The sequence below is a fragment of the Somniosus microcephalus genome, unplaced genomic scaffold (genome assembly GCF_052327205.1).
Source record: "Somniosus microcephalus isolate GS21.2 unplaced genomic scaffold, FLI_Smic_1.0 unresolved_chr9, whole genome shotgun sequence".
Lineage (NCBI taxonomy): Eukaryota > Metazoa > Chordata > Chondrichthyes > Squaliformes > Somniosidae > Somniosus > Somniosus microcephalus.
The window spans coordinates 34,539,394-34,611,482 of record NW_028225187.1 but is presented as its reverse complement, the minus strand read 5'-3'; the positions used below and the strand labels follow the sequence as shown (position 1 = coordinate 34,611,482).

General features: G+C 44.6%; 1 protein-coding gene across 1 annotated transcript; it reads right to left on the bottom strand.

The window, feature by feature from the left end:
* Positions 1 to 22,618: 22,618 nt before the first annotated feature.
* LOC147085054 (osteoclast-associated immunoglobulin-like receptor) lies at positions 22,619 to 55,709 on the bottom strand. The gene is made up of 5 exons (XM_085979413.1): positions 55,559 to 55,709; positions 54,300 to 54,590; positions 51,539 to 51,844; positions 26,380 to 26,487; positions 22,619 to 22,695 (listed from the first exon to the last, which is right to left on the bottom strand). Exons 1-5 carry the CDS (start codon positions 55,707 to 55,709, stop codon positions 22,619 to 22,621), a joined length of 933 nt encoding a protein of 310 aa, XP_085835539.1.
* Positions 55,710 to 72,089: the final 16,380 nt, after the last annotated feature.

Genomic DNA, 72,089 nt, shown 5'->3' with positions numbered 1-72,089 from the left:
CAAATGCTGATCGAAGTTTGAAACTCTCTCTCACAAACGGCAATTGTTGCTAGATCAATTGTTAATTTTAATTCGGAGATTGATAGCTTTCCGTTAACCAAAGGAATTAAGGGATATGGGCCAGAGGCGTGTTTCTGGAAATAAATCGCAAATTAACCATGATCTCAACGAATGGCAGAACAGGCTCGAGGGGCGGAATGGCCTCCTCCTTTTCCTATATATGTATATATAAGCCTGTAGCATACATTAAACAATGTATTGAAACAATCACCTACAATGGCAGTGTGTTTTAGGCAATCACATATAACTTACCAGCGCCTCTCTGAAGATATTTCAAGGTGTGGAGTTGCCGGTGTTCGACTGGGGTGGACAAATGTAAGAAGTCACACAACACCAGGTTATAGTCCAACAGTTTTGTTTGAAATCACAAGCTTTCGGAGCACTGCTACTTCATCAGGTGAAGTGGAGAGATGCATAAAGACACAGCTTATATAGTCAGAGAATAATGCCAGATGTTTACAGGTAATCTTTCTAACTGCCATTTATCACACCTCGGCAGAGAGATAATCACAGCAATCAAAGGTGTGAATGGTGTCCAAACAGGTTAGTCCGGAAAACATTACATCAAAGAACAATGAGGAGGGGTCACAAGGGGGCAAATGTTGCAGATGCTGGGGCCTGTATGAAAAACAAAAAACAGACAACAAATATTTCAATATTAAACATCTTGTTTCAATGATAAAGGATTGAAAACCCTAATTTAAAAAAGAGACTGTTTTAGGATCACAGAGAGAAGTTCAGAAGGATTAATTTCTTTTCCAGATTATGTTAATTGTATGTTGACGTTATCTTAATATATTTGCATATATATGTACTTATTATTACATTTAATTGCTAAACACACAACAATCCTGTTTTATTTTCAGTACAACAATAAGATTACTCGCTACATTATTCAAAGTGCAGATTTGTTTAAATATTAGCTTCACCTACTTTAGCCTATCTGCAGCCATTGCAATATTTAGGAGGAAGCAATGTTTAATACCCATAGATAGTGAACAAATCACTTCACACATATTTCATCTCTGATAATGATACCCTGTATTATTCCAAAGACATGCAGCAAACAATTTGGTTAATCAGAAGTATTTTGTGTACTCTTCAGGGACATATTACAAATTATTGTGCATATATATATATATCTATATATATATATATATATATATAAAACAGCACAGAATGTGGTCATCGCGCCGGTGCAGTCTCTTTGAAAGAACTATTCATTTCACCCACTCCCCTGTTGTTTCACCAAAGCCCGGTAAATGTTTCCTTTTCAAGTATAAAATCACTTACCTTAAATTAACTGTGAAATCTGTTTCTATTTTCCTTTCAAGCAATGAATTTCAGCTAATAATTAACCGGATATTTTAAAAAAATCCGCGACTCCCCTCTTTTTTTGCCAATTACCATAAATGTACATCCTCTGGTCAACGATCTCTAGCCAGTGGGAACCTTTTGTTCTGATTCAGCCTATCAAAACCCTTTATAATTATGATGATCACTTTAGGTTCTTCTCAGATACACGATGCAGATTGTGGTATCTATCTCTCTCTTACACTCTCTCTCTCTCACTATATATATATATATATATATAGAGGGAGAGAGAGAAAGAGATAGAGAGAGAGGCATTTAGACAAGCTTACATATATACAGGACAAGCATAAAATTAAACCGAAAATGAATACATTGCTGAACATGTAATGATTGATATCGAGAATACATATAAAGGCACCTTCTCTGAACCACAGTTTTCCTTCGCTAATTGATTGGAAGGGAGCTGTATTATTAGTGTATCGCTTCTGTGGCACTGATCTATCTGCAAAGAAGACAGCGAGAAAATTGAAAGAAAAGAAAGACTTGCATTTATATAGTGCCTTTCACGAGCATCGGTCTTCTCGAAGCGCTTTACAGCCAATGAAGTACATTTGAAGGGAAATCACTGTTGTATTGTGGGAAATGCCGCTGTCATTTTGAGCACAGCAAGCTCCCACAAACAGCAATGTGATAATGACCAGATAATCTGCTTTTGTTATGTTGGTTGAGGGATAAATATTGGCCCCAGGACACCGGGGATAACTCCCCTGCTCTTCTTCGAAATAGTGGTTTTGGGGCCTTTTTACGTCCACCTGAGAAAGAAGGCAGGCCCTCTGTTTAACGTCTCTTCCGAAAGACAGCACCTCCGTCAGTGTAGCTCTCCCTCAGCTTTGCTTGGGAGCGTCAAGCATGGCTTTATCTGCTCAAGACCATAGAGTGAGACTCTGAACCCACAACCTTCTGACTCAGAGGCGAGTGTGCTAGCAACTGAGCCACAGTTCACAGGGAAGTGAGTCAAGAAGTTACACTTCCCTCTCTACACTGCTCTGCACAAAACAGCGTGTATTAAAGGCATCTTCCTCAACTGAGGGTGTTGCTGTGAAAATGCCAGCAGCAGTTTGCAGCAGAGATATCAGTTTTCAAAGGAAACAGTTTAAATTGAGCAATGACTGAAGCAAGTTTGCTCTAACTGCAGGCAGCTGGTGATTCAGCCAGGGAAGACTTTGACTAATTATTCTGTTTCTATAACTGCCGGTGCCAGAATTGCTCAGTTAATTTTCTTATTTCACGCTTTATTCTCAGACCTGTACCCAAGATATACATATTGATAATTTATTCTCCAATGTGTTTCATCTTATAGTCATTTGTCCTCAAATTTGCACCAACTTCCCAAACAGGTGAGTTTTCCAAATGCTATTTTGGGTTGGCTGAGTGAGGAATAATGACCAGGACACCAGTGCCACTGCCCTGCTCTTCATTGAATCATGGTGTGGGATAACTTACATCCATCTGAGGGAGGAGGAAGGGGCCTCAGTTTAACGTCACATACTAAAGAGGGCACCTCCGACAGTGCAGCGCTCCCTCTGGCGATTTTACCATCTGCCCTAAATGTGCACCCTCTGGTTGCTGATCTCTGGACAGTGAAACGGTTTTTCCTATTTGCATTATCAAAATACTTTCAAATTATGAACAACTCTATTAAAACCCCTTGCCCTTCCCTGCTGCATAGAGAACATCACCCTGCTTCTCTACCATGTCCACATAATCGAAGTTCCTCATCTGTTTCCATTCTGTTCAATTTTCTCTGCATTCTTTCCAAGGCTTTTACATCCTTTGTATAATGTGATGGCCAGAACTGGACATGATGGAGCTGTATAAAACACTGATTAGGCCACAGCTGGAATACTGTGTGCAGTTCTGGTCGCCACACTACAGGAAGGATGTGATAGCTTTGGAGAGGGTGCAGAGGAGATTCACCAGGATGCTACCAGGGCTGGAACGCTTCAGCTCTGAAGAGAGACTGGGCAGATTGGGTTTGTTTTCCTTGGAGCAGAGGAGGCTGAGGGGGGACATGATTGAGGTGTACAAAATTATGAGGGGCATAGATAGGATGGATACTAAGGAGCTTTTTCCCTTAGTAGAAGGGTCAACAACTAGTGGGCACAGATTCAAGGTAAAGGGTGGGAGGTTTAGAGGGGATTTGAGAAAGAACTTTTTCACCCAGAGGTTGGTTGGAGTCTGGAACTCACTGCCCAGAAGTGTTGTGGAGGCTGGAACCCTCACAACATTCAAGATGCATTTGGATGAGCACTTGAAATGCCATAGCATACAAGGCTATGGACCAAATGCTGGAATATGGGATTAGATTAGACAGGGCGTGATGGCCGGCGCGGACACGATGGGCCGAAGGGCCTCTATCCATGCTGTATAACTCTATGACTCTATGACAATGTTCCATCTGAGCCCCCAAAAATGATGTGTAATGATTTAGCATCACCTCATAATTATTCATCACTACTTTATGGCTCTATTTATAAATCACATGATACGATATACTTTTTAACAGTCTTTACAATTGGCCTGCCAACTTCAAAGATGTGTGTACGTGAACCTCCAGGTCTATCTGTTCCTGCACCCCCTTTAAAATTACACCAAGCTATTTATATTGTCTCACCTCATTCTTCCTTCCAACAGGCATCACTTCCCTGCATTACATTTCAGCAGCCAGGTGTCTGCACATTTGAAATGATGCCCTTTAACCCCAAGTCCAGGTCGTTAATAAAGAGGAACAAGGGCAGAGGTCTCAATAAGCGACCCATGGGGAACCCCACTACATACTTCTCTCCAGTCTGAAAAACAAGCCTTCAGCACCACTCATTTCTTTCTGACCCTGAGCTTGATCCTATACTCGAACCCTCTCGCTACAAAGGCCAACATACCATTTGCCTTCTTAACCGCCTGCTGCATCTACATGCTTACCTTCTCCGACTTGTGCATAAGGGCACCCAGGTCTCGTTGCAATTTCCCTTCTCCCAATCTACTGCCGTTCAGATAATAATCTGCCTTCCCATTTTGGCCACCAAAGTGGATAACCTCACATTTATCCACATTGTACTGCACCTGCCATGAGAGAGAGAGAGAGAAAGACAGAGAGACAAACAGAGCGAGAGAGAGAGACAGAGACAGAGAGAGAGGGAGGTCTGAATGGTGTCATGAGCATCTGCAAAATCCTAAAGTTTCAGAAAACGACAAAAGACGCAATTCATCGAAAGAGAAAACAGCATAACATGATTGAATGGTGACTGTGCTCAAGATAAAACAAGTCTAAAAAAAACAGAGCGACATGCTGGTGGGGTGGGAGGGGGTCGGTTGATGATGATGCGGTGGTGTCCGTCACTAATATGCACAGACTGTATAAACGTGTTGTCAGAAAGTTATACAGGTTATGAAAGACTTTATTTAATCAAAACACGATAGTATTCCATGCATGGGTAGTTTTAAAATATAGGTGAGTAGATATTGTAATACAATTAACATAAAAGAGAATATGAGTAACTGATAAGATATTGTAGTACTGTATAGCATAGGCTTCACTTTAAAATGTATTTTTGGTCTGTTCAAAGATGACAGAAATGCACAATATTGGAGCATTTTCTGGACCTGAATCCAGTATTTGAGTGATAGTTCTTTATTTGATTTGTGCAATGGTGTAATCTACAGGATATTTGTCAGCAATTTCTCTGAGTGAATCTGAACCGTTCTTTCCCAAGGGAGGGAAAGACTCTGTAAGTAATCAGTTAGAGATTGAAAGGTGGAGTCGAGGAATTGCTCGGTTCTCCAAAATTATTCTGCAGAAAAAGGGGATTTCTGGGTGACTCGGAGATAAGATATTGTATGTGATCAGTGAATCGAGTTGTTAAACTGTGGATAAAGGGGAACCAGTGGATGTGGTGTATTTGGACTTCCAAAAGGCATTTGACAAGGTTCCACACAAAAGATTACTGATCAAGATAAGAAATCACGGGATTGGGAGTAATATACTGGCATGGGTGGAAGATTGGCTATCTAACAGAAAACAAAGAGTTGGGATAAATGCTTCATTCTCGGGCTGGCAATCAGTAACTAGTGGTGTTCCACAGGGGTCAGTGCTGGGACCACGGCCTAGAAATTCAGTTCTGACGCTATTGCGGCGCTAAAGTCGGGCGCTCGTCAAGTTTAGCGCCCGCCGGAAAGTGCAGGCGAGCTCGCCGAAATTCAGTAGATTTGGCCAACTTTTTGGCCGAGCGCTGCACAAGGCATTGGAACCCTGTGTTCAGGCGCTAATCCGGCGATGCAGCCTAATAACGCCGATTCCGGGCGCAGCGCAGGTGCGATCATGTGGTGAGTGTCAGCAGACACCCTGACGCCGGCCAGCTCTTAAAGGGGGAAGGGTCAACTTTGACTGCAGCCACGCCCTGCATGCTGCAGCCCTGCAACTAGGCCTCAGGAGTGATTGTGTGGCATATCAACGCCTGGAGGACATGGAGAGGGCCCGTGAAAAAGCCGAACGCTTCTCTGAGCATGCGCTGGGTGTGCTCCTTCATGGGGTGCGCAAAAGAAGGCGGGTCGTTTGCCCGTCTAGTGGCAGGAAGGCTCCCAGGAGCCAGTTCAGGGAGGCCTGGACCAAAATTGCCCGGAGGGTCTCCTCCAGCTCAGATGTTCCCAGGAGTGCGGACCAGTGCCGCAAGAAATACAACGACCTATGTCGGCTGGTCAAGGTGAGTACCCTTTCCAATGTCCCCCTCATCCTTGCATGTGCACCTCCCATTAGGGCCAAAGGGACATCCAAGGTCTAATGGCCAGCCCTGCTGCCGCTGCAATGGCACTTGCATGTTAATCAAGAGCTCTTTCTGCACTTACCACACTGTGCAAGCTATTCCACCATGGGAGGCCTCACACAGAGCTACAGGGCACCACACTGTGCAAGCTATTCCACCATGGGAGGCCTCACACAGAGCTACAGGGCACCACACTGTGCAAGCTATTCCACCATGGGAGGCCTCACACACAGCTACAGGGCATTACACTGTGCAAGCTATTCCACCATGGCAGGCGTCACACACAGCTACAGGGCACCACACTGTACTTAGACGACCTCCTTTCTCTTGCAGGCCAATCTGGGGAGGAATGCCAGGAGCCTCCGTGTCACTGGTGGAGGCCCTCGCGAGTTCCAGGAGCTGACGCCTCTGGAAGAGAGGGTGGCCCGACGGCTGCAGCTCCCGGTGATTGGGCCTGTGGCGATCGGCGATGCCGACCCTATACTGGAGCCCACTGGTAAGGACAGGACCGGCTGCACCTCTATCCTTGCCCTCGCGCATCAGATCTACATCCTTCCCCAGTGGCCGATAAATGCGCATAATGCACCAGTGCGGCCTCCCTCGCTGTCGGCCTGTCCTCACTCTAAAGCTACACTTGTGCCTTCCTGCTTTCAGCTGGTGAGGAGGAGGTGCTCCCTGAAGCCCACACAGACAGGCCCTCGGAGGAGGAGGACGTGGAGGAGCAGCAGGAACGCGCCACCTTGGGGGAACCCTCCTCCGCTCCAGGACATGCCAATGAAGGGGATACGTCTGGCGTGCCGGAGAGCCAGGGGGAGGCGGGGGAGGGGAGCCCCGAACCTGGTCCCAGTGGCATGGATGCCCGCGGCAAGGCTCCGGCGGCACGCGACCCTTCTGCCCAGAGGGGGGAGGCGGTGGAGGGGAGGGCAGAACCTGGTGTCAGTGGCGTGGCCGCACTCGGCAGTGCTCCGGCGGCACGCCAGCCTTCTGGCCAGAGGGTGGAGGCGCCCTCCAGTCCGGACTCGGACGTCGCCCAGGAGGTGCGCCTCCTGGACGAGATGTCGGCAGCGTCGGAGCGCCGCCACGTGGAAATCATGGAGGTGCTGGCACAGATGCCTCAGGCCATCGAAAGCCTCTCTCAAAGTGTGGTGGCTTTCGGCCAAGCCCAGGCCAGGGGCCTCGAGGTTTTCACTGCAGCGCACGCCAGGGGGGTGGAGCTCCTTGTGGCAGTGCATGAGAGGGGGGTCGAGCAACTCGAGGCAGCGCAGCACGCCAGTCGCCAGCTGAGAGGTGCTGTCCAGACAATGGGACTGCAGATGCGGGGACATGTCGGCGCAGTTGGGGCACTGAGTTCTGCGACCCTTGCACTGGCGGGGAGGCATCGCCAGGCCAGGCGCCGCCCTGCTGCCGCACACCGGTCTGGCCACCCACAGTTTGGCGCGCTTGCTCCCCGGCCAGGCTGGCCGAGTGCACGTGTGTCTGGCGACCAGCGCGCGCCTGGCATCACCCACCTTGTACCCATTGGTGCAGGCGAGCCTGCCACTCCCCCAGCCACGGTGCAAGGAGCTCCTGCAGCCACTGAAGAGGGCCACCCACAGCTGCAGCAGCCACCAGCAGGCCCCTCCCGGGCCCGACCTCGTGTAGGCCGACCCCCAAGGGCATCTGGCGAGACGCCTTGTCGCCCTGAGGATCCTTCCCCCAGCCTCGGCACAGCCTCACGGCCCAGCTTGAGGCACAGCAGCAGGACGGGCCGGGGCAAAAGACGCCTGTCCACACACTCGCCCTCTCGCCACACCCAATAGAGTGTGTTCACCGAGGGTTTGGGTGATGCGGGGGCTTCTGTTCTGGGGGGCATTATGTGTTTTTCTTTTATGGGGGTCTTTGTGTTGTTGGGGGGGCTTGTTTTTGTTAGGCCAGTGACGAGGCCATTTGGATGCTGATGTTATGTTAGTCCTCCCCAGGTTTTGGGAGTGACAGAAGTTTGTTACTGTTTTTTGGTGGTCTTCTCTGTTTTGCTCTTCCATGTGGGAAGGGCCCTGAGGTTTTCAAATAAAGATGTTTATTTATTCACCATGTGCAGGTGTCATGTTTCAAGTGGTTGTTGGGTTAACCGGCTGAGGGCTTGCGAAGCGGCTGCGTTCAGTGGGCCAGGCCATTCCCTGACAGGGGGCCTAGAAGTGTCGAGCAATAAGCCCCCGGCGGACGGCCCTTGGACCTTGTCGCTCCCTCCTGGCCTGGTGCTGCTCCTCCTCAGGGTCCTCCTGCTCGTCCTCCTGAGGTGGTGGCCCAATGTCAGGTGACAGTGCCTGAGTCCTGCGGATAGCCAGGTTGTGGAGCATGCAGCAGACCACGACGAACTGGGAGACTCTATCCGGCGAATACTGAAGAGACCCGCCCGAACGATTCAGGCAACGGAACCGTTGCTTGAGGACGCCTATCGTTTGCTCTATTAGGTTCCTTGTGGCTTGATGGCTTTCGTTGTATGCCAGCTCCGCTGGGGTCCTGGGCGCGCGGAGCGGGGTCATGAGCCATGTGCACAAAGGGTGCCCTTGTCCCCGAGAAGCCATCCCCTTGGTTGAGGCTGTGCCTGGAACATGTCAGCCACAGTAGTCTGTCGCAGGATAAAGGCATCGTGGATGCTTCCTGGGAAGCGGGCATTGACAGCTAGGATGCGCTGCCTGTGGTCACACACCAGCTGCACATTTAGGGAATGGTAGCCCTTCCGGTTGCGGTCTTGCTCGGCATTGCGGATAGGTGGCCGCATAGCCACATGCATGCAGTCAATGGCGCCCTGCACCATGGGGAAGGCCGCGATCCTGGCAAATCCGAATGCACGCTGCTCCTGCTTGTGTTGGGTCATGGGGAAGGAGATGAATTGGTGGCTCCTCGCGAAAAGTGCTTCGGTGACCTGTCGGATGCAGCGATGCGCGGCGAACTGGGAGATGGTCGCGATGTCCCAAGCAGCGGCTTGGAAGGAGCCGCTTGCATAAAAGCTGAGAGCCACCGTGACCTTCACTTCCACCGAGAGAGACGCCCTGGACATGAGCTGTGGCTGCAAATCTGCATGAAGCCGCTGGCAGATCTCTTCAACCACCTCCCTTCTGAAGCGCAGCCTCTTAACACAATGCGCCGCAGTCATGGTGAGATATGAGACCTGCTCCCGGTATTGCCTGACTGGGTAAGGCCTACGTTGGCGAGGCCTAATGGCCCCTCTGCGTCTAGCCATGCCTGGGCCTGTCTCAAAGCGTATGCCAGCCCTTCGCACAAAATGTCGCAACTGAGTGTTGGCCCCCCATGCAGCCCCCATTACAAAGTTCCAACCAGCAAAATCACAAGGATGCAAATGTCAAAGCACTGGCTAGAAGCCAAAAAGACTTCTCCTATGGTGTCCGAAATCAGTAATCTCTGTGCCTTGCTCTCTGTGCAGAAATCCAAACCAGTCAAGTCATTGCAGCGAAATGGCTAGCTTTTATGGGTGAGCTGATGTGCCCTTTAATTAGCGCTCCCCGAATCCCACAGGGCCTCTGTTGAGTTCCATTTCACAGTTCTTAGTAGCGCCACGCCAACATCGGCCGGGCGCCACTGAATTTCCGGTTTGGGGCGCACAAACGGCGTTGCACGACGGAATGACGTCATAAGATGCGCGCGCAGCTGACCGGGCGCTAACACTTTGCGCCGGCGCTAAAGCCCAGCTGAATTTCGGCGTAGGCGCAGATCCGGCGGTGCCCGGGCGCTAAGTGGATAGCGCCGGAAATCTGGCGCTAACGTCTGGTGCAAACAGCTGAATTTCTAGGCCCCCAACTCTTTACAATCTATATTAACGATTTGGAGGAAGGGACCGAGTGCCACATATCCAAGTTTGCCGATGATACAAAGATGGGAGGGAAAGCAATGAGTGAGGATGACATAAAAAAACCTGCCAAAGGACATAGACAGGCTAAGTGAGTGGGCAGAGATTTGGCAGATGCAATATAATTTTGGAAAGTGTGAGGTTATGCACTTTGGCAGAAAAAATCAAACAGCAAGTTATTATCTAAATGGAGAGAAACTGCAAAGTGCTACAGTACAAAGGGATCTGGGGGACCTGGTGCATGAAACACAAAAAGTTAATATGCAGGTGCAGCAGGTGATCAGGAAGGCCAATGGAATCTTGGCTTTTATTGCAAGGGGGATGGAGGATAAAAGCAGGGAAGTCTTGCTGCAGTTATACAGGGTATTGGTGAGGCCACACCTGGAATACTGCGTGCAGTTTTGGTTTCCATATTTAAGAAAATATATACTTGCTCTCGTGGCGGTTCAGAGAAGGTTCACTCGGTTGATTCCGGAGATGAGGGGGTTGACGTATGAGGAAAGGTTGAGTAGTTTGGGACTCTACTCAATGGAGTTCAGAAGAATGAGAGGCAAACTTGTCGAAACATATAAGATTGTGAGGGGGCTTGAACGGGTGGATGCGGGAAGGATGTTTCCACTGATGGGTGAGACTAGAGCTAGGGGGCATAATCTAAGAATAAGGGGCTGCCCTTTCAAAATTGAGATGAGGAGAATCTTCTTCACTCAGAGGGTAGTAAATCTATGGAATTTGCTTCCCCAGAGAGCTGTGGAAGCTGCAACATTAAATAAATTTAAAATGGAGATAGACAGTTTCCTAGCAGATAAGGGAATTAGGGGTTACGGGGAGAGGGCAGGGAAGTGGACGTGAGTCTAAGTTCGGATCATCCATGATCCTATGGAATGGCGGAGCAGGACCTAGGGGCCATATAGCCTACTCCTGCTCCTACTTCTTATGTTCTTATGTTCTTATATTAACAATGGACCAGGTCTGTATAGCACCTTCTGTGTAAGCGTTCCTGACTTGCTGATAAGGAATTGGGTGCTGCCTCGGGAAAGGGGCTCGGGTAGGTACGGCGGGGGATGTCAAAGTGAGGATGGCAGTGATAATGCCAAGAAGGAAATCACTGTGTCTGTAGAAATAAATCTTAGGCCAGCGCTTTTTCTATACTCCTTCAAAATGGAATAATTTAGGTTCAAAGATTCCCTGAGATATGAAGTGGAAGATCTACCCCATTGATTCAAATGATGCAGCAATGAAACAACATCACAGGCAACCTCATCAACTAAATATGGAAGGACATTGATGCTATTGTGCCAATTCAATAACATTACATCCAGTGTTTGTACACATTTGACATGAGTTGGGTACCATATAATATCATATTTTTGGCCTGATAATTGAGCCACAGGCCTAATTTGCAGCTGTCATATTTGCATTTAACTTCAATTAAACATCAGCTCGGCTACACTCTGTAATGTGCAGAATATTACTATCAAATTCTAATACCACAGGGTGGACAACAATGAGCCAAAGCCAACAAGGCAGACGTCTCGTTACTCGTAAAGAGCAATAACCTGCTGTTTGAACATGTTAATACTAAATGGTCACAAGCAACAAGAAATGTGGATACTGACCAGCCGAGAAAATTAAAAGCATTTCTGAAGCGGCCAACTTCTGTTAAGGTGCTTTCCCAACTTTGATACTGTGCAGTCACATGGTTCACATAGCGAGCGAGAGGGAACAGTACAGCAACAGGAAATGATAGCTTTCGAAAATATTTGAAAGTCTTCTTCCTGTTGTACTGTCAACCGTGGTTCAATGGGTCGCACTCTCACACAAGCTGATGGGATCAAGTCCCTACTCCAGAGAGCTGGGCACAAAAATCTGGGGCTGACACTCCAGTACAGTGCTGAGGGAGTGCTGTACTGTCGAAGGTGCCGCCTTTCAGATTTTTCTGCTCTCTCAGTTGAACGTAAATGATCCCATGGCAGAATTTCAGAAAAGGAGCATGGAATTTATTCCCGAATGACCTGGCCAATATTTATTCCGCATTCAACATCACAGAAACAGATTATCTGGTCATTATCACATTGCTGCTTGTGGGAGCTTGCTGTGCACAAATTAGCTGCCGAGTTTTCTATATTGCACGTCACTAATTTTCAAAAAGTACTTCATTGGCTGTATAGCGTTTTGGGACGTCCGGTGGCCGTGAAAGGCGCTATATCAATGCAAATCATTCTTTCATTTCACAGGATAGGCGGCTAGCTGGGAGAGGTTTTGATCTCAGCTTCATTAATATATGTTATACCTCTTATCTTGTGAAAGTTTAATGCATGAAATTTACTCTGTTTACGGGTTTGTGTCTTTGCTTTCCATTTGTCACTCATTAGCGTGCAGTGAAGGGAATAAAGGCGAACAGCATTAAAGAGTATCCACGTCAAACAGCACATACCATTCACTACACCTAGCACAGATGAATGCTGTACTACTGGCAGAATTTTAACTGATATATATTACCCCGAATAACTGGTTTCGTTGGCACTGCCACTCACCTTCTCCTCTTGTGTTTGTAGAACCTACACAACGGACTGTGAACTTCTTCATCCACCATGTTATAGCTTTCGGTTCCTGACCTTTAATGTCCTTCTCCTCCCTCTAGACCGCCGCCTCTCGATAAAAGATTCTAGCCTCTCTGATGCCTTGGAGATTTAACCCTTCCATTGACAACTGCTCAAATATTTTCTGTTCCTTTCCCATTGACACACAAAATCTTGGCATCGCAATTTTGTCTTCAGGCTGATCTCCAGCCGAAGCAACTGTCTCAAAAGCTCACCGTTAATGAGCAGCGATAATGATTAAGCTGAGGCTACAGTGCGAGTCACATGAACGGGTGGCACTACACCCATTCGATCGTCATCTTCTGTTTGAAGTAGGAATTACAGTCAATATTTACATTGAAACACAGAAGATAGGAGCAGGAGTAGGCAATTCGGCCCCTCGAGCCTGCTCCGCCATTCAATGAGATCATGACTGATCATCCAAATTCAGCACCCTGTCCCTGCCTTCTCCCCATATCCCTTGATCCCTTTAGCCTTAAGAGATATATCTAACTCCTTCTTGAATATAATTAATGAATTGGCCTCTACTGCCTTCTTTGGTAGAGAATTCCACAGGTTCACCACTCTCTGGGTGTAGAAATTCCTCCTCCTCTCTGTCCTAAATGGCTCACCCCTTATTTTTAGATTGTGACCCCCTGGATCTGGACTCCCCGACCATCAGGAACATCCTTCCAGCATCTAGTCTGTCTAGTCCTGTTAGAATATTATAAGTTTCGATCAGATCACCTCTCATTCTTCTAAACTCCAGCGAGTACAAACACAATCGTCCCAATCTCTCCTCATACGTCATTCCTGACATCCCATGTATCAGCCTGGTGAATCTTTGCTGCACTCCTTCCAAATGGCAAGAAGATCCTTCCTCAGATAAGTCAATCAAAACTGCACAGAATACTCAAGATGTGGTCTCACCAAAGCCCTGTACAACTGCAGCAACACATCCTTGTTCCTGTACTCAAACCCTCTCGCTACGAAGGCCAACATACCATTTGCCTTCTTAACCACCTGCTGCACCTGCATGCTTACCTTCAGCGACTGGTGCACAAGGACGCCCAGGTCTCGTTGCACTTCTGCTTCTCCCAATCTATTGTCATTCAAATAATAATCTGCCGCCTTGTTTTTGACACCAAAGTAGATAACCTCGCATTTTTCCAGGTTATATTGCATCTGCCATGCTTCTGCCCAATTGCCCAACCTGTCCAAATCATACTGGAGTTTCTCGGCATCCTCCTCACAGCACACACGACCACCCAGCTTTGCAATGAATGAGCAGTTGTCAAAGGAAGGGTTAAATCTCCAAACAGAAAGCGCACTAAACAATGTCAAGATCACAGCATTATAAATCACCTCCTGGGTAACTGCCATGTCACTACTTCCCCAGTTGCAGGTTCCAATCTTATAACGCTTCTGTTTTACATCCTGCTGTTAGTGGAGTTATCTGGCTGGTGACACAACAGACCTGCACTCAATCATTCCACAAAGGACATATTGTGGTCAACGCGGTTAAACAGTGTTGATGATTCTAACGCTGACATGCTTCTGTTTGCCTCAATTAAAATAAGTTTTCCAGCCCTTTAGCTTTTCCACTCCCGACTTAACATAGAAACATAGAAGATAGGAGCAGGAGTAGGCCATTCGGTCCCTCGAGCCTGCTCCGCCATTCAAAGAGATCCTGGCTGATCATCCAAAGTTATGGAATGTCTCTCCCAGTGTACGGAATTAAACCAGCAGCTTCTATCTTCGTAGTTACCGAAATAAAGTCAAAATAATCAAATAATATCCCATCCATATCAGTTCCATCAAGCAGTCTCATTAGAAGATTGTACAGTTACTGCACCATCCGACCATACAACGAGATGGAAAAGGTTGGTGTACTACTGCTGAGGTTACTGACCGATCAACCTGGATGTCATGTTCTCGTCACTGCTATTATTTCGTCACCAGCTGCAAAAGTAATCATCCAAGCTGCTGGATTGTTGAATAAATCCAACTGGTTAACGACTGTCTTTGGGGGAAGGAATTCTTCCCACCCACCCCAATCAAGTCTAGTCCCACAAAATAAAAACAGAATCCCCATCGATAGATCACAAGAGCTGATCAGTAATGAGGCAATAATCTGATCAGAGGAATGCAATTAATCACAGCCCAATTGACCAGCAAAACACCCAAATCCCATCGCTAATTCAGCTATCATATGTGAGCCGGTGTCCATAGGGGCTTCATAAATAGATTCATAGTGTACAAAAACAACTCACCACTCACGACTGGGTGCTGGAGGACTGCAAAGTGTTAACCTGATCCGTTGGATGTGGGCTCGCTGGGCTCCATGTGAAGCATGCTGCATCCACTGTTTAAGGTCAATATTGTCCTGTGTTGTAGCGTCAATTGGTTGGCACCTCATGTTCAGTAACGCGTGACGCTGCCCCTCCCACCATCTTCTACACTCGTTATTAAACCAGGTTTGTTGATCTGGCTGGAGGGCGTTGGAGGAGTGAGGGATATGGTGGGACATGAGGCAACAGCTTGTGTTGGAACACCTCATGGTTTCCCCATTCAGAGCTGCTGGCTCTGTTCTTTACCTGTCCCATTCATAAAAGTGAAAGTGCCTCACGACACGCTGGTGGGTCTCCTCAGTGCAAAAACGGGAATTAACCTTCACGAGTAATGTGAGGTTGTTATCTGTGACAAAATCATCATGGACTGGTGCATTTGTGTCAGGGATATTGTAGAGGACGAGGTCAAGTTATCTATTTCCTCATGTTGCTTATCTCACTGACAGCTATGTACTTCAGGATTTTGCCAGCTTGGACGGTGATGGATGTATGAGCCACACATGCTAATGGACAATCAAGTCCCACCACCAGAGGACATTCTTTGTCCTTGCTCCCCTCAGAGCTGGCGATCAACTTGGTGGAATATTGATCCACCAGCTGATGGAAGGCGGTAGGTGGTAATGAACAGGTTGACTCCTTTCCTATGTTTGACCAGAAGTCTTGAGACTTCACGGGGATGTGGTCAATGTTGATGACTCCTAGGGGAACTCCCCACAACTCTATTTTACTGTGCCACACATCACTGGGGGCGACTGCCCTGTCGGGGGAAAGGACATAACCAAGGATGTTGAGGGAGGAATCTGGGACGTTGGCTGAAGGTGTGATTCTGTAAGTATCATTGTATCAGACTGATACCTGACTATGTTCAGAGACAGCTCTCACACCTTTGGCATCAGGTAGCAAGGAGGCCTTTGCAGGATCAGACTGGGCTGGGTATGCCCTTTGTAGTGTCTTGCTTTGATGTGTGTCACAGTGGAGGGATCCGTCATGTACAGTTATTTGTTTTCCTTTCCAGCGATTTGGTACAACGGCGATGTTTGCTGTGCGGCTTCAGATTGAAGGTCAGAACCAACTACATCAATGGATTTACATGTAGGCCATACCGGGAATGGACAGCAAGCTTCCCTCCTTAATGGACATTGGGCAGGCTTGCGGACTTTAGCAATTAAAATCTAAGAACTAACCTCAGTGAAAAATTACCTAAACTTACATAGATTTAATAGCACAGAAATAGACCATTCGCTCCAAATGGTCTCTGGCAGTGCTTATGATCCGCATGAAGCTCCTTCCACCCGACTTCATCCAACTCTATCAGCATATCCTACAAATCCTTTCTCTCTCATGTACTTCTCCAGCCTCCCCTTAAATGCATCCATGCTATTCGCTTCAACTACTCTATGTGGCAGTAAGTTGAAAGTCTGCAGGAAAATATCCACGTGATCTCGCAAAACAACGGGGTTCAAGAACGAACACGCAACAAGAGACATCTTGTGTTTGTCCATCACTGTAACTGTTGGCACTGCGAGCTAGACTCTGTTCATGAGCTCATTCGCTCTTTCTCATAAAGGATGACATGAACCTTGTCATTCATGTGAAAATTACTGATGTAATAATGCTGGGATGCCTGCTTGTGGCGCTGTCCAGGGAGAGGATAAATACTCGGGCATGGGCCCAGCTTGTGCAGGACATTCTTTAACAGGAACTAGTGAAGGACCCAACTAGATCTCCATGTTGAAAAACAGTTGATTAAAGCCTTGTTTAATAATCAGACCAAGTGCCTAGTAGTTTTCTTATGTCAAACGACATGTGTTCAACTTTAGCAACCATGATCGCATCATTTATTTCTACAAGGAAAACAGGAAGGAATTATATAATCCCTTTCACTTTGTTAAACGTCCTAAGGTGCTTCACAGGAGCATTATCAAACAAAAATTGACACGAGCCACATGAGGTGATATTAGGACAGATGATCAAAAATCTTGGTCAAATAGATAGTTTATAAAGAGCGTCTTCAAGGGGGTAAGTGTGGTAGAGAGGCAGAGAGGGTTAGGCAGGGAATTCCAGAGCTTAGGGCCCAGGCTGCTGAAGGCACGGCCACCAATGGTGGAGAGATTAAAATCAGGGATGCTCAAGAGGCCAGAATTAGAGGAGCGCAAATATCTCGGGGGGTTTGTGGGGTTGAAGCAGATTACAAAGATCGATATAGGCGAGGCAATTGAGGGATTCCAAAAAAAGGATGAGAATTTTTAAATCGATGTGTTGATTAAGCGGGAGCCAAATTAAATCAGCGAGCACAGAGGTGAACGGGACTTGGTGCGAGTCAGGAGACAGGCCGAATGACCTCAAGTTTACAGAGGGTAGAACGTGGCAGGTTGGCCAGCTGTGCGTTGGAATAATCAAGCCTAGAAGTAACAGAGTTTATTGCTTGTTCCTGTTATTCAGTGAGTAACAACTCCATCAAAATTTACATTAAAATTCAGCCTTTGTGATGAACGTTTCGAACCCGGAAGCTGTTTCTGTTATAGAGTCATAGAGTCATAGAGTGTACAGCACAGAAAGAGGCACTTCGGCCCATCGTGTCCACGACGGCCATCAAGCCCTGTCTATTCCAATCCCATTTTCCAGCACTTGGTCCGTAGCCTTGCAAGCTATGGCGTTTCAAGTGCTCATCTAAATGCTTCTTGAATGTTGTGAGGGCTCCTGCCTCTACCACCCTTTCAGGCAGTGAGTTCCAGATTCCAACCACCCTGTGGGTGAAAAAGTTTTTCCTCAAATCCCCTCTAAACTTCCTGCCCCTTACCTTGAATCTATGCCCCCTGGTTATTGACCCCTCTACTACGGGAAAAGTTCCTTTCTATCTACCCTATCTATGCCCCTCATAAATTTGTACACCTCAATCAGGTCCCCCCTCAGCCTTTTCTGCTCACAGGAAAACAACCTCAGCCTGTCCAGTCACTCTTCATAGCTGATGTGCTCCAGCCCAGGTAACATCCTGGTGAATCTCCTCTGCACCCTCTCCAATGCAATCACATCCCTCCTATAGTTTGGCGACCAGAACTGCACACAGTATTCTAGCTGTGGCCTAACTAGCGTTTTATACAGCTCCATCATAACCTCCCTGCTCTTATATTCTATGCCTCGGCTAATGAAGGCAAGTATCCCATATGCCTTTTCAACCACCTTATCTACCTTTCCTGCTGCCTTCAGGGATCTATGTACATGCACATCAAGGTCCTTCTGATCCTCTGTCCTTCCTAAGGTGCTACCATTCATAGTTTATTCCCTTGCCTTGTTAGCCCTCCCAAAATGCATCACCTCACACTTTTCAGGGTTAAATTCCATTTGCCACCGTTCTGCCCATCTAACCAACCAGTTTATATCGTCCTGCAGACTGAGGCTTCCCTCCTCGCTATTTACCAGTCCACCAATTTTCATGTCATCTGTGAACTTCTTGATCATACCTCCTACGTTCATATATAAATCATTAATGTACACTACAAACAACAAAGGAACCAGCACCGATCCCTGCGGTACACCACTGGACACAGGCTTCCAGTCACAAAAAACACCTTCGACCATCACCCTCTGTCTCCTGCCACTAGGCCAATTTTGGATCCAATGTACCAAATTGCCCTGGATCCCATGGGCTCTTACCTTCTTGACCAGTCTCCCATGTGGGAGTTTGTCAAGGGCCTTACTGAAGTCCAGGTAGACTACGTCAACTGCACTACCCTCGTCCACACACATAGTCAATGCCTCGAAAAATTCAATCAAATCGGTTAGACATGATCTCCCCCTTACATAGCCATGCTTACTATTCCTGATTAATCCTTGCCTCTCCAAGTGGAGACTAATTCAGTCACTCAAAATTGTTTCCAATAATTTCCTGAACACTGATGTTATGCTCACTGGCCTGTAATTCCCTGGTTTATCCCTACTCCCCTTATTGAATAATGGTACTATGTTAGCTGTTCTCGAGTCCTCTGGCCCCTCCCCTGTGGCCAGAGAGATTCTGAAAATTTGTGTCCGAGCCCCTGCAATCTCCTGCCTTGCCTCATACAGCAACCTGGGATACATCTTGTCTGGGGCTGGGGATTTACCCTATTTTAAGCCCACTAAAACCGCTAGTACCTCCTCCATCTCAATAAAATTTGTTCAAGTATATCACAATCCCTCTGCCTGATTTATATGCCTAAATCGTCCATCTCTATAATGAACACAGATGCAAAATATTCATTTAAAACCTCACCTACATCTTCTGACTCTAAACACAGATTGCCACTTTGGTCCCAAATGGGCCCTACTCTTTCCCTGGTTTACCTCTTGAACTTAATATACTTATAAAACACCTTGGAATTTTCCTTTATTTTGCCCACCAGTGTGCTTTCATGCCATCTCTTCGCTCTCCTAATTTCTTTTTAAGTACCCCCCTGCACTTTCTATACTCCTGTAGGCCTTCCACTGTTTTTAGTCCTTTGTATCTGCCAAAAGCCTCCCTCTCTTTCCCAATCCATAAGTTATGCACATCTTAACTTAGAAACATTTCACCTGATACAGAATTCACTCGAAATCAAAGGTAATTTATTTGTGAAATTTTGAGACATGGCACACAGCTGAGATTATATATATGAATTCACATTCAAATTTCCATCCATAGAAACAATTCGCAATAAATTCAATTTATTTAGCAACTGTCACGGGCCCAGGGAACGACTGACTCCTGGCAATTAAAATGATTATGAAATGTGGTCACTGTAGTACCGTGGGGAAACGTGGCTGTCAATTTCCTCACAGCAAGGTCCTATAAACAGCAATGAGATAAATGATTCGATGATCTGCTTGAGGGCTGTGTGTTAACTGATCAATGTCACCAGAACAGCCGGGGAGAAATGCCCTGCTCTTCTTTAACTAGTGCAGTGAGATCTGTCACCTCCTTGTGAGAGAGTGAACAGGACTTTGGTTCACCTCTCATCAGGAAGACAGCATCTCACGAAGTGCATCCCTCAAGTGCCAGGCTACATTATGTGCACAAGTGTGAGCCAGAGTTCTAGCAATGAGCCCAGGCTGACACTTCAGCGCAACGTTGAGGTTATTGTGGATCAGAATAATAAGCTCAGGCCAGTATCAATACAATCGTGCAAACTATTGAGTTCAACCGCTTGAAGACATATTAGTTAAACTCTAATTACAAAGTGCACAACAACATGAATTGTTCCAGGGATGGGACAGGAATGAGGATCTGAAAGGCAGATGCAAGAAATGAAAGCAGCCAATTGAACCTTAATCCTGCAGATTTTCAGCGGTTCTGAGATTGTTGTTCACTACAAGAGTGTGGTTACGGTAGAGTTTCTCAGAAAACGCATCAATGAATTGGCGGAGATGAGGCATATCAAGTACACTCCAATCTTCCTAGGCTTCACTTTTAGCTTGAGGCTGAAGAATGTGTCCCTAATTCATTTGTATTCCTCATCCACGACAATCAGTCTGAAAGAAAGACTTGCATTTATATAGCACCTTTCACGACCACCCGACGTCTCAATGCACTTTACAGCCAATGAAGTACTTTTGGAGTGCAGTCACCATTGTAATGTTTGAAACGCGGCAGCCAATTTGCACCCAGCAAGGTCCCACAAACGGTAATGTGATAATGACCAGATAATGTTTTTTAGTGATGTAAATTGAAGGATAATCATTGGCCTGGACACCGGGAAAAACTGCCCAGCTCTTCTTCGAAGTGAGACTTGAACCCACAACCTTCTAACCCAGAGGCGAGTGTGCTACCTACTGAGCCACACCTGATATTGTGGTGTCTGCGCCGACTAGGTTGTTCCTACCTCATACACCATCCGTTCAAAGGACTTTAAGGCCATTCCCGCATTCATGTGTGCAGTTTTTTCCAACATCAACAACAGATTTTACATTCTTGCCGTGGATCCCTCAGAATTCAGAATAAAAAGACATCAATGCCCCATCTTCGGGTGTCAGGATGTTCCTTCCGTTACTTTGCTAGTCTGACTTTGATCAGGTTCTTTGATAGTAAGAAATAACGATTCATTGTGATAAGATCCGAAGCCAAAGAGGTTGGAACTGGGCTGATGCTGTGTCATTTGTTTCCACATTATTAACTGTACAGTTCCTGTGAATATCAGCCATGACTCATTGCCTTCCGCTAATGATCCTTTCCTATCAATTTTATTAATCTTCCCCTTCAAATAAGCATTTCCGTTCAACGTTTCAGCCTATCTTGTTCCATTTGTGTCAGAGATATTGCCAATTCTTGTTCTGTAGACGTTCATTCTCTTGATTCTTTTGAAGATTTGCTTCCATTATTTCTATTATCTGCCCATCAAATTTCTTGGACTATAGCAAAATACTGCAGATGCTGGAAATCCGAAATAACAACAGAAAATGCTGGAAAAACTCAGCAGGCCAGGCAACATCCGTGGAGAGAAAATAGAGTCAACGTTTCGGGTCAAAACCCTTTGTCAAGTCTAAAGAAGCACAGGAAATGAAACAGATTAAGAGGCCAGGCTGGGAGAAAACAAAAGAGAAGTCAAGAGACATTAAGAGGTATTCAAAATGAGACGAGGTGGTGATAGGACTAGTGGAGACAAAAGACGGCTCTAGATTAGGTGTGAAATGCGCTGGCAGAATGGGAGACAGCTGCCATGTGGGAGAGAGAAAAAAAAAGAAAGGGGGGGAGAAAGGCCAAAACAAAGATGTGGATAAAAAATATAAGTAAAAATGTAATAGGGGCCGAGGTTATGATCTGAAATTGTTGAACTCGATATTGAGTCCAGAAGGCTGTAAAGTGCCTAATCGGAAGATGAAGTGCTGTTCCTCGAGTTTACGGTGAGCTTCCGTGGAACAATGCAAGAGGCTGAGGACAGTGAGGTCCGATTGGGACTGGGGCGGTGAATTAATATGACAGGCGGCCGGAAGCTCGGGGTCACCCTTACGGACTGAATGGAGGTGTTCCGCAAAGTGTTCACCTAATCTGCATTTGGTCTCCCCAATGTAGAGGAGATCACATCGTGAGCAGCGAGTACAGTATACTAGATTGCAAGAAGTACAAGTATATCGCAGTTTCACCTGGAAGGGGTGTTTGGGGCCCTAGACACATTTCCAGGCTCTTTGGTTAACAGTTGCTCTACTTTCATTGAGAATATGGCGTATTTATACATACCCAGATGTAATTTGGGCTTGCAGTCTGCTGGACTATTCCCTAACCTGTAAAAGTTAATGTGTCTGTTCCTGTCCTACTTCTGTTTCTTGAGCAATTGATTCCTCCTCTGCGGGAGCATCCGAGGAAGTTTTTATGTGACCCTCGCAGATTTCAATAACCAAGTTAATCAGGAGGAATCGCTGGGTCCTCTGGCTCAGCTCATCTCTCCCACCAAGGCGTTTCACACAGATCAATTTCTACTTCACAGAAAGTGTCCTGTTCTTCCTGATTCTCCTACATGTTCTGCTAAAATAAGTGTAAAGTGTTCAGTGCGGATTTGTCGCTGTAACCTATGTATTAGAGAGGGAATAGCATCAAAACAGACATAGCTCTCCTTTAAAAGAAATATAGTAGCAAATTATCTGCGTTGCAGGCAAGCAATCTCTTCTGCAAAGGTTTTTAAAAAACACCCTTGAAACAGAAATTCAATCCAGGGACATAATGAACATGTTGTGTCTGTTGTGGCGGTCTGGAGACAACGTTTTGTCCAATGTTTCTTTTCCTGTATAAATAAACAAACATGTAATGACATTGGATTGGCTTAGTAGAATCGAGGATGATTGATGCAAGTTGTATCCCTGCCTTGTGGAAATCCTGTAACATTGCTGAATGGGACATCTGTGGTCAGGGACACTGCCAGAACACTCTCTATCAGGTCCTGCCCACCTGTCCCTCTAGAGAAGTATAACAACAACATTTACGGGTAACACCACATTGGGTATTGCAATTGATACAGAGGAGGCTCACAACATACGCAGGAAGATATTAATATACCCGCAGGTTGTGCGTGTAATAGGCAAATAACATTCTATATAGAAGTGTAAGGTGGCACGTTTAGGTAGGAAGCACCAGGAGGCTACATACTCCATTGAAAATAAGTGCCTAAATGGGGTAGGGGAGCAGTGGAATCTGGGGGTGCTCGTATACAAATCACTAAAAGTAGCGAAGCAGGTAAATAAGCCCATAAAAAGCAAATAGACCATTTTGGTTAATTTCTACAAGGATAGAATTGAAAATCAGGGAAGATCTTGAGTATTGTGTGCAGTTCTCGTCGCCTTATCTGAGGAAGGATGTTCTTGCCATGGAAGGAGTGCAGCGAATATTCACCAGGCTGATACCTGGAATGGCAGGAATGATGTATGAGGAGAGATTGGGTCGATTGGGCTTGTACTCGCTGGAGTTTAGAAGAATGAGAGGGGATCTCATTGAAACGTAGAAAATTCTAACAGGACCAGACAGACTAGATGCAGGAAGGATGTTCCCGATGGTCGGGGAGTCCAGAACCAGGGGTCACAGTCTATGGATAAGGCGTAAGCCATTTAGGACAGAGATGAGGAGGAATTTCTTCACCCAGAGAGTGGTGAACCTGCGGAATTCTCTACCACAGAATACATTTGAGGGCAATTCATTAAATATATTCAAGAAGGAGTTGGGTACATTTCTTAAGGCTAAAGGGATCTAGGGATATGGGGAGAAAGCAGGAACAGGGTACTGAATTTGAATGATCAGCCATGATCTCATTGAATGGTGGAGCAGGCTCGAGTGGCCGAATGGCCTACTCCTGCTCCTATCTTCTGTGTTTCTATGTTAACATTGTATTGCACCATGGTTAGAGTACACTTGGAATACTGTGAACAGTTCCGGTCTCCATATTATAAAATGCATATAGAGGTATGGAGAAACTGCAAAAAATATTTACTAGAATCATACCAGAATTGAGAGGTTATACCTATCAGGAATTATTGGTGTGGAGATGCCGGAGTTGGACTAGGGTGGACAAATGTAAGAAGTCACACAACACCAGGTTATCGTCCAACAGCTTTATTTGAAATCACAAGCTTTCGGAGCGCTGCTCCTTCTTCAGGTGAAGTGATGAAATGCATAAAGACACAGCTTATATAGTCAGAGAATCATGTCAGATGTTTACAGGTAACCTTTCCAACTGCCATTTATCACACCTCGGCAGAGAGATAATCACAGCAGCCAAAGGTGTGAATGGTGTCCAAACAGGTCAGTCAGGGAAACATTACATCAAAGAACAATGAGGTGGGGTCACAAGGGGTCAAATATTGCAGATGCTGGGGTCTGCATGAAAAACAAAAAAACAGACAAAAAACATTTTTTTTGGCTGGAAATCATAGCAGGTCCAGCCGCATCTGTGTAGAGAGAACAAGCCAATGTCGACTCGAGTCTGGATGACCCTGCAGCAGGTGGGGTTACATATAGCGTGACATGAACCCAAGATCTCAGTTTAGGCCGTCCTCATGGGTGCGGAACTTGGCTATCAGTTTCTGCTCGACGATTTTGCGTTGTCGTGTGTCTCGAAGGCCACCTTGGAGAATGCTTATCCAAAGATCGGAGGCTGAATGTCCTTGACTGCTGAAGTGTTCCCCGACTGGGAGGGAACACTCCTGCCTGGTGATTGTTGAGCGGTGTCCGTTCATCCGTTGTCGCAGTGTCTGCATGGTCTCGCCGATGTACCATGCTCCGGGGCATCCTTTCCTGCAACGTATGAGGTAGACAACGTTGGCCGAGTCACATGAGTATGTACCATGTACCTGGTGGGTGGTGTCCTCACGTGTGATGATGGTATCTGTGTTGATGATCTGGCATGTCTTGCAGAGGTTGCTGTGGCAGGGTTGTGTGGTGTCGTGGTCGCTGTTCTCCTGAAGGCTGGGTAATTTGCTGCGAACGATGGTCTGTTTGAGGTTAGGCGGCTGGTTGAAAGCGAGTAGCGGAGGCGTGGGGATGGCCTTAGCGAGGTGTTCGTCGTCATCGATGACATGTTGAAGGCTGCGAAGAACATGGCGTAGTTTCTCCGCTCCGGGGAAGTACTGGACGACGAAGGGTACTCTGTTGGTTGTGTCCCGTGTTTGTCTTCTGAGGAGGTCGATGCGATTTTTCGCTGTGGCCCGTCGGAACTGTCGATCGACGAGTCGAGCATCATATCCCGTTCTTACAAGGGCGTCTTTCAGTGTCTGTAGGTGTCCATCGCATCCCTCCTCGTCTGAGCAGATCCTGTGTATTCGCAGGGCTTGTCCATAGGGGATGGCTTCTTTAACGTGGTTAGGGTGGAAGCTGGAGAAGTGAAGCATCGTGAGGTTGTCCGTGGGCTTGCGGTCGAGTGAAGTGCTGAGGTGTCTGTCTTTGATGGAGATTCGTGTGTCCAGGAATGAGACTGATTCTGAGGAGTAGTCCATGGTGAGTTTGATGGTGGGATGGAACTTGTTGATGTTATCGTGTAGTCTTTTCAGTGATTCTTCGCCGTGGGTCCATAGGAGGAAAATGTCGTCGATGTATCTGGTGTATAGTGTTGGTTGGAGATCCTGTGCAGCGAAGAAGTCTTGCTCGAACTTGTGCATGAAGATGTTTGCGTAATGGGGTGCGAATTTGGTCCCCATGGCTGTTGAGCATGCAGTGTCTCTTTTCTCTGGATAAGAAAAGACTGAGGGTTGAGTAGTTTTGCTAATATTGTGTTGAACCTGGGTTAGGCCATACTTAGAATACTGTGAACAGTTCTGGTCTCCATATTATAAAAAGCATATAGAGGCACGGAGCAGGTAATAATGAATTACTAGAATTATATCAGAACAGGAGTGTTTTAACTATCAGGAATGATTCAGCGGGCAGCGGTCTTTTTTCGAGAAGTGAGAACACTAGGGGTTGACCTGATAGAGGGCTTTGACATTATGAAAGGGGTTGATAGGTTAGCTGTCGAGAAAATGTTTGCACTTACGGATGAGTCCAGAACTATGGGCATGGATATAAGATAATCACTGATGAATCCAAAAAGCAATTCAGGAGAAACTTCTTAATCAAGAGAGTGGTTAAAATGTGGAACTCACAAGCGCAAGTAGTTATTGAGAAGAGCAGCATAATTGAATTTACAGAGACCATAGATAAATGCATGAGGGAGTAAGGCATGGAAGGATATGCTGATGGGGTTGATGAAGAAGGGTGGGATGAGGTTCGTGCGGAGCATAAGCAACGGAATGGACCTGTTGGGCGGACTGACCTGATTCAGTGCTGTAAATACTATGTAATACTACGTGACTGGATATGTGGTGTTATCTGGTAGGCTCTGTATTAGGTATAACGACGTAGGAAAGCCCTTTCCAGGTAATTCTACAGAATAACAAAACATATTAGAGAAATCTAACATTTGCAATTCTATTTAATTCCTTACCTTCACGTGGGTTAACATTCACGAAATGCTCAACAATGAATATCACCATCACGATGAACACGAAGGCACTGAGGCAGAGTCGGACTAAGGGCACCGTGAGATATTGTTCTGTGGAAGAAGCAACGAGCATTGATAGTTCATTGTGTGCAAGTCTTAAATTAGTAATTAACGCTTCTAAATTCAACTGAAATTGAACGTGAACCCTCGCTTTACTATTTACACAAAGACATTGTTCACACCCGCTGGCAGTTCCTCTACTGCAACAAGAAAAATACAGTAATGACTATTCTGCCATAGCAGCGCGTTCCTATGCAGAGCTAGACAGGTAGCTAACAACTTGATATCTTCCCATAAAAATCACAAGGCTTGACTTTTCTTGTAAACTTTACTGAAAGATTCTTATTGTGAAACTGAAATACAATACAGAAGTGGAAGCACACATTAGTATACAAGCACATAACTGATATGCATACACCAATTTAGGTACGCCTGAGCAACACAGTACATTTGGCATGTAACTCACCAAACACGTGGAAACACAGCTTACTGTGAATATGCATTTAGCAAACTGGAAGGCATTCTCTTTAAATTAGCCCTGTACATAGTGCATCAAAATACAGCTTCAAGTTAACCAGCTAGACAGAGAGCGAGCACTTCACGTCTAGCTGTGTAAGTTTGCTTACAAAGAAAAGTTACAAACTGAACATTTTCTGCAAAATATAGTGTACACTAATCATCTATAACATTCTCAAGTACTTACAGACAAATAGTGCCCAAGGCTCGAGCGTGACAACAATATAGCTTCCCAGACCATGTGTGGCTGCAGGTCTGTGATATTCAGTAGTTTACTTTACTGCACTTTACTATGCCTTACTGCACTTTACTGTGCTTTACTGCACTTTACAGCGCTTTACTGCACTTTACTGTGCTTTACTGCAGTTGCTCGGTACCAAATATCCACTAGTTGGCGGCACACAATGCCAATCGAGCCAAGTTACTCAAACCCCTGAATTAACTGGAAAACTAACATACATTCCTAAAGAAAGGCAGCACACTCCCCGCTTGGTAAAATTCCATTGTACCACTACAGATACAAAATAAACCTAAAGAAAACGTCCTTTGGCTGCAAACATACTCAGAATCCTTTCTCTAGGTTTCTTCAGAAAGGAGGATTACGATCTCTGAGACTGGCCTCAGAAACACTTTGACAGTACCCTCCTTGACAATCTTCACCTCCACCTTTCGGACCCTCTTGTCCGTGCTCGGCAGAGTTTTGACAACCAGTCCCACTGGCCATTCATTTCTGTGTGCTTGGCTGTCTTTCAGCAAGACAACATCTCCCACTGTGACATTTGGCTTGTCTTCTGTCCACTTCCTATGGCTCTGTAGGGTGGACAAATACTCTCCTCTCCATCTCTTCCCAAAATTGTCTGCAAGACACTGGACTTGCTTCCACTGCTTTATGCAGCTCAGCCATGTCGAAGTTTCCAGAGGGGGCTGAAATAGCACTCATCTTTTGAGTCAGGAGCATCGCTGGTGTGAGGACTGCAGGCATGTCTGGGTCGCTGGACACCGGCACCAGGGGCCTTGCATTCATGATCGCCATGACTTCAGCCATGAGTGTGCTCAAGACGTCGTGTGTGAGATGAGTGGGTCCCGTCCGAAGCAGCATAGCATCCAGAATACGCCTGGCAAAACCGATGAGCCTCTCCCATGAACCACCCATGTGGGATGAATGCGGGGTGTTAAACACCCGCGTGCATCCTTTCTTTTGGAGGTAGCTTCTTACCACTGCATCGTCCGTGTGGATGTCCAACTCCTTACAGGCACCCACGAAGTTAGTCCCTTTGTCAAACCGGAGAAATTTGGCTGGACCACGGATTGAGAAAAACCTCCTCAGGGCATTGATGGTTAGGAAAACGTTGTCGTCCATGGGTAGTGCTGGCTTGTCATCATCCTTGGACCTTTCAAACACTGAGCATCCTAGGCTGTCTGTGCTCACACTGAGGCCTGCCTCTTCCTCACAGGCAGAGGAGGTTGACCTATGATGTTGCATCATGCCATCGTAGTCTTCCTTTACCTGGATCCTGTTTGGGCATGGACTGAGAAAGGATGTGCGACCATTGTGCAACTCTTTTGCTTTATAGACGTTGACACCCGCTGGTTTGTGGACTGTTCCCAGGCAAACACCACCCACGAGGACCCATCCCAGGTCAAGCCACTGCGCATAAGGAGCATTGTGGGGCCCGTTGATTTGCTCACGCACCTTGTGCATCTGTAAGATGTCTCTTCCCAAGAGCAGTAGGATTGGAGCGTCCGGGTCCACAGCTGGAATCTTGTTGGTAACTGGCTGTAGGTGGTGCTGATGGCGTGCGACCTCTGGGGAGGGAAATTCCGTCCTATCATCTGGCATCATGTCACACTCAATTAAGGTGGGGAGGGGAAGCTGTAGTTTCCCATCCATGGATTCGATCATGAAGTTGCCAACTCTCCTACCCATAGTCTCTGTTGTCCCTGAACAGGTTTTTAGCGTGTACAGAGCTGCGCTGGCCTTGACTTCAAAGAGATTGATGAATTCTGTCTTCGCTAGAGACTTGTTACTTTGCTCATCAAGCACTGCATACATCTAGATTGCCTTCTCCTTTCTCCCTGCAGGATATGCTTTAACCAAGCAGATTTTGGAGCATGAGCGTGGGCTGCTTGCATTTCCACAAACCTCTGTAAACTTGGAGGTGACTGAAGAAGATGCGCTTTTGCTTTGCTCCCCGCTATCCTCTTTGTCAACCGCAGCATTCTCGGTGGTCGAAGGAGGAGGACCTGGATGCAGGGCTGTGATGTGTTTTTCACTGTTGCACTCGAAGCACTTGATTGTCATCTTGCAGTCTTTTGCCATGTGCATAGTCGACCCACAACACCTGAAACAGATGCGATTCTCTTTCAGGTATGATTTGCGCTCATCAATAGGCTTGCCTCTAAAGCTTCGACACTTTTTGAGTGGGTGGGGCTTCTTGTGTATTGGACACTGACGATCTGGGTGATACACTTTATTCCCAGCAGAACTGGATTGGTTGACTGAGGGTTCGGCTGGAACATCTGTTTTGTGCACGCTCACAGAGGCTTTGTTGCTGTACCTTGTGGGTTTCTCTGTTCTCGAAGGAGCGTGACTGCTGGAGGTGGAGAAAGTGAAACTTGGATCATTCCTCACCTTTGCCTGTTGTTGGACGAACCTGGAGAAGAGACAGAAGGGAGAAAATGCTATTCCGTAGTCCTCCTTGTACTTGGATCCCTTATCTATCTACTTCTCTTGAAGGTTGTAGGGGAGCTTTTCCACTGTTGGGTTTACCCCACGAGCTGTATCCAAATACGAGAGGCCTGTCAGGTAACCTTCTCCCTTAGCACACTTCAATTCGAGGAGAAGGTCACCCAGTTCTCGAAGCTCGACATTATCTTTGTTGGTTACCTTTGGAAAGTCCTCCATCTTCTTAAGCAGTGCGTGTTCAATGCCTTCTGGTGTCCCATAACAGTCTTCGAGACATTGCCAAACCAGGTTGAAGCCTGCTGTGGGATTGTGGTCGTGCGCTGAGCGAATTCTCCTCGCCTGTTCTGACGACTCAGCTCCGAGCCACTTTGTCATCAAATCTAGTTCTTCTCTGGCTGACAGATTCAAGTCCTTTGTGGTACTCAGGAAGGACGCTTTCCATGACCAATAATTTTCAGGACGGTCATCAAATTCTAGAAGACCTGAACTTAACAATTCTCGGGAGATGAGGGACCTAGCGAGGTCTTGTGCACCTTGTGGCTCGGGTGAGGACTGCTTGGCTGGATTGGCCGAGTGCTGTGGAGGTCTCTGCAGGTAAGTCTTACTTGTTTCTTCTCTTTTAAGCTCAGTGTCTCCGAAAACAGGCTGTTTGTTACTGTGGTGAGCAGCTGGTTCTGCGTCGAGATACCTGGATGTTTCCTTGAAGAACAATTTGGAGTGTTGTTGGACGTACTCACTTGTACGTTGCACTGGACTGAGGGGCTGTTCTGGAACATATGGTTCATGGCTGTGCTACCCGCCTTCGTTCTCCTCACCTTCTTCATAAGCTGCAGCTTCAGCTTCAGCGGCAGCGGCAGCTCTCTGGCTTTGGAGAATGTAGAGACTGGCGTCGAGATCAGCTCTCTGCTTCATCACACTAGCGTCGAGATCAGCTCTCTGCTTCATCACACTAGGGTGGAGGTCAGCTCTCTGCTTCATCACACCAGCTTCTTTTTCAGCGAAGGACAATTGAGCCTGGGCAGCTTTTGCCTTGGCATGTGCTTTGGCGGCTGCAGAAGCTGTCGATGATGACGATCTGCTGGACCGCCGAGATGATCGAGAAGATGCTTTAGAGGACAGTGACTTGGCATCATTTGCTCGAAAAGGCTCATGCTTCTCGGTTGGCAGGTCGACGTCCTCTATGGTATATTGTCTTCCTGAGCATAGACTCATCGTAGCTGTGTGGTATCTTCTTGTGCTTGAGCCCGCTGTGCTGTTGTCTTTTCACTATTCTGCCCTTGCAGCGCGTTCCTATGCAAAGCTACACACGTAGCTAACAACTTGATATCTTCCCATAAAAATCACAAGGCTTGACTTTTTTTGTAAACTTTACTGAAAGATTCTTATTGTGAAACTGAAATACAATACAGAAGTGGAAGAACACATTAGTATACAAGCACATAACTGATATGCATACACAAATTAAGTACGCCTGAGCAACACAGTACATTTGGCATGTAACTCACCAAACACGTGGAAACACAGCTTACTGTGAATATACATTTAGCAAACTGGAAGGCATTCTCTTTAAATTAGCCCTGTACATAGTGCATCAAAATACAGCTACAAGTTAACCAGCTAGACAGAGAGTGAGCACTTCACGGCTAGCTGTGTAAGTTTGCTTACAAAGAAAAGTTACAAACTAAACATTTTCTGCAAAATATAGTGTACACTAATCATCTATAACATTCTCAAGTACTTACAGACAAGTAGTGCCCAAGGCTGGAGCGTGACAACAATATAAGTTCCCAGACCATGTGTGGCTGCAGGTCTGTGATATACAGTAGTTTACTTTACTGCACTTTACTGTGCTTTACTGCAGTTGCTATGTACCAAATATCCACTAAGTGGCCGCACACAATGGAAATGGACCAAAATTACTCAAACCCCTGAATTAACTGGAAAACTGACAAATTCCTAAAGAAAGTCAGCACAATGACATTATATTCAGGGTAATAATTGTAGGATTTTAACAGATTGTCCTTCAAAATGCTTAATGTGTTCCTTTAGAACTCATTTGCCAGAGATCATGAATGGAGGGAATGCTTTTGCGACGTTCTTAAACATGGTGATTGAAGCAACTACTGCTATTATTTGTCTGCAGTGAATCTTGTTGAATTTTACAGCTTGGTCAATGTTAATTCGGTTCGATTCGGTTCTCACGTATTCATACTCTTGTTGTAACATTGCACAGGTATGTCACAGTGAGAGTACTGGGGGGCAAAGGAAGCAATTAATGCCGTTAACTTGTTTTGCGCTGCAGTCGAAGTCAATTAATCCATGAATTAGATTCCCCGTGGCATTGTCGGTATTGTCCACTCCTGTCAGTTGGAATGTGAGGTGTGTGAGGCAAATGGCAGATATTATTAAGTGATATAGGTGAATATATAATGCATCAGATTATCCTGATAAACTGATAAATTTTGAAATGCACTGTTCTATTTCGAACGTCTGTTGTGCACTCACTGAATTTTTATTACTTAAGTAGAAGACATCGGGCCAGCAATTCAGTGGGCTTTGCGCCCAGTTACCGCCCAAAGAGGGCTTCTGCGCCACTAGAGGAGTTTGCGCTGATATTCAGCGCTGCGGTAATGGCGGCGGTAGCCGGTAGCGCTGCGCCGACACCGATCACATCATTGGTGTGCGCAGTGCCCCGGTTCCGCCCCGCTACCGGCCCGACCCCCATATTTATTTGCGGCTGCCTCTTCCGCAGCGACCGCAAACAACGATGTGAAGATGGGGCCGTCCTGCAGCCTTAGTGGGGCGAGTTAAGGTGGAGGTGCGGCCGGCCACTTTTTCGGTGGCCGCCTGCTCGCACCTCCTTCCCCGGCCTCCTCCACCGCCCCCCCCGCGGCATTTCCGGCTGTTTTCCGGGAGCCCGGCACTTCTCCGTGGTGCCGGGCTCAATTGCCGGCACTAGCGAGCGGCGATCTCGCTGTTGCAGGCACCTCCCCCTTAAGAGAGGGAGGAAGGCCTGCAGTACCGCAGCCTGCCGCCCCGCAGCGGGTGGCGCTGCGGCACCTCGCGTGCCGATATTCAGTTTCAGCGCCCCAAGCGGGGGCGGCCACACCCTTGAACAGCAGCCGCCTTCGAGTTGGGGAGCGGAAACTGAATATCCGACGGGCGCGAGTGGCTCCGCGCCCAGCGGTAACTTCTGGGCACAAGCGAGCTGGCGGGGCCTTACTGAATTTCTAGGCCATCATGTTTTATCATTTTTGGTCATGTATAACTATGCGTGAGGACCGGCACTCGTTGAATTGCAAACATTTACAGGGAGGTTGAAGAAGAGCTATCTAGCCAATCCCACTTCCCAGCTCTTGGTCCGTAGCACTGTAGGTTACGGCACTTCAAGTGCATATCCAAGTAATTTTTAAATGTGATGAGGATTCCTGCCTCTACCAGCCATTCAGGCAATGAGTTCCAGACCCACACCGCCCTCTGGGTGAAAGAAGTTCTCCTCAACTCTCCTCTAATCCTTCTACCAATTAGTTTAATTCCATGTCCCCTGGTTATTGAACACTGACGTGGATTTTTAGAAATCACTATTAGTGGAAGCATAGCTTCATGGGTAAGAATAAGTAGTCAAGGCATTTCTGCCTGGCAACAACAGTCAGAAATAAAGAGGCTTTGCATATGGCTCAGAAGTGAAGCATTGGCACCCTTCAGGATTTAAGAGGTTAACAATGCAGCTTGCACACGAGACAACAGCGGAGACAGTTCAGACATGTTGAGCGCAAGGTCTTGATGCTTTGCAAGATTAGATAAAACAGGTACAGAAGCACCAACCACAAGCAATGGAACGTAGAGTTAAGTAAAACCACACGGGGCACAGTCAAACAGAAATGCAGACATGTGGTTTTACTAAGGGTGACGAAATAAAACATCAGGAGATCATGTGACAATAAATATAGGCGAAAGGTTATGTGACCCGAGATAGGGAATCAGCCAATTAGCAAATGTGCATGCGGGCTTTAGAGCCTGCCATGGTTTTTGTATGCTTAAATAGCGGAGACCAAAGACAATCAGAGAGTCAGCCAGGAACGAGCTGCGGGAACTCTAAGCTGTACTCCCTGATCAGTGTATAGGTACCTCCACAGATTGTTTGTATCGTACTGTTGAATAATTTTGTATTTTCTGGATTTTAAAACACTGCTTGGCTATTTTACCATTTACAGACTAGTGTGCTGATTTCATTAATTTTATTTTGCCACAACAAACACTCTGCTAAGGGTATAGGTCCTTCCTATCCACTCTAGCTCGGCTCCTCAAAATGTTATAGACCTCAATTAAGTCGCCCCTGAGCCTCCTCAGTTCCAATGAAAACAACACCAGCCTATCCAATCGTGCTGATCTCTTTGACGAAAAGTCCTATTGTCACCTTCCTAAACTCGCTGTCAGGTTTAGTCCTACTATGATCATGGGAAACGCCTTGTGACGTTATACAGCTTTAAAGGCACTATATATTTGCCAGGTGCTACAGATAGACCTCTTGCTTTTTCTCTTGACACCTTCGACTTTCTGCTGCAAGGATGAAGCCAATGGAAGGCGTCCTTGTTTGGGGATGAAAGGGAACATTCCTTGACATCTGAAAATCAAGCTGCTACAGGAAGGACTGAAAACCTTGGCAACAGCAGCAACTAGGGGAGTCCTCACACGGTTCCTGAGATGCCTTGGTCACTGAATGTGATGTGAGAAGAATCACTTGGTACCGGGCAGACTAAACATTAAAAGGGAACTTTGAGCGTTGTGGCAACTGGGGTGAGTTTGCTGCGATATGGAATCGATAAAGTTTGGAATCTCTTGGCAATGGCATCAGATTTAGCTAGATGCACCGACTATGATTAGTCACAATTCAGTTGTTGTTTTGTGACGAAGTTCAGTTTGATCATGCTTTGTAAAGGAGTCCAGATAAAGTATCATCACACACAGACCCACACACAGGAATGTGTGGGTACCAGTAGACAAGGCTCTGAGTCCAGGTACAATACTTAGATCAAATTGTGCACAATTTGTCTTTATTTGTGCGGACCCAACTGGTGAGCAAATAGTTGAATCACATTTGCACAACTCTGTTCGCAAATCCATTCATCAGCTTTTCTTTCATCCACCGATATAATGTAACCTTGACTGATTACTTCGTCAACCATTATCCTTGATAGGGAATTCCATATCTTCTACATCTCGTGCTATAAAGAGTTTGTTCATGCTCTCTTACAGTTAATATTGTAATTCTGTCCCCTTCATTATTAATCATAACTATTGGGAACAGTTTGGTTTTATCGGTCTTCTCCCATGCTTTATTAAATGTGAAATTTTGCCTCATATCGCCCCGTAATGTTCATTGTTTCAATAAAGGAAGCCTCAATATTTCAAGGATTTTTTAATTCTTATTTGTATTTCATCATACCCGGCACTATCTGAGTGAATCTGAATTGTACCATAGAAACATAGAAACATAGAAGGTAGGAGCAGGAGTAGGCCATTCAGCCCCTGGAGCATGCTCCGCCATTCAATTAGATCATGGCTGATCATGCAAATTCAGTACCCTGTCCCTGCCTTCTCTCCATGTCACTTGATCCCTTTAGCCTTAAGAAATATATCTAACTCCTTCTTGATTATATTAAATGAATTGGTCTCAACTTCCTTCTGTGGTAGAGAATTCCACAGGTTCACCACTCCCTGGGTGAAGAAATTCCTCCTCACCTCTGTCCTAAAAGGCTTAACCCTTATCCTTAGACTGAGACCCCTGGTTCTGAACACCCCGGCCATCGGGAACATCCTTCCTGCATCTAGTCTGTCCAGTCCTGTCAGAATTTTAAACGTTTCAATGAGATCCCTTCTCATTCTTCTAAACTCCAGCGAGTATAAGCTCAATCGACCCAATCTCTCCTCATACGCCATTCCTGCCATCCCAGGTATGAGTCTGGTGAATCTACGCTGCACTCCCTCCATTGCAAGAACATCCTTTCTCAGATAAGGCGACCAAAACTACACACAATACTCAAGGTGTGGTCTCCCCAAGGCCCTGTACAACTGCAGCAAGATATCTGAAGTATGAATGTCATTCAGTTTCTGATCCAATCCACTTGAAAAGAGTCCTGGAAACAGTTTGGCTGTAAAAGTTTAGGATCAGCATTCGAAGTCAATCAGGCCTTGCAGTAAATGGAGGAGCGCCTAAGTATACCTCTTTATTTTGCACATATTATTGACCGTGGGCACAGCTCGCTTGCTGCATATAAATGGAAGTTCTTCAGTTCACCCTATTAGGCCACATTGAAGGTACACAGCCAGACACTCCTTGGTATGTGGGCTGTCTTCAGATAGTCATAGAGTCATAGAGTCATAGAGTAATACAGCAAGGATAGAGGCCCTTTGGCCCATCGTGTCCGCGCCGGCCATCAAGCCCTGTCTAATCTAATCCCATATTCCAGCATTTGGCCCGTAGCCTTGTAAGCTATGGCATTTCAAGTGCACATCCAAATGCTTCTTAAATGTTGTGAGGGTTTCTGCCTCCACAACCCTTTCAGGCAGTGAGTTCCAGACTCCAACCACCATCTGGGTGAAAAAGTTTTTTCTCAAATCCCCTCTAAACCTCCCGCCCTTTACCTTGAATCTATGCCCCCTAGTTATTGACCCCTCTACTAAGGGAAAAAGCTCCTCAGCATCCATCCTATCTATGCCCCTCATAATTTTGTACACCTCAATCATGTCCCCCCTAAGCGTCCTCTGCTCCAAGGAAAACAAACCCAATCTGCCCAGTCTCTCTTCATAGCTGAAGCGCTCCAGCCCTGGTAACATCCTGGTGAACCTCCTCTGCACCCTCTCTAATGCGATCACATCCTTCCTGTAGTGGGGCGACCAGAACTGCACACAGTATTCCAGCTGTGGCCTAACCAGTGTTTTATACAGCTCCATCATAACCTCCTTGCTCTTATATTCAATGCCTCGGCTAATGAAGGCAAGTATCCCATATGCCTTTTTTACCACCTTATCCACCTGTTCCACCGCCTTCAGGGATCTGTGTACTTGCACACCCAGATCCCTCTGACCCTCCGTCTTGCCTAGGGTCTTTCCATTCATTGTGTATTCCTTTGCCTTGTTAGTCCCCCCAAAGTGCATCACCTCACACTTTTCCGGGTTAAATTCCATTTGCCACTGTTCCGCCCATCTGACCAACCCATCTATATCGTCCTGCAGACTGAGGCTACCCTCCTCGCTATTTACCACCCTACCAATTTTTGCATCATCCGCGAACTTACTGATCTTACCCTTTACATTCATATCCAAGTCATTAATGTAGACCACAAACAGCAAGGGACCCAGCACCGGTCCCTGTGGTACCCCACTGGCCACAGGCTTCCAGTCACAAAAACAACCTTCGACCATCACCGTTTGCCTTCTGCCACTAAGCCAGTTTTGTATCCAATGTGCCAAGGCACCCTGGATTCCATGGGCTCTTACCTTCTTGACCAGCCTCCTGTGCGGGACTTTATCGAAGGCCTTACTTAAATCCATGTTTACCACATCCACTGCGTTACCCTCATCCACACACCTAGTCACCACCTCAAAAAATTCAATCAAATTAGTCAGACATGATCTTCCCTTGACAAAGCCATGTTGACTATCCCTGATTAATCCTTGCCTCTCCAAGTGGAGACAAATTTTGTCCCTCAGGATTTTTTCCAATAATTTTCCTACCACTGATGTTAGGCTCACTGGCCTGTAGTCCCCCGGTTTTTCCCTACTACCCTTCTTGAATAATGGTATTACATTAGCGGTTCTCCAGTCCTCTGGCACATCCCCTGTGGCCAGAGAGGTCCTGAATATATGTGTTAGAGCCCCCGCAATCTCCTCCTTTGCCTCACACAGCAGCCTGGGATACAGTTCATCCGGGCTTGGGGATTTATCCATTTTTAGGCCAGCTAAAACCGCCAATACCTCCTCCCTCACGATGTTAATATGTTCGAGCATATCACAGTCCCCCCGCCCTATTTCTATGTCTACATCGTCCTTCTCCATAGTGAAAACAGATGCAAAATATTCATTTAGAACCCCTCCTACATCTTCCGGCTCCACACACAGATTGCCACTTTTGTCCCTAATGGGCCCTATTTTTTCCCTAGTTATCCTCTTACCCTTAATATACTTATAAAACATCTTCGGATTTTCCTTTATTTTGTTCGCCAGTGTTATTTCATGATCCCTCCTTGATCTCCTAATTTCTTTTTTAAGTATCCCCCTGCACTTTTTGTACTCCTCTAGGGCTTCCTCCGTCTTTAGCCTTTTGTATCTACCAAAAGCCCTCCTTTTTTTCCTAATCCATTCTCGTATATCCCCTGATATCCAAGGTTCCCTGTGGCTTTTGGAATCACCCTTGACCTTTACGGGAACATGTTGCCATTGTATGATCTCAATCTCCCTTCTGAAAGCCTCCCATTGCTCCGATGCGGATTTTCCTACAAGTAGCTGATCCCAGTCCATTTTGGCCAGATCCTGCCTTATCCTATTAAAATCGGCCTTCCCCCAATTTAGAACCTTTATTTCCAGCCCATCCCTGTCCTTTTCCATGACCACCTTAAATCTTACCATATTATGGGTCACTATCACCAAAGTGCTCACCTACTAGCACTTTTTCCACTTGGCCGGCCACATTCCCTAGAATTAGGTCCAGTACCGCCCCCTCTCTTGTAGGACTTTCGACATGCTGGCTCAAAAAGCACTCCTGGATGCACTTTAAGAATTCTACACCCTCTGAGCCTTTCACACTCTGACTATCCCAGTTAATATTGGGGAAGTTGAAATCCCCCATTATTATTACCCTATTATTTGCACATTTCTCTGAGATTTGCCTACATATCTGTTCCTCTTTCTCCCCCTGACTGTTTGGAGGCCAAAAGTACACTCCCAGCAAAGTGCTTGCCCCCTTTTTGTTTTTAAGCTCCACCCATATGGCCTCATTAGAGGACCCTGCTAATATATCATCCCTCCTTACTGCAGTAATTGACTCCTTAATTAATATTGCGACACCCCCTCCTCTTATACCTCCCCCTCTGTCTCGCTTGAAGATTCTGTACCCCGGAATATTGAGCTGCCAGTCTTGCCCTTCCCTCAACCATGTCTCCATGATAGCAACAATATCATACTCCCATGTGTTTATCAACACCTTCAGTTCATCCACCTTATTTGCAAGACTCCTTGCATTAAAACAGATGCCATCCAGCCTTGCCCTTATATATTTGCCCTGTCTACCAAGCTGACTTGTTTTTTTCTCTATAATTGGCAGCACATCCCCCCCTATTTCAGCTCCCCTCTGTATCCCATCCCCCTGCCAAGTTAGTTTAAACCCCCCCGACAGTGCTAGCAAACCTCCCCGCAAGGATATTTGTCCCGCTCTGGTTCAGGTGCAACCCGTCCGACTTGTACAAGTCCCACCTTTCCCAGAAGCAGGCCCAGTGATCCAGGAAAGTAAAACCCTCCCCCATACACCAACTCTTTAGCCACGCATTCATCTGCTCTATCCTCCCATTCCTATACTTACTAGCACGTGGCACTGGGAGTAATCCAGAGATTACAACCTTTGAGGTCCTGCTCTTTAATCTGTCACCTAGCTCCCTAAATTCTTGATGCAGGACCTCATCGCTCTTTTTACCTATGTCGTTTGTACCAATGTGGACCACGACCACTGGCTGTTCACCCTCCCCCTCCAGAATGCCCTGCAGCCGCTCAGTGACATCCTTGACCCTGGCACCAGGGAGGCAACAAACCATCCTGGATTCACGTCTACGGCCACAGAAACGCCTACCTGTTCCCCTTACTATAGTATCCCCTACCACTATTGATCTCCCACTCTTTTCCCCCCTTCCTGGGCAGCAGGAGCACCCCCAGTGCCAGGAAGTTGGCTGCTGCTGCCTTCCCCTGGTGAGTCATCCCCCTCAACAGTATCCAAAGCGGTATACTTGTTTGAAAGGGGGATGGCCGCAGGGGTTCCCTGCACTACCTGCCTGCCTTTGTTGCTCCGCCTGATGGTCACCCCCTGTGCTGCCCTACCCTGAGGCGTGAACAACTCGCTAAACGTGCTATCCACGAGCCTGTCGGCATCGCTCATGCTCCAATATTCATCCACCCGCAGCTCGAGCGCCGCAATGCGGTCTGCAAGTAGCTGCAGCTGGATGCATTTCCCGCACACATGGTCGTCAGGGACACTGGCAGCGTCCCTGATTTCCCACATGGAGCAAGAGGAGCAGAACACGGGTCTGAGCTCTCCTGCCATGATTACTCCTTTAATTAATTAAAAAATTTATTCAATACCCCAGTTAAAGGTATACTCTAGGGCGCTTTATTTACTAACTGTCCCCACTACACCAGAGACCCTAGAAATTTCACACCACAGAAGTCAAGCTTGTATTGAAAAGAGAGAAATACTCACCAACCTATCACTTACCTGCTTCCTGGTGACGTCACACACTGATTACTTTTTACCTCTCTCCTCTGCTGTTGATTTGGTGGGCCTCTGCCTTCACGCCGGTTTTTATACCGGGCTCACCTCCGCTGCTGCTCTCCCCCGCTGCTGCTCTCCCCCGAACTGGTCGGGCCTCTGCCTTCGCGCCGGTTTTTAAGCCGGGCTCCTCCTCCGCTGCTGCTCTCCCCCGAACTGGTCGGGCCTCTGCCTTCGCGCCGGTTTTTAAGCCGGGCTCCTCCTCCGCTGCTGCTCTCCCCCGAACTGGTCGTGCCTCTGCCTTCGCGCCGGTTTTTAAGCCGGGCTCCTCCTCCGCTGCTGCTCTCCCCCGAACTGGTCGGGCCTCTGCCTTCGCGCCAGTTTTTAAGCCGGGCTCCTCCTCCGCTGCTGCTCTCCCCCGAACTGGTCGGGCCTCTGCCTTCGCGCCGGTTTTTAAACCGGGCTCCTCCTCCGCTGCTGCTCTCCACCGAACTGGTCGGGCCTCTGCCGTCGCGCCGGTTTTTAAGCCGGGCTCCTCCTCCGCTGCTGCTCTCCCCCGCTGCTGCTCTCCCCCGAACTGGTCGGGCCTCTGCCTTCGCGCCGGTTTTTAAGCCTGGCTCCTCCTCCACTGCTGCTCTCCCCCGAACTGGTCGGGCCTCTGCCTTCGCGCCGGTTTTTAAGCCGGGCTCCTCCTCTGCTGCTGCTCTTCCCCGAACTGGTCGGGCCTCTGCCTTCGTGCCGGTTTTTAAGCCGGGCTCCTCCTCCGCTGCTGCTCTCCCCCGAACTGGTCGGGCCTCTGCCTTCGCACTGGTTTTTCAGCCGGGCTCCTCCTACGCTGCTGCTCTCCCCCGAACTGGTCGGGCCTCTGCCTTCGCACTGGTTTTTAAGCCGGGCTCCTCCTCCGCTGCTGCTCTCCCCCATAGTGATGGAGCAATGCAAAGTGGGTTGAAGATGAAATCGGGAGTTACCCGGAAATTCTACGCACATAAATAAAGAGAGTTAACTAACCGATTAGGCACATTGCAGCCTTCCAGACTCAATATCGATTTCAACAATTTCAGATCATAACCTCAGCCCCTATTACTTTTTAAAAAAAATTTTTATCCACCACTTTGTTTTGGTTTTTCCCTCCCCCCCTTTCCTTTTTTTTCTCTCTCCCACATGGCAGCTGTCTCCCATTCTGCCAGCGCATTTCACTCCTAACCTAGAGCCGTCTTTTGTCTCCACTAGTCCTATCACCATCTCGTCTCGTTTTGAATACCTCTTAATGTCTCTCCACTTCTTTTGTCCTCTCACAGCCCTGCCTTTCGATCTATTTCATTTCCTTTCCAGTTTTGAAAAAGGGTTAGACCCGAAACGTCGACTCAAATTTCTCCCCACGGATGCCTTCTGAGTTTTACCAGCATTTTCTGTTGTTATTTTGGATGTCCAGCATCTGCAGTATTTTGCTATCATATCGAGTTAACTAACCCATCCAGCGTTTATTTCGTGACCATTATTTGAGTCTAACAGGCACAGCTTCTGCAGGCTGTGCAGCACGCATGTAAAGATTAAGACAATAGATCAAAAACAGATCCCCAGTTAACTATAGCATGGAAATTCGTACATCTCAGTTCAATTTTAAATGGAATTGGTCACCTATATTAACTATATATGAGCGAACAAGACAGACATTGAGATACAAGAACACACAACCTCGTTTTGAAATGTGTTGGTGCCTACCTTTCCCCGTAATCGGGACATCTTTACTGAATGGTGAATCCATCGAACGTCCTGCAACCTCTGTTTGATATCGACAACTGTAATTACCCACAGAGTCTATGCTTCGGGTATTTATCTTGAAGGTCACAATCCGCTCATTGCCACTCACATTACGAGACTGTACAGGATTTCCTTTCTGATCTTTGAACAAGAGAAATGCTCCCCCTCTGGAGCGAATGTCACCTTTGCAGGAAATGGCAACACGGGCACTCACTGCTGCCACACTCGCTGTGTCAGCCAGGCATCGCCAGGGCACCCGGCACGCTGCAGCAGCACAGCGTCTGTCCCTCGGCAGATTGGTGCGCATGCTGCAGTGCTGGCCCGGCCGAGTGCCAGTGTCTCAGGTGAACAGCGAGTGCCTGCCATCCGCCTGCTTGCCCCATTCCTCCAGCCGCCACTGCCACTCCCCCAGTGGAGCTGCCAGGAGCTGCTGCAGCGACTGATGCTGGCCAGCCACAGCTGCAGCATTCACCAGCCGGCCCCTCGAGGGCCAGACCTCGTCTAGGCCGACCCCCAAGTGCATCTGCCGTCACGACATGTGCCCCTCAGGAGCCTGCCCCCAGCCTTGCAGCAGCCAATGGCCTCACTTTGAGGAGGAGCAGCAGGGCGTGCAGGGGCCGCCAAATTTGGCAGAAGGCATCGCCCTCGCGGGCCACTAAGTAGAGGGTGTGTCCTAATGTTGTGTTTTCGGGAATGTGTGTTTTGTGAAGGCCGAGGATGAAGGCCATTTTTGTTTACATCTTTTGTTAGTGCTCCCCAGGTTTGGGAGTGAGTCATGTGTGTGAGTGTTTTTTGGGGCTTTCGTCTGTTTTTGGTTTTCATGTGGGAAGGGCCCTGAGTTTGTACAATAAAGCATTTTATTTATTCACATTGTCCATGTTTGATCTTTGAAGTGTTTGTTGCCTTAACCGGCTGACGGCTTGCGGAGCGGCTGCAATCATGTTGTTTCATTGGCACAAGGCATTCCCTGACAGTGGGCCTAGAAGTGACGATCAATAAGCCGCCGACGGGCGGCCCTTGGACCTTCTGCCTCCCTCCTGGGCTGGTACTCCTCGTCCTCCTCCTCCTCCTGCTCCTCCTCCTGAGGTGGTGGTCCAACGTGAGGTGGCAGTGCCTGAGACCTGCGGATAGCCAGGTTGTGCAGCATGCAGCAAACGACGACGAATTGGGAGACTCGCTCCTGCGAATACTGGAGGGCTCCACCGGAGTGATCCAGACAGCGGAACCATTGCTTGAGGACGCCGATTGTTTGTTCTATGATGTTCCTAGTCGCTTGATGGCTCTCGTTGTATGCCTCTTCAGCAGGGGTCGTGGGCGCGCGGAGTGGGGTCATGAGCCAGGTACACAAAGGATAGCCTTTGTCCCCGATAAGCCATCCACTTGGGTGAGGCTGTGCCTGGAACACGTCAGCCACAGTTGTCTGTCACAGGATAAAGGCATCGTGGCTGCTGCCTGGAAAGCGGGCATTGACAGCTAGGATGCGCTGCCTGTGGTCACACACCAGCTGTACGTTGAGGGAATGGTAGCCCTTCCGGTCGCGGTAATCCTCGGCATGCTCCAGAAGTGCCCACAAAGCCACATGCATGCAGTCAATGGCGCCCTGCACCATGGGGAAGCCCGCTATTCTTGCAAATCCCACTGCACGCTGCTGCTGCTTCTCCAGGGTCATGGGGAAGGCGATGAATTGACGTCTCCTTCTGAATAGGGCATTGGTCATCTGGCGGATGCAGCAATGCACGGCTAACTGGGAGATGTTAGCGATGTCCCCAGCAGCGGATTGGAAGGAGCCGGTGGCATAGAAGTTGAGAGCCACCATCACCTTCACTGCCACCGACAGAGACGTCCTGCACATCAGCTGTGGACGCAGATCTCTGTGCAGCAGCTGGCAGATGTCTGCAACCACCTCCCTTCTGAATCGCAGCCTCCTAACACACTGCGCGGCAGACATGGTCAGATAGGAGGACTGCTGGCCGTATACCCTGGGTAGGTAAGGCCTCACTTGGCGACGCCTGTTGCCCCCTCTGCGTCTAGCCAGGACTGCCACTCTCTCACGGCATCTGTAAGCCCTTCCGGTATAAGGCTGAAACTCAGCGTTGGCACCCAATGCAGCCCCCATTATATGCTGGCAAACACTGAGATCTCAATGAAGGCAAAGACAATTGCTAAGCTCTGGCCTGAGCCAAAAATACCTGTCCTAGTGTTGGGCCAAAGCAGTAAGCTCTCTTCCTTGGTCTCTCTCCAAAAGACCGTTGCACAAGAGTGAATGCTGCAAAATGGCTGGCCTTTATAGTGCAGGGTAAGTGCCCTTTAATTTGCGCTCCCCGCGGCCCACCTCAGCTGTGTACCATTCCACATCACAGTCGTTAGGGCCGCCCGGCGCACAAGTGAAGTTCCGGTTCCGGGTGCACAAAGGGCGTTGCACGATGAAATGACTTCATGATCTGCGCGCGCAGCAGGGCGCACGCTAAGACTTTGCGCCGGCGCTAAATGTCTACTGAAGTTGGGGCGAGGCACAGATTGCGCTGCACCCGGGCGCTAAGCACCTAACGCTCGAGATCTACTCCTCCTAAGGCGCTAACGGCTGGCGCGCCCAACTGAATTTCTAGGCCACAGAGGTCGAACGCATGCGCCAGAGAGGCTGCACGTGTGCATCGAACTTACATTATTTTTGCAGGTTTTCCCGGGAGGGTAAGTCTCCAGGAGCTAAGCTTTTAAAAAGCAGTCGCAAGGCCTACTTTTTACAAGGTATGTGGTGAATTAATTAAAAATAAAACATTTTTTCCACAGGTTTATTATTTTTAAATACTTTAAATAAGTTAAGTTAATTTTTAGCCCCGTTAGAAAATAACATTATTATTTTCAAAAATTGTAATTATTTTTTTAAATAGGTATTTCATGTAATTTATAGTTTATTTAAAAAAGGTGATGTTTCTTTTAATTTTATTTGAAGATTTAATGATGCTTTGGGGCTTATAGTATTTATAGATTTGACAGGTCTTCCTGTCAAACTTATGATTGAAGCATTCTCTGCAACCGTTTGCTCCCCATGGCCCACGGGATCCCAGGGGATACATAGAATTAACTGCGCTCCTGGGATACGTGAGCACTGTGCGCCGGCAGTTGGAGGAGGCCCAGGATCGGAATCCCACGCGGGCCCACAGTTCAACGGCTGGCGTGCAAGGTAAGTGCAGGTCGGGGGCTTGCACCCATGGGAAGCCCCCGACCCGAATTACTGGGCCATTAATCAAGGAGTCAATCACTGCTGTAAGGAGGGATGATATATTAGCAGGTTCCTCTAATGAGGCCATATGGGTAGAACGTAAAATCCAAAAGGGGGCAAGCACTTTGCTGGGAGTGTACTATAGGCCCCCAAACAGTCTGGGGGAGAGAGAGGAACAGATATGTAGGCAAATCTCAGAGGAGTGTAGCAATAATAGGGTAATAATAGTAGGAGATTTCAACTTCCCCAATATTAACTGGGATAGTCAGAGTGTGAAAGGCTTAGTGGTTGCGAAATTCTTAAAGTGCAGCCAGGGGAATTCTTTGAGCCAGCATGTAGAAAGTACTAAAAGAGAGGGGGCGATACAGGACCTAATTCTAGGGAATGTAGCTGGGCAAGTGGTAGAAGCGTCAGTTGAAGAGCCTTTTGGTGACAGTGACAATAATTCGGTGAGATTTAAATTAGTCATGGAAAAGGAGAAAAATTGACCGGAAATAAAGGTTCTAAATTGGGGGAAGGCCGATTTTAATGTGATATGGCAGGATCTTGCCAAAGTGGGATCCGCTACTTTGAGGAAAATCCACATCAGAGCAATCTTTCAGAAAGGAAATAGAGTACAACGCCAATATGTGCCCGTAAAGATCATGGGTGGGACCAACAACTTCAGGGAACCTTGGATGTCAAGGGATATGCAAGAATGCATTAGGAATAAAAGGGAGGCTTTTGGAAGGTACAAAGGAGTAAAAACAGTGGAAGCCCTAGAGGAGTATAGAAAGTGCAAGGGCGTACATAGAAAATAAATTAGGAGAGCGAAGAGGGGGCATGAAAACACACTGGCGGGCAAAATAAAGGAAAATCCCAAGGTGTTTCATCAGTATATTAAGGGCAAGAGGATAACTAGGGAAAGAGTAGGGCCCATTAGGGACCAAAGTGGCAACCTGTCTGTAGAGCCAGAAGATGTAGGTGGGGTTTTAAATGAATATTTTGCATCTCTGTTCACTATGGAGAAGGACGATTTAGGCATAGAAATTAGGCAGGGGGTTTGTGATATACTTGAACAAATTAGCATTGAGTGGGAGGAGGTACTAGCAATTTTAGTGGGCTTAAAATTGGATAAATCCCCAGGCCCAGACGAGATCTATCCCACGCTGCTATGTGAGGTGATTGCAGGGGCTCAGACACACATTTTCAGAACCTCTCTGGCCACAGGGGAGGTGCCAGAGGTCTGGAGAACAGCTAACGTAGTACCATATTCAAGAAGGGTAGTAGGGATAAACCAGTGAATTACATGCCAGTGAGCCTAACATCAGTGGTAGGGCAATTATTGGAAACATTCTGAGGGGCAGAATTCGTCTCCACTTGGAGAGGCAAGGATTAATCAAGGATAGTAAGCATGGCTTTGTCAGGGGGAGATCATGTCTAACCAATTTGATTGCATTTTTCGAGGGTGTGACTAGGTGTGTAGTTAAGGGTAGTGCAGTTGCTGTAGTCTACATGGACTTCAGTAAAGCTTTTGAGAAAGACCCACATGGGAGACTGGTGAAGAAGGTAAGAGCCCATGGGATCAAGGGCAATTTGACACATTGAATCCAAAATTGATTTAGTGGCAAGAGGCAGAGGGTGATGGTTGAAGGTTGTTTTTGTGACTGGAAGCCTCTGTTCAGTGGTGTACCGCAGGGATCGGTGCCATGTCCCATGCTGTTAGTAGTGTACATTAATTATTTCGATACGAATGTAGGAGGTATGATCAGAAAGTTGGCAGATGACAATAAAATTGTTGGAGTGGTAAATAGCGAGGAGGGAATCCTCAGGCTACAGGAAACTATAAAATGGAATTTAACCCTGAAAATGTGATGCAATGCATTTTGGGAGGAATAACAAGGCAAGGGAATACACGTTGAATGGTAGGATCCTATGAAGAACAGGAGATCAGAGGGACCTTGGTGTGCATGTATATATATCCCTGAAGGCAGCAGGACAGGTCGATAAGTTGGTTAAAAAAGCATATGGGATACTTGCCTTCATTAGCCGAGGCATAGAATATAAGAGCAGGGAGATTATGATGGAGCTGTACAAAACGCTAGTTAAGCCACAGCTGGAATACTGTGTGCAGATCTGGTCGCCAAACTATAGGATGATGCGAAGAGACTTCAAGGGGCTCTCGAAAGGATCAGTGAGTGGGTGAGAACATGGTCGATGGAATATAATGTGGATCAATGTGAAGTTATCCACTTTGGAAGAAAAAACAGAAAGGCAAATTGCTTCCTAAAAGGTGAAAGATTGGGAATGCAGATGCTCAAAGGGACCTGGGTGTCCTTGTACATGAGTCACTGAAAGTGAATGTGCAGGTGCAGCAAGCCATTAGGAAGCCAAATGTCATGGTGGCCTTCATTACAAGAGGATTTGTGTACAGGAGTAAAGGCGGTCCTACTCCAATTATGTAGGGCTTTGGTGAGGCCACAACTGGAGTACTGTGTACAATTTATTCCTCCTTGCCTAAGGAAGGTTGTACTTGCCACAGAGAGTGTGCAAAAAGGTTCAAGAGTTGATTCCTGAGATGGCAGGTCCGTCGTATGAAAGCAGATTTAATAAACTAGGCCTGTATTCTCTTGATTTCAGAAGAATGAGAGGGGATCTCATTGAAGCATACAAAATTATTACAGGGCTTGATAGAGTGGATGCTCGGAGAATGTTTCCCTTCACTTTGGATTCAAGACCCCAGGGGCCGCAGCCTCAGGATAAATGGTAGGCCATTCAGGACTGAGATGAAAAGACATTTCTTCACACAGAAGGTGGTGAATATTTGGAATTCTCTACACCAGAGGGCTGTGGAGGCTCAGTCATTGGGTATATTCAAGACAGAAGTCGATAGATTTCTGACTAGTAAGGGCATCAAGGGATATGGCGATATGGCCGGTGAATGTAGCTGAGGCAGAAGATCAGTCATGATCTCATTGAATGGTGGCACAGGCTCGAAGGGCCAAATGGCCTACTCCAGCAATTATTTCTAATGTCCATATGTTCTAACATTGCAGACGGCACACAGTGAGAGAACTGGGGGCACATAGGAAGGAATTAACACCATTAACTTGTTTTGCGGTGCAGTCAATGTCAGTTAACCCATGAATTGGATTCCCCATGGCATTGTCGGTATTGGCCACTCTTCTAAATAGGAATGTGAGTTATGTGAGGCAAATGGCAGATATTATTAAGTGATGTAGGTGAAGATATAATGCATCAGATTAAACTGATAAAACTGATAAATATTGAAAAGTTCCACTCTATGTCGAAAGTCGTGTTGGGCACTGAACGAAATTTTATTACTTAAGTGGAAGATAATCATGTAAAATAATTTTTGGTCATGAATAACTATGCTTTAAGGTCCGATCTTGTTCAATTGCAAACACTTACAGATAGGTTGAAAAACCACTATTCAGCCTATCCCACTTCTCAACTCTTGGTCCGTAGCACTGAATGTTACGGCACTTCAAGTGCATATCCAAGTAATTTTTCATTGTGCTGAGGGTTCTTGCCTCTACCACCCTTTCAGGTAGTGGGTGTCAGACCCACAACACCGCATGGGTGAAAAAATTTCTCCTCAACTCTCTTCTAATCCTTCTAGCAATTAGTTTAATTCCATGTCCCCTGGTTATTGAACACTCTGTTAAGGGTTTAGGTCCTTCCTATCCACTCTATATAGGCTCCTCATAATTTTATACACCTCAATTAATTCATCCTTCAGCCTCCTCTGTTCCAAAGAAAGCAACACCAGCCTATCCAATCGTGCTAATCTCTTTGACGCAATGTCATATTGTCTTCATCCTAGAATCGCAGTCGGGCCTAGTCCCATTATGATCATGTGGAGCGCCTTGGGGTGTTATACTGCTTTAAAGGTGCTATATAATTGCAAGATGCTGTAGGTAGGCATCTTGCTTTTCCTTGTGACGCCTTCGACTTTCGGCTGCAAGTGTGAAACCAAAGGAAGGCGACCTTGTTTGGGGATGAAAGGGAACATTCGTTGACATCTGAAAATCAAGCTGCTACAGGAAGGACTGATAACCTTGGCAACAGCAGGAACTAGCGGAGTCCTCACACGGTTCCTGAGATGCCTTGGTCACTGAATGTGATGTGAGAAGAATCATTTGGGACCGGGCAGTCTAAACAGTAAAAGGGAACTTTGAAAGTTGTGGCAACTGGGTTGAGTTTGCTCTGAAACAGAAACGATAATGATTGGAATCTCTTGGCAATGGCCTCGGATCTTAGTTAGATGCACTGACTACCATTAGCCACAATTCAGTTGTTCTGTGATGAAGTTCAGTTTTATCATGCATTGTCAATGAGAGCAGATAAAGTATCATCACACAGGAACACATGGGGCCCAGTAGGCGAGGCTCCGATTCCACGTACAATTCTTAGATAAAATGCACAGAACTTACAAGGAAACAGGTCATTCGGCAAAGTCAGTCTCTGACTGTGTTGGCCCGTCACCTGAGCAAATACTTAGAATCACATTTCCACAATCCTGTTCGCAAATACATTCATCAACATTTCATATAAAGTAACAATGACTGATGATGAGATTTGTTCCTCAACCATTATCCTTGATAGTGAATTCCATATCTTCACATCTCTCAGTTTAAAGAGGTTTTTCTCGCTCTCTTACATTTAGAGTTGCACTTCTGACCCCTTCGTTATTAATCATATCTATTGGGAACATTTTGCTTCTATCAGCCTTTCTTTCATATTTATATAATTGTAAACATTGCACCAAATCGCTGCGTAATGTTCATTAATAAATGAAGCCTCAATATTTCAAGGATTTTTTGTTGTTCATATTTGTATTTCATCATACCAGGCAATATCCTAGTAAATCTGCATTGTACCATCTCTGAAGTATGAATGTAATTCAATTTCTGAGCCAATCCACTTGAAAGGTGTACTGGAAAATGTTTGGCTGTAAAACTTTAGGATCAGCATTCGACGTCAATCAGGCCTTGCAGTAAATGGAGGAGCGCCTAAGTATACCTATTTATTTTGCACACTTTATTGATCTTGGGCACAGCTCGCTTGCTGGAGTCAAATGGAAGATCTTCTGTTCACCCCATTAGGCCGCATTGAAGGTACACAGCCAGACACTCCCTGGTATGTGGGCTGTCTTCAGATAGTGATGGACCAACGTAAAGTGGGTGGAAGATGAAATCGGGAGTTACCTGGGAATTCTACGCATATATAGAAAGAAAGCGAACTAATTCAAGAAAGTGTTGGATATATTTCTTAAGGCTAATGGGATCAAGGGATATGGGGAGAATGCAGGGACAGGGTACTGAATTTGAATGATCAGCCATGATCTCATTAAATGGCAGAACAGGCTCGAGGAGCCGATTGGCCTACTCCTGCTCCTATCCTCTATGTTTCTAAGTTTTTATAACTCATCCAGCGTTTACTTCGTGACCATTATTTTTGGAAAACAGGTGGGTGGTTTATCTTCTGCAGGCTATGCAGCAAAAAATGGAAAGATTAAGACATTGGCCCAGAAATTCGGGACGGGTGCTTCCCACGGGTGCAAGCCCCCGACCTGCACTTAACCTGTGCGCCAGCCGTTGAGCTGTGGGCCCGTGTGGGATTCTGAACCTGGGCCTCCTCCAACTTCGGCACGTGGTGCTTGCGTATCCCAGGGGCGCAGTTAGTTCGATGCATCCCCTGGTATCACAGGGGCCATGGAGAGTGAATGGCAGCAGGGAATGATCCATTCATAAGTTTGACAGGCCTGTCAAACCTATAAATAATATAAGCCCCAAAACATCAATAAATCTTCAAATCAATTTTAAAAAATCACATTCTTTTATATAAACTATAAATTACATGAAATAACTATTTTAAACAATAATTTACATTTTTGAAAAAAATAACATTATTTTCTAACGGGGCTAAAAATTAACTTACCTTTCTTTAAAGTATTTAAAAATAATAAACCTGTGGAAAAAATGTTTTAATTTTAATCAATTCACCATTTACCTTGTGAAAAGTAGGCCTTGCGACTGCTATTTACATGTCTAACTGCTGGAGACTTACCTTCCCGGGAAAACCTGCAAAATAATGGTAAGTTTGATGCGCACACGCAGCCTCTCGTGTGCACGCGTTCGACTTCTGAACCCCATCTTTCAGGGGAACGGAAGTGACGGTTTCCCACGCATACGCAGTGCATGCACGAAACTGGCACTTCCATTGGGCTTACGGGTGAGTACCCAGTGTGTTCTCACCCACGGAGACCCGAATTAATGGGCCTTATGAAACCGATCCCCATTCATCTATTACACGGAAATTGGTACATCTCAGTCCGATTTGAAAGGGAACTGGTCACCTATTTAAACAATATATGAGCGAACGAGACAGACATTGAGATACAAGAACATACAACGTCGTTTTGAAATGTGTTGGTCCCTACCTTTCTCCGTAATTAGGACATCTTTACTGAATGGTGAATCCCTCGAACGTCCTGCAACCTCTGTTTGATATCGACAACTGTAATTTCCGACAAAGCCTTCGCTTCGGGTAATTATGTTGATGGTCACATTCCGCTCATCGCCACTCACTTTACGAGACTGTACAGGGTTCCTCTTGTGATCTTTAAACAAGAGAAATGTTCCTCCTCTGGAGCGAATGTCACCTTTGCAGGAAATGGCAACATTTTCCCCTTTTGAAACTGCACCGGAATCTGGGTCCATGTAGATTGTCGGCTCCGGGAGTTCATCTGTATTAAAAATACTGTATGAAATGGTGTGTCAGAAGTCTACTCAATGATATATGAGGAGACTTTTATAAAAAACAGAATCTGTCGCCTTGCTTGCAATGCATACATTGGTATTTGTTATTACTTACAAGAGGACAGATAGAAAACAGGATGAACGAGAATGTGCTGATTATTTCTTTTATGCGAGGCATTTATTTCAGTCTGTTTTTTTTCTGTTTTCTATAATGACCACTGTGTAGCCGCTTACTGTACATCTCCATTCAATCTGTACAACCCGACCATCCTTTGGCTCAATGCTTTAAATGACCCTCCCATTCTGAGGCAGATATTCCATTTATCTACAAGCCCACTGACTCCCACAGCTACCTGGACGACACTTCCTCCCACCCCGCCTCCTGTAAGGACTCTATTCCATTCTCCCAGTTTCTCCGTCTCCGCCACATCTGCTCTGATGATGCCACCTTCCACACAAGTGCTTCCAACATGTCTTCCTTTTTCCTCAACCAAGGATTCCCCTCTACCGTGGTTGACATAGCCCTCGACCGTGTCCATTCTATATCCCGCACTTCTGCCTTCACCCCTGCCCCTCCCACCCGGAACCAGGATAGGGTTCCCCTTGTCCTCACCTTTCACCCCACCAGCCTCCACATTCAACGGATCATCCTCCACCATTTCTGCCACTTCCAAAGTGATGCCACCACCAAATGCATCTTCCCCTCCCCTCCTCTTTTATCATTCCATAGGGACGACACCCTCCGAGACACCCTAGTCTACTTCTCTATCACCACCAACACCCCTTCCCCTTCGCCCGGCACCTTCCCATGCAAGCGCAGGAGATGCAACACCTTCCCTTACTCCTCACCCCTTCCCACTCTCCAGGGCCCTAAACACCCCTTCCAGGTGAAACAGCGATTTACTTGTACTTCTTGCAATCTAGTATACGGTATTTGCTGCTCACGATGTGGTCTCCTCTACATTGTGGAGACCAAATGCAGATTGAGTGACTTTTGCGGAACACCTCCGTTCAGTCCTGAAGGATGACCCCTGTTGTATCCATGTGTTAATGGAGACACGGAAGGCAGGAGTTGGTTTTCACAGGTGTTTACTGAACAAAGTCTGGAGGTGAACTAACAGATACAAGACAATATACAGGCTTATATAGCCCGAGTGGCCATTACCGGCATTACAGTACACAGGGGGCTCTTAAAGGCACATACACCACAATTCCGAGCTTCCAGTCGCCTGTCATTTTAATTCACTGCTCCATTCCCACTCAGACCTCACTGTACACGGGCTCTTGCATTGTTCCACGGAAGCTCATCGTAAACTCGAGGAACAGCACCTCATCTTCCGATTAGGCACTTTACAGCCTTCCGGACTCAATATCGAGTTCATCAATTTCAGATCATAACCTCGGCCCCTATTACATTTTTACTGATTTTTTATCCACACCTTTGTTTTGACCCTTTTCATGCTCCTTTTTCTCTCTCCCACATGGCAGCTGTCTCCCATTCTGCCAGCGCATTTCACACCTAAACTAGAGCCATCCTTTGTCTCCACTAGTCCTACCACCATCTCGTCTCGTTTTGAATACCTCTTAATGTCTCTTCACTTCTCTTTTGTTCTCTCCCAGCCTGGCCTTTTAATCTATTTCTTTCCTGTGCTTCTCCAGTCTTGACAAAGGGTTTTGACCCGAAAAGTTGACTCTATTTTCTCTCCACGGATGTTGGCCGGCCTGCTGAGTTTTTCCAGCATTTTCTGTTGGTATTCCATTTATCTGATTCTGTTGGCTTGTGGAACTCGGGTAAATCAGCTTTAAATGTTTGCAGTTTTATTTCATTCAGTGCACAGCAAAGAAACGTGGATGGCATCATTGGAGAGAGAACGAGAGTGTGAGAGAGCGGGAAAGATACATATTTCACTCAGCAGCAGCAAGTGTTCAAGATTGAAGTAAGGCCTTGGGCTGTTTATACTATTTTCTGCATCGGCAGAAGGACTGGGAATTGACCGGAAACTACAACATGCTGATGTACTAGAATTGTCAACTTGTGTGGGTATGAATCGGCTGAAGGAAAATGCATTGACCGGAGGCTACCAAATATGATCAGGCCACATCCGGTTTGATAAAAATTAACATGGTATAAAAAAGCTTTTTTGCTATGTATTTATAAAAAGAGAGTAATGATGTTAATAGTGGATGTGCTAAATTTGTTAATAGAAAAAAAAATCGTGCGTGAATCATAAGTGGAGTTATTGTCACCGGAATACCCTTTGCTGTGACGGTAACCATTAAGAAATCCGCTCACACCATGTAAAGAGGTTGGGTTTGAAAGCTAACACCCAATGTCCAATGTAACTGCAGCCCAAGTGTCCTTCTGTTCCACTGGATCGTTTGATTGCTGAGTAAGCACAATTTATTCTAATCCCATTGGGAGAATAGGTTTTGTTAACATACCTCGAATAATTATCTGAATAGTGTTGCTCGGTCTTGAAGATCTCCATTGTTCATTCTCTGAGTGTAGACATACACATGAGTAACTATTTTGACAGCCATGGTCTGCGATGAAATCATAAGAGGTATAACATTGTCCTTCAGGAGCGTCCAGTTCCTTGAATAAACCTTGCCTTCGGTAACAACGGTTCATTGTGAGGGGACACTGACAGCGACAAGTCATAGTTATTGTCTCTCCGTCTAAAATGACTTCATATGGTGGATTCACAGTGACGATTGGCTTCGATAAATCATCTGAGGAAAGCACAGTCAAAAGAGATTAAACACCGAAAAGCTTCAATCAATTAACATCAATATCACTGCAATAACCTAAGTTCAGCCTGCCCTTTACCAATGTATGTCCCCGCACTGAAATGGTAAACGAGCTCTCCGCTTTCTAGATCATTGGAATTAATGTGCAGTTTTTTAATTACTGTAACAGTAACATGATGTTTCAAACAACATAACAGGAAAGTGCAACTGCAGTCATTTTAGAAACTAGTAAATTTGGTGGATTTGCGCCTCCCATTAGCGGCCACAGGGGCAGACCAGGCTGTTTTTACTGCACCCCGCTCCCCGGTGGTCTAGCAGGGCCCCGATACGTGCGGCGCTAGGTCCCTCTCTATTAATCAGGGGAGGAGTCTTGCAATGAGGCAGCGGTATGCTCCAACGTGCGTGGCGCTGTTGCACGTATCCCGCCAATCATCAGTTATGGCAGCCCAAGAAGGGTGTGGGGCACTTCCAGTCGCTCTCCACATTCTGCTTGGGACACTACTAATGAATTTCCAGCAGAGGGGCGTTAACATTTTCGGGGCGCTAAAATTAGCGCCAGCGAATTTGGCATCCCGAAAGGGTCGCCAACCAATTGATCCACCCAAATACTGAATATCAGGCGCTGCGTATAACGGATGGCTGATCCGATGCTGCCCGTTTTGCGCCCCGCCCGAGATGAATGTCGAGCCCTATATAATAATAGTGATGGACAGTGTTAATAAATACAATTTTACAAAATGCGTACAAGCCGTGATCGCTTTTCAAATAAGTGCAATTTTTTGGGGGTAATATCAGAATTTAAGAAACAATTGCGGGATGTTGCACAACACTTCCTGCATTAGATCGGTGTGCCCTGGAGTTAAACGAAATCCCAACTATGAAATATTAATTTCTGCCAGCTGATGCCTATATTAATGAATTGACTATTCATTTTAATGTCGCATACTTACATATTATTTTCTGTCCGAACAACGCCTGGAAATGAACTGAAAGAGAAAAAAATGAATCATTGAAAAGTTTTTGCCTATCAATAACCGGTTGACTTGTCGCATTAACCAAATGCTCCCAGAGCTCACATGTTATCACTTCCGAAATTGCCATCAGATTTTCTTTCCCAGAATTAGGTGTACCTTTGTAATTCAGTACAGGTAAGGCACAAAATGCAAATTGATTCAAAATTATCAAACAATAACAAACATAATTATTTTACTACATAATTAAACAGATCGTATACACCGAGAAAAACATTTTGAAATGTCACTTTGTGTTTCGTCGTGGGTATAAATGTTAATGCATTTTGTTCTAGACTGTTGCAAAAATAGATAGTTGCAAAGAAAGAAAAAGACAGGAAGAAATAGAGAATGAGCACAAGAAAGAAACAAACAAAGGAAGAGAGAAAAATAAATTAAAAAGAAATAAATAACGAAAGAGATAGAAACAAAGAAAGAATGAATGAAAGAATGCAGGAATGAAAGAATGAAAGAATGAAAGAAAGAATGAAAGTCAGGTAAATAAAGAGATTGATGCATACATCGAGATAGTCATATAGACAGAAAGAGGGAACCAAAGAAAGAAAGAGCAAATAAGAAAGAAAGAAGGATATAAAGAAGAAAAAAGAAAGAAAGAGCAAATAAGAAAGAAAGAAGGATATAAAGAAGAAAAAAGAAAGAAAGAAGAAGATGGTAAGAAAGGACAGAAAGAAAAAAGAAAGAAGAAGGAAAGAATGAAAAAAGATAGAAAGAAAAAAGAAAGAAAGAAACAAGGAAAGAGTGAATGACCGACAGAAAAAAAGATGGAAAGTAGGAAAGAAAGTAAACAAAAGAGAGAAAGAAAGAAAGAAAGAAAGAAAGAAAGTCAGCTAGAGAAAAGGAAAACACTTGGAATGCTGGAAATCTGAAATACAAACAGAAAATGAGGGAAAAACTGAACAGGCCAGGCAGTATATCTGTAGATTGAAATAGAGTTCACGTTATTGCTGACCTGTCAGCACATAAAACTACTACAAACACTTTCTGAACATGAATTTGACCTGTTACACCAGTGTGTGTGTATATATATATATATATATATATAGATATAATATATTGAGTTATGAGGAGAGATTAGGCAATTTTGGGGAGCCCAATATCAGCCACAATCTTATTGAATGGCGGGGCAGGCTCGAGGGGCCAAGTGGAGAAAGAGAGAGAGAGAGAAAGAGAGAAAGAAAGATCTTCTGGTAGATAGAGATTTGGGAGGGCAGAGTATCCGAAAGTGAAGAGATGAAAGGTGGCAGAACAACAGGAGGGCGCGGTCATGGAGGGATAGCGAGAGGGATAGCCATGATAAAAATTGGCCCTTAGTGTTAGGAGGGATTAAATACATGGGGTTATGGGGTTACAGGGATAGGGCTTGGGTGGGATGGCTGTTGGTGTAGGGACCGGGTGCTGGGGTTTGGATGATCAGCCATGATCTCATTGAATGGTGGAGCAGGCTCGAAGGGCCGAATGGCCTACTCCTGCTCCTATCTTCTATGTTTCTATGTTTCTATGTTTCTATGTCTATGTTTCTATGTTTAAAAGTAAAGGGGGAGAAAAAGTGGGAAAATAAATGAACGGCTCGGGTCCGGACTGCCAGTCAAAGAGCTCATGGGAATAGACACAGGGGAACAACCTGTGGAATAGTGGAAAAGGTGATAGATGCACACATCGATATAGACACAGAGCAATAAATAAACAGAGAGATAGAGAGAGAAAGAGAGAGAGAAAGAGAAAGAAAGATTGAAAGAAAGTAAGAAAGAAAGATAGAGAGGAAGAGAAATAGAGAGACGGAAAGAAAAAGGTAAGAAAGACAGAAAGAATCAAAGAAAGAAAGATAGTCAGGTAGACAAAGAGATTGATGTGTACATCGAGATAGACACATAAACAGAAAGAAAGAAAGACAGAAAGAGAGAACGAGCAACAGAGAGAGAAAGAAGGATATAAAGGAACAAAAGAAAGAAAGAAGGAGAAGGTAAGACAGAAAGACAGAAAGAAAAAAGAAAGCAAGCAGGAAAGAATGAAAGAAAGAATGAAACAAGATAGAAAGAAAATAACAAGAAACAAGGAAAGAGGGAATGATCGACAGAAAAAAGAGGGAAAGAAGGAAAGTAAAACTAAGAAGAAGAAACAAAGAAAGAAAGAAAGAAAAACATAGTCAGGGAGATAAAGAGATTGACGGACACATCGAGATAATCACGTAAACAGAAAGATAGATGGAAAGATAGTCAGGGGGAAAAAGAGATTGACGGATACATCGAGATAATCACGAAAACAGGAAGAATGATAGAAAGATAGTCAGGGGGATAAAGAGATTGACGGATACATCGAGATAATCACATAAACAGAAAGATAGGTAGAAAGATAGTCAGGGGGATAAAGAGATTGACAGATACATCGAGATAATCACATAAACAAAAAGAATGATAGAAAGATAGTCAGGGGGATAAAGAGATTGACGGATACATCGAGATAATCATGTAAACAGAAAGAATGATAGAAAGATAGTCAGGGGGATAAAGAGATTGACGGATACATCGAGATAATCATGTAAACAGAAAGAATGATAGAAAGATAGTCAGGGGATAAAGAGATTGACGGATACATCGAGATAATCATGTCAACAGAAAGAATGATAGAAAGATAGTCAGGGGATAAAGAGATTGACGGATACATCGAGATAATCACGTAAACAGAAAGAATGATAGTAAGATAGTCAGGGGGATAAAGAGATTGACGGATACATCGAGATGATCACATAAACAGAAAGAATGATAGAAAGATAGTCAGGGAGATAAAGAGATTGATGGATACATCAAGATAATCACGTAAACAGAAACAATGATAGAAAGATAGTCAGGGGGATAAAGAGATTGATGGATACATCGAGATAATCATGTAAACAGAAAGAATGATAGAAAGATAGTCAGGGGGATAAAGAGATTGATGGATACATCGAGATAATCACGTAAACTGAATGAATGATAGAAAGATATTCAGGGGATAAAGAGGTTGATGGATACATCGAGATAATCACGTAAACAGAAAGAATGACAGAAAGATAGTCAGGGTGATAAAGAGATTGATGGATACATCGAGATAATCATGTAAACAGAAAGAATGACAGAAAGATAGTCAGGGTGATAAAGAGATTGATGGATACATCGAGATAATCATGTAAACAGAAAGAATGATAGAAAGATAGTCAGGGGTATTAAAAGAGATTGATGGATACATCGAGAGAATCACGTAAACAGAAAGAATGATAGAAAGATACATCGAGATAATCATGTAAACAGAAAGAATGACAGAAAGATATTCAGGGGATAAAGAGATTGACGGATACATCGAGATAATCATGCAAACAGAAAGAATGATAGAACGACAGTCAGGGAGATAAAGAGATTGATGGATACATCGAGATAATCACATAAAGAGAAAGAATGATAGAAAGGTAGTCAGGGGGATAAAGAGATTGACGGATACATCGAGATAATCATGTAAACAGAAAGAATGATAGAAAGATAGTCAGGGGGATAAAGAGATTGACGGATACATCGAGATAATCATGTGAACAGAAAGAATGACAGAAAGATAATCAGGGGATAAAGAGATTGATGGATACATCGAGATAATCACGTAAACAGAAAGAATGATAGAAAGATAGTAAGGGGGATAAAGAGATTGACGGATACATCGAGATAATCAGGTAAACAGAAAGAATGATAGAAAGATCGTCAGCGGGATAAAGAGATTGACGGATACATCGAGATAATCATGTAAACAGAAAGAATGATAGAAAGACAGTCAGGGGGATAAAGAGACTAACGGATACATCGAGATAATCACATAAAGAGAAAGAATGATAGAAAGATAGTCAGGGGGATAAAGAGATTTACGGATACATCGAGATAATCATGTAAACAGAAAGAATGATAGAAAGATAGTCAGGGGGATAAAGAGATTGATGGATACATCGAGAAAATCACATAAACAGAAAGAATGATAGAAAGATAGTCAGGGGGATAAAGAGATTGATGGATACATCGAGATAATCACCTAAACAGAAGGAATGATAGAAAGAAAGTCAGGGGATAAAGAGATTGACGGATACATCGAGATAATCATGTCAACAGAAAGAATGATAGAAAGATAGTCAGGGGGATAAAGAGATTGATGGATACATCGAGATAATCACGTAAACAGGAAGAATGATAGAAAGATATTCAGGGGATAAAGAGATTGATGGATACATCGAGATAATCACGTAAACAGAAAGAATGATAGAAAGATAGTCAGGGGGATAAAGAGATTGACGGATACATCGAGATAATCACGTAAACAGAAAGAATGATAGAAAGATAGTCAGGGGGATAAAGAGATTGACGGATACATCGAGGTAATCACATAAACAGAAAGAATGATAGAAAGAAAGTCAGGGGGATAAAGAGATTGACGGATACATCGAGATAATCATGTAAACAGAAAGAATGATAGAAAGATAGTCAGGGGGATAGAGAGATTGATGGATACATCGAGATAATCACGTAAACAGAAAGAATGATAGAAAGATAGTCAGGGGGATAAAGAGATTGACGGATACATCGAGATAATCACGTAAACAGAAAGAATGATAGAAAGATCGTCAGCGGGATAAAGAGCTTGACGGATACATCGAGATAATCATGCAAACAGAAAGAATGATAGAAAGATAGTCAGGGAGATAAAGAGATTGATGGATACATCAAGATAATCACGTAAACAGAAACAATGATAGAAAGATAGTCAGGGGGATAAAGAGATTGATGGATACATCGAGATAATCATGTAAACAGAAAGAATGATAGAAAGATAGTCAGGGGGATAAAGAGATTGATGGATACATCGAGATAATCACGTAAACTGAATGAATGATAGAAAGATAGTCAGGGGATAAAGAGGTTGATGGATACATCGAGATAATCACGTAAACAGAAAGAATGACAGAAAGATAGTCAGGGTGATAAAGAGATTGATGGATACATCGAGATAATCATGTAAACAGAAAGAATGACAGAAAGATAGTCAGGGTGATAAAGAGATTGATGGATACATCGAGATAATCATGTAAACAGAAAGAATGATAGAAAGATAGTCAGGGGTATTAAAAGAGATTGATGGATACATCGAGAGAATCACGTAAACAGAAAGAATGATAGAAAGATACATCGAGATAATCATGTAAACAGAAAGAATGACAGAAAGATATTCAGGGGATAAAGAGATTGACGGATACATCGAGATAATCATGCAAACAGAAAGAATGATAGAACGACAGTCAGGGAGATAAAGAGATTGATGGATACATCGAGATAATCACATAAAGAGAAAGAATGATAGAAAGGTAGTCAGGGGGATAAAGAGATTGACGGATACATCGAGATAATCATGTAAACAGAAAGAATGATAGAAAGATAGTCAGGGGGATAAAGAGATTGACGGATACATCGAGATAATCAGGTAAACAGAAAGAATGATAGAAAGATCGTCAGCGGGATAAAGAGATTGACGGATACATCGAGATAATCATGTAAACAGAAAGAATGATAGAAAGACAGTCAGGGGGATAAAGAGACTAACGGATACATCGAGATAATCACATAAAGAGAAAAAATGATAGAAAGATAGTCAGGGGGATAAAGAGATTGACGGATACATCGAGATAATCATGTAAACAGAAAGAATGATAGAAAGATAGTCAGGGGGATAAAGAGATTGATGGATACATCGAGAAAATCACATAAACAGAAAGAATGATAGAAAGATAGTCAGGGGGATAAAGAGATTGATGGATACATCGAGATAATCACCTAAACAGAAGGAATGATAGAAAGATAGTCAGGGGATAAAGAGATTGACGGATACATCGAGATAATCATGTCAACAGAAAGAATGATAGAAAGATAGTCAGGGGGATAAAGAGATTGATGGATACATCGAGATAATCACGTAAACAGGAAGAATGATAGAAAGATAGTCAGGGGATAAAGAGATTGATGGATACATCGAGATAATCACGTAAACAGAAAGAATGATAGAAAGATAGTCAGGGGGATAAAGAGATTGACGGATACATCGAGATAATCACGTAAACAAAAAGAATGATAGAAAGATAGTCAGGGGGATAAAGAGATTGACGGATACATCGAGGTAATCACATAAACAGAAAGAATGATAGAAAGAAAGTCAGGGGGATAAAGAGATTGACGGATACATCGAGATAATCATGTAAACAGAAAGAATGATAGAAAGATAGTCAGGGGGATAAAGAGATTGATGGATACATCGAGATAATCACGTAAACAGAAAGAATGATAGAAAGATAGTCAGGGGGATAAAGAGATTGACGGATACATCGAGATAATCACGTAAACAGAAAGAATGATAGAAAGATCGTCAGCGGGATAAAGAGCTTGACGGATACATCGAGATAATCATGCAAACAGAAAGAATGATAGAAAGATAGTCAGGGGGATAAAGAGATTGATGGATACATCGAGATAATCACATAAACAGAAAGAATGATAGAAAGATAGTCAGGGGGATAAAGAGATTGATGGATACATCGAGATAATCACATAAACAGAAAGAATGATAGAAAGATGGTCAGGGGGATAAAGAGATTAACGGATACATCGGGGTAATCACGTAAACAGAAAGAATGATAGAAAGATAGTCAGGGGGATAAAGAGATTGATGGATACATCGAGATAATCACGTAAACAGAAGGATTGATAGAAAGAAAGTCAGGGGGATAAAGAGATTGACGGATACATCGAGATTATCATGTCAACAGAAAGAATGATAGAAAGATAGTCAGGGGGATAAAGAGATTGACGGATACATCGAGATAATCACGGAGACAGAAAGAATGATAGAAAGATAGTCAGGGGGATAAAGAGATTGATGGATACATCGAGATAATCATGTAAACTGAAAGAATGATAGAAAGATGGTCCGGGGATAAAGAGATTGATGGATACATCGAGATAATCATGCAAACAGAAAGAATGATAGAAAGATAGTCAGGGGGATAAAGAGATTGATGGATACATCGAGATAATCACATAAATAGAAGGAATGGTAGAAAGATAGTCAGGGAGATAAAGAGATTGATGGATACATCGAGATAATCATGTAAACAGAAAGAATGATAGAAAGATAGTCAGGGGGATAAAGAGAGTGATGCATACATCGAGATAATCACATAAACAGAAAGAATGATAGAAAGATAATCAGGGGATAAAGAGATTGATGGATACATCGAGATAATCACGTAAACAGAAAGAATGATAGAAAGATAATCAGGGGATAAAGAGATTGACGGATACATCGAGATAATCATGTCAACAGAAAGAATGATAGAAAGATAGTCAGGGGTATAAAGAGATTGACGGATACATCGAGATAATCACGTAAACAGAAAGAATGATAGAAAGATAGTCAGGGGGATAAAGAGATTGACGGATACATCGAGATAATCATGTAAACAGAAAGAATGTTGAAAGATAGTCAGGGGATAAAGAGATTGACGGATACATCGAGATAATCATGTAAACAGAAAGAATGATAGAAAGATAGTCAGGGGGATAAAGAGATTGACGGATACCTCGAGAGAATCATGTAAAGAGAAAGAATGATAGAAAGATAGTCAGGGGGTTAAAGAGATTGACGGATACCTCGAGAGAATCATGTAAACAGAAAGAATGATAGAAAGATAGTCAGGGGGATAAAGAGATTGATGGATACATCGAGATAATCATGTAAACAGAAAGAATGATAGAAAGATAGTCAGGGGGATAAAGAGATTGACGGATACATCGAGATAATCACGTAAACAGAAAGAATGATAGAAAGATAGTCAGGGGGATAAAGAGATTGACGGATACATCGAGATAATCATGTAAACAGAAAGAATGATAGAAAGATAGTCAGGGGATAAAGAGATTGACGGATACATCGAGATAATCATGTAAACAGAAAGAATGATAGAAAGATAATCAGGGAGATAAAGAGATTGACAGATACATCGAGATAATCACGTAAACAGAAAGAATGATAGAAAGATAGTCAGGAGGATAAAGAGATTGACGGATACATCGAGATAATCATGTAAACAGAAAGAATGATAGTAAGATAGTCAGGAGGATAAAGAGATTGTCGGATACATCGAGATAATCACGTAAACAGAAAGAATGATAGAATGATAGCCAGGGGGATAAAGAGATTGATGGATACATCGAGATAATCACGTAAACAGAAAGAATGATAGAAAGATAGTCAGGGGGATAAAGAGATTGATGGATACATCGAGATAATCATGTAAACAGAAAGAATGATAGAAAGATAGTCAGGGGGATAATGACATTAACGGATACTTCGAGATAATCATGTAAACAGAAAGAATGATAGATAGATAGTCAGCGGGTAAAGAGATTGATGGATACATCGAGATAACCATGTAAACAGAAAGAATGACAGAAAGATAGTCAGGGGGATAAAGAGATTGACGGATACATCGAGATAATCACGTAAACAGAAAGAATGATATAAAGATAGTCAGGGGGATAAAGAGGTTGACGGATACATCGAGATAATCACGTAAACGGAAAGAATGATAGAAAGATAGTCACGGGATAAAGAGATTGACGGATACATCGAGATAATCATGTAAACAGAAAGAATGATTGAAAGATAGTCAGGGGGATAAAGAGATTGATGGATACATCGAGATAATCACATAAACAGAAAGAATGATAGAAAGATAGTCAGGGGGATAAAGAGATTGACGGATACATCGAGATAATCATGCAAACAGAAAGAATGATAGAAAGATAGTCAGGGGGATAAAGAGATTGATGGACACATCGAGATAATCACATAAACAGAAAGAATGATAGAAAGATAGTCAGGGAGATAAAGAGATTGATGGATACATCGGGATAATCACGTAAACAGAAAGAATGATAGAAAGATAGTGAGGGGGATAAAGAGATTGATGGATACATCGAGATAATCACGTAAACAGAAAGAATGATAGAAAGATAGTCAGGAGGATAAAGAGATTGATGGATACATCGAGATAATCATGTAAACAGAAAGAATGATAGAAAGATAGTCAGGGGATAAAGAGATTGGTGGATACATCGAGATAATCATGTAAACATAAAAGAATGATAGAAAGATAGTCAGGGGAAAAAGAGATTGATGGATACATCGAGATGATCACATAAACAGAAAGAATGATAGAAAGATAGTCAGGGAGATAAAGAGATTGATGGATACATCAAGATAATAACATAAACAGAAGGAATGATAGAAAGATAGTCAGGGAGATAAAGAGATTGATGCATACATCGAGATAATCACATAAACAGAAAGAATGATAGAAAGATAGTCAGGGGGATAAAGAGATTGATGGATACATCGAGATAATCATGTAAACAGAAAGACTGATAGAAAGATAGTCAGGGGGATAAAGAGATTGATGGATACATCGAGATAATCATGTAAACAGAAAGAATGATAGAAAGATAGTCAGGGGGATAAAGAGATTGACGGATACATCGAGATAATCATGTCAACAGAAAGAATGATAGAAAGATAGTCAGGGGATAAAGAGATTGACGGATACATCGAGATAATCACGTAAACAGAAAGAATGATAGAAAGATAGTCAGGGGGATAAAGAGATTGATGGATACTTCGAGATAATCATGTAAACAGAAAGAATGATAGAAAGAGAGTCAGGGGATAAACAGATTGACGGATACATCGAGATAATCATGTAAACAGAAAGAATGATAGAAAGATAGTCAGGGGGATAAAGAGATTGACGGATACATCGAGATAATCATGTACACAGAAAGAATGATAGAAAGACAGTCAGGGGGATAAATAGATTGATGGATACATCGAGATAATCATGTAAACAGAAAGAATGATAGAAAGATAGTCAGGGGATAAAGAGATTGACGGATTCATCGAGATAATCACGTAAACAGAAAGAATGATAGAAAGATAGTCAGGGGGATAAAGAGATTGATGGATACTTCGAGATAATCATGTAAACAGAAAGAATGATAGAAAGAGAGTCAGGGGATAAACAGATTGACGGATACATCGAGATAATCATGTAAACAGAAAGAATGATAGAAAGATAGTCAGGGGGATAAAGAGATTGACGGATACATCGAGATAATCATGTAAACAGAAAGAATGATAGAAAGACAGTCAGGGGGATAAAGAGATTGATGGATACATCGAGATAATCATGTAAACAGACAGAATGATAGAAAGATAATCAGGGGATAAAGAGATTGACGGATACATCGAGATAATCACGTAAACAGAAAGAATGATAGAAAGATAGTCAGGGGGATAAAGAGATTGATGGATACATCGAGATAATCACATAAACAGAAAGAATGATAGAAAGATAGTCAGGGGTATAGAGAGATTGACGGATACATCGAGATTATCAAGTAAACAGAAAGAATGATAGAAAGATAGTCAGGGGATAAAGAGATTGACGGATACATCGAGATAATCACGTAAACAGAAAGAATGATAGAAAGATAGTCTGGGGATAAAGAGATTGATGGATACATCGAGAGAATCACGTAAACAGAAAGAATGATAGAAAGATAGTCAGGGGATAAAGAGATTGATGGATACATCGAGATAATCATGTAAACAGAAAGAATGATAGAAAGATAGTCAGGGGGATAAAGAGATTGGCGGATACATCGAGATAATCATGTTAACAGACAGAATGATAGAAAGATAGTCAGGGGGATAAAGAGATTGACGGATCCATCGAGATAATCACATAAAGAGAAAGAATGATAGAAAGATAGTCAGGGGGATAAAGAGATTGACGGATACCTCGAGAGAATCATGTAAAGAGAAAGAATGATAGAAAGATAGTCAGGGGGATAAAGAGATTGACGGATACCTCGAGAGAATCATGTAAACAGAAAGAATGATAGAAAGATAGTCAGGGGGATAAAGAGATTGATGGATACATCGAGATAATCATGTTAACAGAAAGAATGATAGAAAGATAGTCAGGGGGATAAAGAGATTGACGGATACATCGAGATAATCACGTAAACAGAAAGAATGATAGAAAGATAGTCAGGGGGATAAAGAGATTGACGGATACATCGAGATAATCATGTAAACAGAAAGAATGATAGAAAGATAGTCAGGGGATAAAGAGATTGACGGATACATCGAGATAATCATGTAAACAGAAAGAATGATAGAAAGATAGTCAGGGAGATAAAGAGATTGACAGATACATCGAGATAATCATGTAAACAGAAAGAATGATAGAAAGATAGTCAGGAGGATAAAGAGATTGACGGATACATAGATACATAGATACATAGAAGATAGGAGCAGGAGTAGGCCATTCGGCCCTTCGTGCCTGCTCCGCCATTCAATGAGATCATGGCTGATCCTTTAATTCAGTATCCCGTCCCCGCCTTCTCTCCGTAACCCTTAACCCCTTTTGCCCGTAGAAATATATCTAATTCCCTCTTAAATATATTTAATGAGCTGGCGTACACTGCCCTCTGTGGCAATGAGTTCCACAGGTTCACCACTCTCTGAGTGAAGAAATTCCCCCTCATCTCTGTCCTAAATGGTTTAGCCCTTATCCTTAAATTATGTCCTCTAGTTCTGTTCTCACCCGCCAAGGGAAACATTCCTTCTGCATCCAGTCTCTCTAGACCTGTCAGAATTTTATACACTTCTATGAGGTCCCCTCTCAATCTTCTAAACTCCAGCGTGTACATCCCTAAACTACATAGTCTCTCCTCATAGGTCATTCCCGCCATTCCTGGTATCAGCCTGGTGAATCGCCGCTGCACCCCCTCCATGGCAAGAACATCCTTCCTCAGATGAGGCGACCAAAACTGTACACAGTAATCGAGGTGTGGTCTCACCAGTGCCCTGTACAGCTGCAGCAAGGTATCCCTGTTCCTGTATTCTAACCCTTTTGCTATGAAGGCCAGCATACCGTTTGCCTTCTTGACCGCCTGTTGCTCCTGCATGCTCGCCTTCAGTGACTGGTGTACAAGAACACCCAGGTCTCTCTGTACTTCCCCCTCTCCCAATCTATTGCCATTTAAATAATAATTTGCCCTCCCGTTCCTGCACCCAAGGTGGATAACTTCGCACTTGTCCACATTATAGTGCATCTGCCATTTATCCGCCCAATCGCCCAGTCTGTCCAAATCGCTCTGGAGCTTCCTGGTCTCTTCCTCTGAGCCCACCCCCCCTCCTAGTTTAGTGTCGTCTGCAAATTTGGAAATGCTGCATCCGACTCCCTGATCCAGGTCATTAATGTAAATTGTGAACAGCTGGGGGCCCAGGACAGATCCCTGTGGTACCCCACTTGTTACTGCCTGCCATTCAGAAAATGAGCCGTTTATTCCAACTCTCTGTTTTCTATCTGACAGCCAGTTCCCTATCCACGCCAATACTTTCCCCTTTATCCCATGAGCCTCAATTTTCCATGCTAATCTTTTATGTGGGACCTTATCGAAGGCCTTTTGGAAGTCCAGGTACACCACATCTACTGGCTCTCCCCCATCTATTCTACCAGTTACTCCCTCAAAAAATTCCAATAGATTAGTCAAGCACGATTTACCCTTTGTAAATCCATGTTGACTCTGTCCTATCCTGTCCCCATTTGCTAAGTGCTCCGCTATTTCATCCTTAATGATGGACTCCAGCATTTTGCCCACAACTGATGTAAGGCTTACAGGTCTGTAATTACCTGCTTTTTCCCTACCCCCCTTTTTGAATAGTGGGGTAACGTTAGCTACCCTCCAATCCATGGGCACTGTTCCCGAGTCTAATGAATTCTGAAAAATCATCCTTAGTGCATCCGCTATCTCTAGGGCCACCTCCTTCAGTACCCTAGGATGCATGTTATCAGGCCCTGGGGATTTGTCCACCTTCAATCCCTTTAGCTTCCTTAACACCATATCCTTAGAGATATTGATTTGCGTCAGTTCCTCCTTTGCCAATGTCCCTATTTTTCCCGATATCCCAGGGAGGTTTTTTGTGTCTTCCTTCGTAAAGACTGACCCAAAGTATGCATTTAGTTGATCTGCCATTTCCTTATTTCCCATTATATATTCCCCCGTATCTGACTGCAATGGACCAACTTTGGTTTTCACCAGTCTTTTCCTTTTGATATACTTATAAAAGCTTTTGGAGTTAGTTTTTATATTTTCCGCCAGCTTGTTTTCGTAAGCTATTTTGCCCCTCTTGATTATGCCCTTTGCCCTCCTTTGCTCTATCTTAAACTGTTCCCAATCTTCCGCTCTGGCGCTTTTTTTGGCTATTTTATATGCCCTATCTTTGGATTTTATGCTGTCTCTAATTTCCCCTGTTATCCACGGTTGAGTCACCTTTTTAGATTTCCTTTTATGCCAGATTGGTATAAACAATTTTAGCAATTTTGTCATTCTATCTTTAAATGTTTGCCATTGTTTATCTACCTCCAGTCCTCCCAGGAACGTTGTCCAATCAGACCTACTCAGTTCCCGTCTCATGGCATCATAATTCCCCTTGTTTAAATTCAGGACCTTAGTCTCTGAGTCAATTTCTTCGCTCTCCATTTCGAGTGAGAAATCGATCATGTTATGATCGCTCTGACCCAAGGGTCCCCGTACAACAAGATTACTGATTAGTCCCTTCTCATTGCACAGTACCCAGTCCAATATAGCCTGTTCCCGAGTTGGTTCCTCGACATATTGATCCAGATAACCATCCCTTAAACACTCAAGGAATTCCTCCTCCTCATTATTTTTACTGATTAGGCTAGTCCAATCTATATGTAAGTTAAAGTCACCTATGATGACAGCTGTGCTCTTATTGCACGCTTCTCTAATTTCCCTCGTGATGCCCTCCCTAACCTCTATTTTACTATTTGGAGGCCTATATACCACTCCTATTAATGTTTTTCGCCCCTCGCTATTTCTTAGCTCCACCCATATAGATTCTGTATTAACTGAGTTAATATCCTTCCTTTCAATTGCATTTATCCCCTTTTTTACTAGCAATGCTACCCCTCCTCCCTTTCTTTTTTGTCGATCCTTTCTAAATACTGAATACCCCTGTATGTTAAGCTCCCAGCCCTGCTCACCCTGCAACCATGTTTCCGTAATCCCAATTAGATCATAATTATTAACCTATATTTCCACAGCTAATTCATCTACCTTGTTCCTGATGCTTCTCGCATTAAGGTATAAAACCCTCAGGCTTTTTTTATGCTCACATTTTTTATGAATTAGTTTGGCCCTTTGTTTTTTGTTCCTCACCCTTTTACCATTTATTTCTGTCTGCCTTTCACTTTCCTCTATTTCACTACATAGGTTTCTAGCCCCCTGCCATACTAGTTTAAATGCTCCCGAACTGCTTTATCAAAAATTAACCCGAGAACATCAGTTCCATCTCTGCACAGGTGTAGACCGTCCCTTTTGTATAGGTCACACCTACCACAAAACTGGTTCCAATGCCTCAAAAATTTAAAACCCTCCCTCTTACACCACTGCTCAAGCCACGTATTTAGCCTAACTATCCTGTTCTCTGTACTCTTACTAGCACGTGACACTGGTAGTAATCCAGAGATTACTACCTTCGAGGTCCTACTTTTTAGTTTGGCTCCTAACTCCCTAAATTCTACTTGTAGGACCTCTTCCCTTTTTTTAGCTACGTCGTTGGTACCAACATGTATCACGACAACTGGCTGTTCCCCTCCCCCTCCAGAATGTTCTGCACCCGCGCCGAGACATCCTTGACCCTTGCACCAGGGAGGCAACATACCATCCTGGAGTCTCGGTCGCGACCACAGAAACCCCTATCTATTCCCCTTACAATCGAATCCCCTATTACTATAGCCCTGCCACTCTTTTTCCCTCCCTTCTTTGCAACAGAGCCAGTCATGGTGCCATGAGCCTGGCTGCTGGTGCCTTCCCCCGATGTGTCACCCCCCCCGACAACAGTACCTAAGGCGGTGAACCTGTTGCTAAGGGAGACAACCCCAGGGGATTTCTGCACTACCTTCCTGCCCTTGCTCTGCCTTTTGGTCACCCATGTACTGTCTACGCTGGCCTTAGCCTGCGGTGTGACCAACTCACTAAATGTGCTATCCACACCCCTCTCAGAATCGTGGATGCTCCAAAGTGAGTCCATCTGCAGCTCAAGGGCCGTCATGCGGTCCCACATGAGCTGCAGCTGGACACACTTCCCGCACACATAGTCGTCAGGGACACAGGAAGCGTCCCTGATTTCCCACATGTTACAGGAGGAGCATGACACAGGTCCGAGCTCTACTGCCATGACTTAACCCTTATATTACTTTTTAATTTAACCCTTATATTACTTTTTAATTTATACATCGAGATAATCATGTAAACAGAAAGAATGATAGAAAGATAGTCAGGAGGATAAAGAGATTGACGGATACATCGAGATAATCACGTAAACAGAAAGAATGATAGAATGATAGCCAGGGGGATAAAGAGATTGATGGATACATCGAGATAATCACGTAAACAGAAAGAATGATAGAAAGATAGTCAGGGGGATAAAGAGATTGATGGATACATCGAGATAATCATGTAAACAGAAAGAATGATAGAAAGATAGTCAGGGGGATAATGACATTAACGGATACATCGAGATAATCACGTAAACAGAAAGAATGATATAAAGATAGTCAGGGGGATAAAGAGGTTGACGGATACATCGAGATAATCACGTAAACGGAAAGAATGATAGAAAGATAGTCACGGGATAAAGAGATTGATGGATACATCGAGATAATCATGTAAACAGTAAGAATGATAGAAAGATAGTCAGGGGGATAAAGAGATTGATGGATACATCGAGATAATCACATAAACAGAAAGAATGATAGAAAGATAGTCAGGGGGATAAAGAGATTGACGGATACATCGAGATAATCATGCAAACAGAAAGAATGATAGAAAGATAGTCAGGGGGATAAAGAGATTGATGGACACATCGAGATAATTACATAAACAGAAAGAATGATAGAAAGATAGTCAGGGAGATAAAGAGATTGATGCATACATCGGGATAATCACGTAAACAGAAAGAATGATAGAAAGATAGTGAGGGGGATAAAGAGATTGATGGATACATCGAGATAATCACGTAAACAGAAAGAATGATAGAAAGATAGTCAGGAGGATAAAGAGATTGATGGATACATCGAGATAATCATGTAAATAGAAAGAATGATAGAAAGATAGTCAGGGGATAAAGAGATTGGTGGATACATCGAGATAATCATGTAAACATAAAAGAATGATAGAAAGATAGTCAGGGGAAAAAGAGATTGATGGATACATCGAGATGATCACATAAACAGAAAGAA

Excerpts from the sequence above, each read along its gene's own strand:
- LOC147085054 (XM_085979413.1), bottom strand. The coding sequence starts at position 55,709 with ATGGCAATTTCGGAAGTGATAACATGTGAGCTCTGGGAGCATTTGGTT. Across the intron at positions 54,591-55,558 it reads GTTCGGACAGAAAATAATAT|ATGATTTATCGAAGCCAATC; the intron begins GTAAGTATGCGA and ends TGCTTTCCTCAG. Across the intron at positions 22,696-26,379 it reads GAATGTTAACCCACGTGAAG|GAAAAGAAACATTGGACAAA; the intron begins GTAAGGAATTAA and ends TTATTTATACAG.